Below are 72,089 nucleotides of genomic sequence, written 5' to 3'. Positions count from 1 at the left end.
CTGTGTATATAAGGCTTCCTCATTGAAAAAATATAATGAAATAGAAATATTCCTATCAAATGTTCTGATTTGCTGAAAAGCAATTTCTGTTGATATTTCAAACAAAGAAGAAAAATTCATCCGATAATAAAATACCTTTACAATTGATGCAATTAAATCAATGTAATCAAAATCCTAAGCATAGGGAAATGGTTTAACACGGATGCCGAGCTTTCCGAAATATGTGCTGTTCAGTATCCGGCGGAACTCTCAGGCCGCCAGCTCGAAATTTCTTCCCGATCAGCTGACGATCTACGCCTAGCTTGAGCACGGCTAGAAAAAATAAAGGCACTTACAAGTGCCTAAAACAAAAGGTACGAGATCTTTCGGCGTACTTCTGAAAGGCTTGGAACGTGATAATTCGGCCACAGACTCGCCCTTGAAAATCTGGGCTTTCCACTTCACAAAATTTAGGTCTTCAAAAAAACCGAATCGCAAGGTCTGGAAACTCACCCTCCCAGAATCAGAGGACAACCTCAAAATCCTGGAGATAAAATCACTACACCGCCTGGACATTTCCTTGGAAAAATTCATAAAACATTTTCACGCTTTCCTGTGCCGTCGGTGTCACCGCTTCCCGCACTTCGCCAAGGACTGCGTCAGTGCTTATAGATGCATCAAGTGTACGAGCCGGGTAAATGCGATAAAGTGCGGGGAATTGACACACCGACGTGCGTCCTGTGCTTGGGAAACCACCCAGCCAACTTCAAGAAATTTCTTAAAATTTTGAAAAACCAAAAAAAAATCCAACTTTTCCTCCGAAAAAAAAAAGACGTCAAAACCCACATCTTCAGCACAACCACTGGTCTTCACCAAGCCTACCAAACCGGTGTCAACAACAACTTTCCTGCCGAGACCTGTGTTACACAAATTCAAGAAGTTTTTCGACGCTAGCCTATCGCACCCACCGGCCACACCTGCCACAACGTCTGCGGACAAGGCCTGAGCCCGGGATCTCCCACTCGGGGACTTGTATTCGTGGCAGAATTCGTAGCTCGTCGACGCTGGATAAAGCGATCAGAGACCTGCACTCCATCATCAGTGTCATTGCAAATGATAATATCATGGATGGAGTATAACTCTAAACCTCTAACAGCAATTCCATAATAGCGCAGCGAAACTTCAAGAAAAGATGAAGCTGCCCGAGGATGACATCACTCTCCGCTATCAATACAAAGGTTTTTAACAGCTGGCTGATGCGGAAATAGATATATTTTTTGGAAAGAGAGAAAATTCAACTGCCCTGCGGGGAATCGAACCCACATCCTTTCACTTTCATGGTGAACGGCCTGAACGCCGGACTGCAAAGGCAACGAATATCTCAATCTCTCCTCGGAGCTCGTGTGCTCTGAACGGGACCGTACGGTTCGCAATAGCCAGCTGTTAAAAAAACGTTCGTATGGATAGCGGAGAGTGACATCATATTCGGATAAGTCGCCATCTGGTGGCATTGTCAGCGATTGTGAGCTTTCGCCTGAGTTAGATCCGACCGTCCATGTACGGTCCCGGTCCGTGCACACGAGCTCCAAGGAAACATCGAGATATTCGTTTCCTCTGTAATCTAGAGCAGTGGTTCTCAACCTTTTTTTGTCCGTGGCCCCCTTTCAACCATTTCTCATTCCTGTGGCCCCCTTGCGAACTTGAATAATTTTCTACTCCCCCTTCCTTTCTCCCCCCCCCCCCCCGTTTTCTCATTAGAAGATAGTTATTCAAAAATCGTCCGAAGTATAAATATTTTTGAATTTAATTTGATTAATTTTTAATTTATGAAAATAACGAAAAAGCAAAATAAACATAACAGAATACAGTAAAAATAGAATAAATTCCTTGGGAGTCACAAAGGGTCTGTATCATCGTAATGTTACTTTTTGTGAAGTTTATTGTGTTTTGTGTTTTTCTCAGTTTGATTTGTATGTTTTATGTGTTGCGTCAGTCCAATTAAAAAAATATATATTTTTATAATCAATGTAAACGCTTGAAGACGGCACAATGTCATCAAGTTACTGTACTGGATGAAATTTTTATTATTTCCAAATTAGTTTTTTTTGTGTGTAAATGGTTATGGTTTCATTGAGAAATGTCAGTTGTAGCTTCTAAAATATGCATTCTTATAATGATAAAAATCGCAAAAAGTGGTAGAAAGCAGTTTTGTTAATTTTATTCTCTTCGTGCGGATAAAAGTAGTAATGAGGGAGTAGCCACACAAATGAATCACAATTGAAAAGTTCAACCTTCCACATCGTTTTCAACAATAATACATGTATCAAGGATATAGGTTCATGTTGTAGCCCTACTATGAATTTTAAAAAAAACTAAAATGCGTGTGAAAAGTTTTTTAAATGTTTGTTTGAACCATTCATTCCAGAGAAATCATGTACGCAGTGACAAAACTGTTCGTGTGAACATAATAATGATTCATTATCAGGATTTCAAGCCCATCGGAAAATGTAAATAATCAGATTTTCAAATACGAAAATTATCAGTTTGTTGACTTCAATTTCGATACGGTGAAAATCTGATATTTCATTGAATGTGTGACAAGCTACCTTCAAGTGGCTTTTTGGTTCATAATGTGACCGCTCTCTCACAGGCGAATGAAGCAACGTGCGAGTTGGCTTAAACACAACACAATATTTCACATAACAGTCTGTACTATGTTTAATATACAGGGCGCATAGGTAACGGGGCATATGACATTTTACTGGCGAACCATTGGTCCTAGAGGCATACTTCCAGTTGGAAAAAGTACCCGAATAATGTGTAGTACTCAGATATTTGATTCATGTTGCCAGGGGTTACATAGTTATTAAAATAAAAATGTTAACGTTTTATGCTGACATTCTGTGCCTCAAAACCCAATTGGAAAGTTTTGTTTCCTGGTCTCCGACAAAAAAATTCAACCTGTCTAAGTTCAAATTTTCACTGAGATATTCGAAGAAAGTTGGAAAGAAACAGCATTGAATGAGGGGTAACCATTTTATATTTAATGCTGTTTTTCCCAAATTTCCTCAATTTTTCTAATTTGCATATCTCGGTGAATATTACACTTAGAAACGTGAAATTACTTTAGTTGCCATCGGAAAAGACAGAGCAACAACTTCTTAATTGGGTTCTTTGGCACACGGGGACGGTATAAAAAGTTGTTTTTTTATTTTATAGCTATACAACCCCTTACAAAATGAATGACATATCTGAGTTGGACACGTGATTTGGATACTTTTTCTACTTGGGTATGTCTCTAAGACTAACCAGCCGCCAGTAAAGTGTCATACGCCGTGTCACCCATGCAGCCTGCATATACACGTAAAAAAATAGTTTGGGATGAAATAAAGTCGACTCTCATTTTAACGAATACCGTTATAAAGGGAAAAAATATCGTTTTAACGAAAACTTTAAGTAAACGGTAAGTTTACATGGGAACAATATAAAAATTTGGAATTCTTTAGTAACGAAATTTCGTTATTACGAAGTGATTTCTCCGGTATCTTGGAGTTCATCATAATGGGGTTTGACCAAAGCGTATTTGTAAAGGGTCTTTAATACGCTTTGGGTTTGACTGTATTTTCCCCAAAAAAAATCTGACATTTTTGCAGTAAAGTAATTGAACTTCGGCAATTTGATCTGAAAACAGTCCTTTTTATAATGATCATATCCTTTTTGCTTTTATAAATTTAGGAAGGAAACAAAAGGAAGAAAGGGTGGGAAGAAAAAGAAAAATGGCCAAGACGGGCTCGGTTGTGCGTAAATGCCTCGAAATTCCACTTGTGCGCAAGGGGATTCGTGCCTCACTCTCAGTTTTATGACAAAATTTCACATTTATGAGACGTATGACTATGGGCACGGGATTAATCTCTATATATATATAGCTTTCAATATTAAAATATTTCATTTATACGAAGCACAAATTTCAATTATTTGCCAGGAGGCTGATAGGGATTCGGTGAATGGCACCTGGAGATAAACCTGACTTTTTTTCAGAAGAAAGCCGCACATAATTGATTACCGTGCAAAATGTGCGTGACCATACATCCCGCTTTCGAAGTAGAAAATTTTTTGTGTTCTAGAATTATTTTACCATTCTTAATAAACGCCAGATAACTTAATCCTTGAAAGAGCACTTATTTTTGTGAGCTATCATCACTTATCCTGTGAAGATGATATTTAACGGGGTAATTTTTATTAAGAAAATTTTTTCAAAGGTGTTTCTGGTATTCCAGGGGCCGGAAAAGTGAAAAACAAAAATTTTCCTTTGCCTTCATTTGACTATTGTAGATCAAATTCTGAGTGAGGGTATGGGCCTCCAGGCTGGGATCTTTCGCAGCCCCCCCCCCCCCAGTCAGATTTCTCACGGCCCCTTCTATAGTTAATTTATAGCCTGAAAAAGCCACAAAATTATGAGAATTATCCCGGGCTCTTGTGGGGGCCATGGGTGAGGGAACCAAAATGGCCCTTGTTATAGAATACAAGGGTGGCACCTTGGCCACGCGACCCATTGCGGCCACACACGGGGCACCGCTTGCTAAATCCGAGGTAAATGGGTAAAAAATTCAATTTGCCAAAAAAAAACCAAACTGTCGGCTCTGGAGGGGCGCAAAATCGGAAATGAAGGGCCGAAAAAATGGTTTTTTAGGAATTGTTTGGATAAATTGTGAGGGAGGGGCATGACCTTCTAAGGGTAGGGCTGACAGGGCTCCAGCTTGAGGCCCGGGACTAAATCCCTATAACTTTTCTTTTTTCCCTCTATAAATTAACTGTAGAAGGGGCCCCGTGGAAAATCGGGCATGGGCCATACGAAAGATTCCCTGACGCAGGAGGTAGGGGCTATGGAGGGAGTAATAGGTAGGAGGTGCAAAAATAAGTCCCACACGGGTACAGATTTTGTCTGGAGCTGCCCAGATAGCTTACATTCTTGTTTCTGGTATTACGATCAGAGGCCTTGTCTATTTTCTCAACGTTTCCGTTGTCGAGGTATAGTAGGAATCAAAAGCGTGATGTCGGGAATTTTTACTGTGTTAAATTTTGTTGTCTTAAGTAAAGTCTACGCTGCCACCCGGGTGCGCCGCACCCCTTGCACTCTCGCTTAAGCCGCCCCTGTCCCAATACATTATCACAGCAATGCAGTTTTAAAAAATTTTAAATTTCGCGGGTATTTTTCCCCATGTATGATTTGGTCTCTTGGAGTTCGTTATAACTGAATTCGACTTTATTTCTTTTCAGCAGAGGCAATGGATTGGCACCCCCTTTCAAAATTCATAAAAAAAATACCACAGAGCAATCATTCTCAATTCGATTTTAATAAATATATTCCCCATCAGACCACTCAGTGCTGGCTGAAGATAGCTTTGTGCTAAACTAGATGGTTATCCGTCTGTAATTGCATGAAAACGATGGGTTTTTTTCAAGCTTTTATTTTTTACCCATCTGCTTCTTGGATTACATTTACTACCAGCACTCAAAAGAATGTCAATGAATGGTCAACAAATCTTTGTTTGTTTTCTTTATGGCAGCCCTCTTTGAATGAAAAGTCTGAACACACACAATTTTCTGTCTTTACAGTTATTCCATTTTGCTTGAACCTCTTCTATAGTTTGTGTCAGGGCCTACTATCACCCCAAAGTCGTAAAACCACCAAGATTACATGAACCACTTTTTTTTATATCCTTCTTCCTCATGTTAATGTTACTTGAATGGGGAAAAATTACGAAAAATATATTCTATGCATTTTGTTTGAAATTAAATTTTTTTAGTCAGAGTGACTAAAAAAATGTAATGTCACAAATTTCTTCGTGGCCCCCGTATCAGTAGCCGTGGCTCCCCTTTTGCAAGATTTTCATCCGTGGCCCCCCTGGAATATCCTAGGGCCCCCCTGGGGCCATATGGCCCCCGGTTGAGAACCACTGATCTAGAGTGTGTGTTCACCCTGAATATGAAAGGACGTGGGTTCGATTCACCGCACAGGGGCAGTTGAATTTTCTCTCTTTCGAGAAAAGTATATCTTAGCGTCAGCCAGCTGTTAAAAACCTTTGTAAAGATTAAGCTTAGGTCTACATCTAACCATATTTTTATTCTAGATTCTACTTTCTCAATTTTTTCCCTTTCTTAACATTTTTTCTCTCAGAAAACTCAACAAAAATCTTATAATTCAAAAAAAACAAAAAATTATTTCTCTCTTAACTTTCAAACTAATATTATTTCTCACCAACACAATCTCTACCGGCTAGGATAGGATGTCTTGCCCTTTCCTTCAATCTTTTCCATTTTAGCATAGGCCACGCAGTCTAGGAGCGGAAACAGCCAAGCCAATGCCGAAGCTGAGGAACTCTAGAATAAAGTTGAGTCAATAAATATTGTCTCGAAGAGGGATTCAACGAAGATGCCAATGTAGAGAATTGCACAGCGGACGACTTCCCAACAGGCTTCTTCGAACACGAGGATGACACCCCTTTGCGAATCCCATAAGAAAATTGCAGAGGTCAATTGTCAAGGATTTGTAATTCAAAAATATCTACATTCCTTGATCCGTCATCGACGTGACCTTTTGCAACTGGTTTATTTGATTTTGAGATCAAATAATTTACAATATTAATTTGAATAAAGTAATACTTTTTTTTTCTCCCTCTCTTATATCACTTCTATATTAACTACTGTATATTGAACAACATACAGGGTGGTCATAAAATAACTTTCCCGTATACGATTTCCCTAGGGTCCGCAAAAATAATTCAAATGCGCTTGAAAAACTGTAATTTATGCATTGCAAAATTATCAGCATATAAAGGAAGAAGACACGGTGGCGTTGGAACGGTACCGTACCTGTTGCTCCATAAATTCGGGAGCCGGACGCAGACATAGAAAGAACATCTCACCAATGAGTTGGTGTTTTAGGCGCTCGGTCAGGGATTCGCGCAGATTTCAAGACATTTCCCGACCAAGCGTGTAGCGCACCGAACCCCTAGCCTCTAGTGAGCAAGGTACCAAGTAAGTGAGATCTTTTTCTTTGCCTCACTGACTTGGTACCTTGCTCACTAGATTACTCCTTACGTCACTCGCGTGATTGCTAATTCTCTAGGTCACCCTTAAGATCACTCGCATGCTTACAGATTTTCTATGTCACTCTTTAGGTCACTGACCTGGCCCCCCCTTTACTCTCTAGGCCACTGTTTTTATCACTCACGTTCTGGAAAACTCTCTTGGTCACTCACTGACCTAGGCCCTCGCTCTCTAGGCAGAGGCAGGTGTGTTTAACTGTCTGTTGGCTACACATATTACCACCATTCCAACGCTACTAATATTCTTGAACACTCATTCCTCAGATTTGCCGCCCTAGGCAATAGTAAGGGGAACCCTCCCGTAAATCCGCCTCTGGCCGCCCTAGTGTGAACGAATAAAGAAAATGAATGTATGCATTAAATTTAATTAACTCATACATATCGTGTGTTTGCTATCACTATATTCAAGTTTTACATTTTGAATTTTTTTTCAAAGGACGGTATGCGTCAAGGCACATTAGGGTGCCAACAAAGTGCCTAAAGATCCAGTATTGGTCCCACGATGTACTTGGAATTCTACTTTCGTACCTAAGGGTGCCGCAAACGTGAAAAAAAAAATGTATGGGAATATCTCTGTTATATGTATTATGTATACAAGAGTGTAAGTTTGTTCGACTTCAATACATTTACAAATACTTCAATTCAATATATTTCCTGCCATTGACTGAATCCAATTGAAATTGAATACATTCGAGTACATTATACCCCCGGCTCACAAAAAAGTATTGTCGAACATAAGTGGGAAAATACGTACACATCCCATACACACCGAACCAATCACGCGCTACATCATTATCGGAACCCTTGTACCCAGCAGGGGTGGTACACTTTACAGTACAGCGAACATTGGCGCAGCTGTGCGCGAGCCGCATATACCGGGTACGAGATTTTGTTCCCGTATGATAATAACACCTCGTACCCGACAATGGACATTTCCTCTCGCTTACACTAGCAATGAGCGACTACCACGATCGTTTTCACACCAAACTTTTAATGGGGGGAAAAAGGCCTTCCATGCTCAACTCCTTTTTAAAAGAGCCACTTAATAACGCTCAAGTGGTAAGTTATTGTTGCGGATTGCGGCTATTGTTGAGCGTTGTAACGGGAGTCACGCTGTTCCCTCCTCTTACTTGATATGTAATAATAACCATTATACTTCCAGACTGGTTAACTTTCTTCGGATATTTCTTGTCAAACTCAATTATCGGTGTCTTGTGAAGTTGTCCAAGTCCATGTTAAGCAGATGGAATTCGCGATATATACCTGTGAGAATTCCCTTTTGAGTGATTGTTAACGTGTATTTTGGGGCCTTTGATGTTGGGGAAATGATCCTGTAATAATCGAAATGATAGCACGTGGGATGGTCATTACCCCTCCCCCCCCCTCCTCCTCCTCCCATCAGAAATGCAAATGCAGCCCTATTACTTCGTACTAAGTTTGCCAAAATTCCTCGTTGTACCCCTTGACTAATCTCGCTACGCACCGTTACGTTGTGAAATCACTGGAATGACAGCATGACCCGCATTTTGTGGGACATTCCTGTGTTTTACCGTAATTTTGACCTCAACGACATCGATTAAAATGTCCCGTATTTCAAAGATTAATATTTGAAATATTTGGGATGACCGTTTGATCTTCATTTTTTAAAGAACATTCCAATATTTCATCCCAATTTTGCAGCCACCCCCCCCCCCCCGGAAATTTTTTACAAAATTATCCCGCGTCTGACCGTATTTTTAACGACGGATATTCTTATTTATGGTAACATTTAGAGGTGACCATATGTTCTGCGTTATTCGGGGAAAGTTACTAGCCCCAGTTCGCGAACTGGTCAATGAAAGACAGCCAGCAAAATTCTGAATTATATATATAGTCTGACTTTCCCTTTCAGTTCAGACTCATTCCGCATATTATGAGATAAATCTTATATATACACTGCTGGCCACCCAAATTGCAACACCAAGAAAGACAAGAGATATCGCAACAATATTTATTTTGTAGATAACATGTTGACCAAGCATCAAATGATTAAATTTATAGACTTCTGTGAAGTGTGGTTCCTGCCAAAATCAGTAGCCAGAGTAGCCGCCATTGTTGGAGATCACCGCTGCCACACGCCTCGGCATTGATTCAAAGAGACTTTGGATGTGTTCTTGGGGTACAGCAGACCAAGCAGCTTCCACGCGTTGCCAAAGTTGATCTGGTGTGGCAGCTGGGGATGTAATCTGGGTCAATCGTTGAGCAACCATGGACCACATGTTTTCTATCGGCGAAAGATCCGGAGAGCGAGCTGGCCAGGGAAGCAAGCAATTCAATCTGGCGATTGACGAAGAACCTTTGGACAATGCGTGCCACGTGTGGTCGCGCATTATCCTGTCGAAATATGACTGTGGGCAAGCCCTGAAGGTAAGGAAGGACAACTGGCTCCAACACCTCGGAGATGTAGCGCTGGCTTTTTAAAGTACCGGCAATGCGTACTAGAGGAGTGCGAGAGTGATATCCAATACCGCCCCATACCATAATACCCGGTGCAGGACAAGTGTGGCGGTGCATAACGCAGCTGTTCAGCATCCTCTCTCCACGGTGTCTCCAGACTCGAATCCGATCATCGTGGTGTTGCAGACAGAAGCATGACTCGTCAGTAAAGACAATTTCATTTCACTGTGCCGTCCACATCCTTCTTTCATCGCACCATTGGCGGCGGAGACGTCTGTGGTTCTGCGTCAAGGGTAGACGAAGCAATGGACGTCTTGCGGACAGACCACTCTGCTGTAAACGGCGTCGAATCGCTCAGCCACATCACGAACCATGCTGTGCTATGGTTCGTGATGTGGCTGAGCGATCCGTCACTGCCATACGCACAATACGCCTGTCATCACGTGAAGTGGTGCACTGAGGTGGATGCGATCGAACACGTCGGTCCGTCGTACCCTCCTGCATCCAACGATCACATATCCGCATTACAGTTGTTTGGTTTCGTCCAACACGACTACCGATTTCCCTGAAAGATAATCCACAATCTCGGTAGGCCACTATCCTTCTTCTGTCGAACTCGGATACTTGATCAAAAGATGATCGTTTTTTTGAAAAAACCACAAGAAAAACACAATTGCCGTACTTCAAATCGTCGAAATCTCCAAGCCTTAAATAGCGCTTTGAAGTGGCGCCACAGGCGCGCATGATGTGCGTCTGCTCTGAAATTCTAATCATTTGCATATCTCACCTCCGCTAATGCATGTTGTAAATTTCATATTATTTGCATGCTTCCTTCAGGGTGTTGCATTTACGGTGGCCAGCAGTGTATATATATATATATTTTCTCCTTAAACATTGTATCTTTATGGTGTGGCCACTTCGGTTTCCATTTTGAGATTGAAGCCAAGTTCATGAACTGGCTACGTCAAACTTTGGCCTTTAATGTTAACTCATTTACTGCCATCTATTGTGAGACCAGGTAAAAAATTGTATTCACTTGAACAACAGTTTTCTGTTCAGTTTTTGTCAAAAAATTTTAACAAATCGATAATTAAATTTTATTATATCAGAAATATTTTCAGATGTGATAAAAATTACTTGTTGCTGGAAAGTAATATAATATAAATTAATTACAGAAAGTATTAAATGTAATTCTTATTTCAGCATCTCTATCATAGGAATCCTTAAGGACAAAATATAGGATTTTCAAGTATGTCCAGGGGGTTTATTCTACAATCTCATTAGAGTCATGGGTACCCTTAAGGTAAAAACGATACATGCAATACTCAGACTATCATAATGCTCAAAGAGCTGTCTTAACGCACATTCTCGTCCTGGCACGTTGCTCGGGAACTTTAAATCGAAGAAAGCCTATGAGAGCTGGCATTGTGATTTTCACGAAAGTACCGCATGTACCTATTTTCGTATGATATTTTTCCGCCAGGAAAAGAATCCTGAATGCTTTTTAGACAACCCTGGTAGTTTGAACTGCATGTTTTATCAATCCGAATATTTATTTTTTTTATAATTATTTCTCGTCATACGAATTAAGGGGGCCATTCAAGTATTATGTAAGTATGTAAGTAGATTTTCAGCCATTTTTGACCCCCTCCCCCTTGTCAGAAAAAGTCAGCAAAACACTGAACCCCCCCCCCCCACGTCAGCAAAATTTTGTCAGCAGCTTAGAATATTTCATATCTTCAAAAACGGGTGGTTGATGACGTAAGCACCCTTCAAACCCCCCCCCCCACCTTGTCATCAAAAGTCAGCAAATCCGAAACCCCCTCCTCCACTCGATGCTGACGTAATACTTGAATGGCCCCTAACTAGTAACAGCCCTACATAGAGGCGAACAGGGCCCCGTTTTATGAGGGGCCCTTGCAGATGCAATAATTAAAAATGGAATATTTGACTACTCTAATTTGAATATCGAGGTAATTATTTCTTGTCCTCATCATTTCAGGGTCCTAAAAAATGAGAAATTCCTGGCCCTCATGCTTCTGCACGGAAAACAACAACTAAGAAAATAATTGCTTTCTCGGATCTGATTTCAGTTTATATAGCCATAGGTAGAGCTCACTCGAGTGCTTAATTGAGCACAGAAATACAGCCAAACCTCGTTAATGAGTCACTCTTGGGAGAGCAAAAATATGACTTAGTAAGCGGGGTGACTCGTTAAACGGAGTAAGCCATAGCTGTGCCAATTCCTGCCCGAGGATTGGGACTTCCAAAAAGTGATCCGGTAAGCAGAGTGACGTGTTAACCGGGTGGCGCACCAACGAGGTTTGACTGTACTCGCAGGCAGAACCATAACTAGAACCTTTTTTTATTTTTACCACCTCCCCCCCCAAACTTTAAAATTCGATAATTCTATAACGGTGTTCTTTGATGTCACCTAGAACTGCTGCCCTTGAATTTTGCCACCCAGGCAGTTGCCTCCCCCCCCCCTCCCCCCAGTTCCGGCCCCGGTTCCAGGTTTAATGTGCGGCCTTGTGGTCAGAGCGGATTTATGGCTTTGTCGACTGCGTGTTATTCACGTTTTGGAAGCCTTTTGACATTTTAATTTGATGTTCTTGACCACCTATTGTAGAATTTGCTCCCCGCCCTTTCGGAACTTGCTGACCCGCACTATAACCCGCTTAGCTGCCCTCACACTGTAGGTGAATGTTTTGCTCACTCATCTCAGTTCCAGACTTAAGCAGTACGCAACACATTTACACAGCACTTAAGTGACCTGAGACGCATTTATAGGTCACTTAGATGACCTGAGGCACTGTAACAGATCACTTAAGTGGCACTGTAACTGAGCACTACAGATCTTTAAGCACAGTTCCAAATCAGTTAGGCAGCCCGTGACCCGTTTTCAAACTAATTAAGTGGCCTACACTCAACGAAAGGTTGAGCATCCTTGCTCTAAGTTACTCTTTTGGTCAATTACTGCCTAAGTCCCCCTTGTCTGAGCAAAGATAGATTTATTGAGGGTTATAGAAATTTCACCGCTCTTCTCCCATTCTAGTAATTTTCTTGGTCACTAATTCCTAAAAAAATTTACCATTCCCCGATAAATACGCCACTGGCTCGGACATCACCTTGATGAATCGAACCCTCGCATTGCATTAGCAAAAGAGATACTTGGCAGGTTCTAGAGGGCCAACAAATACCTCCGCATTATTGACAACGTAATATGTTGACAAATATTGACATATGCCTTCGCTGTCACGTAGACAACTCAGCGAATGTCGGGTTTACGTGCCTAACGTGAAACGTTGAAGGGTTAATCAAATAATCTCGGTTGTATCCCGACCGATCCACGGAACCGAGGGTCCCAAAGGATACTTCAAGTGACTGGTCATTCGGATTATTTTCATTTACGAGGATTGGGGTGGTCTTATATAAGAGGCAGCGGTTTTTCAACTCTTACTATATCGTGATACACCAGACTAATAACTTCTATAATTTGGTGGCATATAAGAAACGGTGTCACCATGGGATAACACTACTCTGTTGAAAACTATTAACTCACAAGAGATGGGATGAGAGCCTAAAGTATGGGTTTTCAAGGCATGGCCCACTGGCCACATTTGGCCGTCCGAGCTTTTCATTGTGGCCCACCTATCATTTTCATAAAATGGTTGAAAACATTGAGAAATTATTGATTATAAAATTAATGAAAGAAATAATTTCGAAATTGATGAAACGAATAATTTCGAAATTGATGAAACGAATAATTTCGAAATTGATGAAACGAATAATTTCGAAATTGATGAAAGGAATAATCTATACATAATCTGTTAACATGTCCTGGCTGTGATTAGACATCGCCCAGCCGAAACTACTCAAGCAATAATTATCAAATTCAGTCAATAATTTTGATTCATGACGTAAAGACTCACTAAGAAGTGGTTTTTCGATATTCGACCCCCTAAGGGCGGTTAAAAGGAAGTTCGAAGGTAACATAGAGGAATTACGCTGAGCCAACACCGTTGAAGCTATATTCGTGAAATTTGGTCAGAAGATTTCACTCATGGAGTAAAAAGGTGTTTTTCGAAATTCGGCCCCTAAGGGGGGGGGGGAGCTAAAAGGGAGGTTCAAAGGTAACGTAGAGAAATCACACCGGGTCAACAACGCTAAAGCCATTCATGAAATCTGGTCAGAATGTTCGTTTCGTGACGTAAACACTAACTAAGAAGGGGTTTTTTTCTTCGAAATTCGCGCCCTTAGGGGGTCAAAAGGAGGTTCAAAGGTAACAATAGAGAAATCACGCTGAACAAAAACCTCTGACTTTATTCATGAAATTTGGTCAGAAGTTTTGTTTCTTGACGTAAAGACTGAGTAAGAAGGGGTTTTTCGAAATTCGACCCCTAAAGGGTACATAAGGGAGTGCAAAGGTAACATAGAGAAATCACTCCAAGCCAAAACCGCTGAAGTTATATTAATGAAATTTGGTCAGTATTTTTGTTTCACGGCGTATACATTCACTAAGAAGGGATTTTCTGAAGTGTCATCCCTAAAGGGTCGTTCAAGTATTACGTCAGCATCGGGGGGGAGGGGGAGTTTCAGATTTGCTGACTTTTGATGACAAAAGGGGAGGGAGGGGGGTTTGAAGGTTGCTTACGTCATCAACCATCCCTTTTTGAAGATATGAAATATTCTAAGCTGCTGACGGGGGGGGGGGGGGGGTCGGTGTTTTGCTGACTTTTTCTGACGGGGGGGGGGCGGATCAAAAATGGCTGAAAATCTGCTTTCGTAATACTTGAATGGCCCCTAAGAGGGAGTTCAAATGTTACATAGTGAAATCACGCCGAGCCGAAACCGCCGTAGCTTTATTAGTGAAATTCATCATCAGTTTTATTTCATGACGTAGAAACTAACTAAGAAGGGATTTTCCGAAAGTCGTACCCTATGGAAGTCATAAGGGAAGAATAAGGGAGCGGTGTCATGTGGAGAAATCACGCCAAATCAACCTCTCTGAAGCTATAAATATGAAATTTGGTCAGATTTTTTTCAAAATTCAACTTCTCCCCTAAGGGTGGGGGGATGGGTTAAAAGGTTATGTGGAGCAATCACCACTGAGCCAAAATCGATGAAGCCATAAAAAAGTATGAAATTTCGTCAGTATTATAATATTTTCTAATGTAGATACCCATTAAGGCGGGATTTCTGGAAGTTCATCGCCAAAGGGATGACAAATCAATTTCCAATCAAACACAAAAATAAGAAACGGGGGTTTCACACGTTAAAAAGCAAAGAGTGATAATACTGTGTGATACAAAAATAAAAATTGCAGCGCAAATTGTTCCAGATGAGAATTTTCGGGAGAAGACAAAGTGTTGCAGGTAAAAGGGCAATTTCCACTCGGTAATTGGTTCGAAGTTGTCGTCCTCGTCGGTGCTCCGTCGAAAAAGCAACTAACCAGACCCTCTACAACATCCGAAGACCCCCTTTTTTTTGCGCTTTGTTCCCGTTTATACCCAAGAGATCGAAACTTTTTAAGCCGAGGCCTATTACGGCCCTGGAGAGATAGAGAGCCTCGCTCTCCCTTCTTGGTTCACAACCTCTTCCCTCTCAACACAATTTTCCTTCAACACAAAGTTCATCTGCAACGAAATCGAACAGGAATTGGATTGTAATCTAATGGCACACTCTCTCCTTTCTATCTATGTATACGGTGAAAGCTTCGTTTTCACAAAGGAGAGGGGAAAAAAAATAGGTGATGAGATGTTGAAAGAAGAGAGAGTGTGTGAAATGGTCGGGAGAAACCCCCTGCACATGCCATCAATTGAAAGATTCCTAGACTGTTGGATATTCTCCTGGGATAGATTCCCCCCCCCCCCCTCCGGAAAATCGGGATGTATATCTCCCGCTATTGCCGAGACAATATGTCTCTTTATTAATTATTGTTACGTGAGAATCTGTTATTGAGTACACAGCGCGCATGCGTGCATTGTAGGCTTGTTCGTGCCTTTTGACAGGTAAGTTCTTCGCAACGCTAATAACTGAAAGAAAGATTCCTCGAAAAGGCGAAATTCACATAAACGACTTTGATTCAATGTTGGAAAATTCATAGAAAACAGTTCACAGTTATTCAATTCGACGAATTTCCTGTCTTTTGAATTGCTGTCGTTGAATTTTCCATTGATGAATTGCTGCCGGTGAATTTGCTGCTGGTGGATTTTCCCTCGGCGAACTGCTGTGTGTGTTATAAACAGTTGCCAATGAATTTTCCTTCGATTAATTGTTGTTGTCAACAGCTGTCGATGAATGTTCCTTCGACGCATTGCTGTTGCTAACAGCTGTCAATGAATTTTTTTCAAGTTAATGGCTGTTAATGAATTTTCCCTCGGTGAATTGCTGTTATTAAAAGCTGTCAATGAATCTTCCTACAGTGAAATGCCGTTATTAACAGCTGTTGACGAATTCCCCTTCGTTGCATTGCTGTTATTGAAGCTGCCAATGAACTTTTCAACGATAAGTAGCTTTCGTTGTATTTTATGTTGATGAATTGCTGTCAGTGTTTCTTCTGCCGAGGAATTTCTCATCCATGAATTGCAGCTTGTGAATTTTTCTTAAATGAATTACTGATATTAACAGCTGTCGGTGAATTTCCCATCGATGAATTGCTACTATAAAATATTTGTATATTTCCTATAGATGAAACACTGTCGGAAAATTTTCCATCGTCGAATTGATGCCGGTGAATTTTCTTTCGATGAATTACTCTCATGAACAGCTGTCAATGAATTGCTATCATTAACAGCTATTAGTGAATTTTCCTTCGATGAATTTCTGCCATGATCTATTTGTGTATTTTCTGTCGATGACACGCTGTTAGAGAATTTTTCATCGATGAATCGTTGCCGGCGGATTTTCATTTCTCCAATCGATGTTGGTGGATTTTCTTAGGACGAATTCCTGTCATAGCTGCTTGTGTATTCTCTACCGATGAAACGCTGTCAGTGAATTTTCTACCGATGAAGTGCAACCAGCACTTTGTGAATTTAAATAAATAAATGAATTACTGTCGCATAAGTAGTTGTCGCTGAATTTTCCAAGGTAACCGATGATAACAGAATCATCTGAAGTCATCATTGTCCACACACACAAATTGTTATTTATTATTTTCTATTAGTAATACTGCAACAAGTTGTATTGTTACAGTAATGTAAAGTATTCTATAAGCCAATATTCACTGTTGAAAACTTATAAATCGCGGATTCTTACGCTGAGAATCAAAATACTGGGCAAACAAGTGTCCCGAAAAAAATCTTTTTTTTTTGGGGGGGGGGGGGGCTTTATAGAAATTAAAGATTTTTCGGCTCTCTTTAACCAAGCACCTGAATTATAACTTTAAAAATTGCTAAGGGTGTGAGATCTCTATAGTCTTCCACCGACTTTAAAATGAAATTACTCTTTTGTGATCACTCGAGAGATGAGCATCATTCGGATGAAGAGTCAAGACTGTATTGAAGAGATTTTTGATCGGGATCTATTTTCTCTACAGCTCGGTAAATGGCACAGTGATCTGCGAAAAGTCTGATGGAGCAATTGATGGTTTTCGGTAGATCGTATAAAGGGTGATTCAGAAAGTATGGGAAAAACTTAGATGTTTGTATTGGGGTGCACCATCACCTCTTTGTCATCAAACAGATATTTGTTGGCCCTCTGGAACCTGCCAAGTACCCCTTTTTCTAATGCAATACCAGGGCTCGACTCTCCACGGTGATGTCCGAGTAAGTGGCGTATTTACCGAAGGGGGCGGCTTAACGGGATATAGCCCAGGGCCGCAAGTTAAGAGGGGTGGTAAACTTTTTTAGGAATTAGTGACCAAGAAAACTACTAGAATGGGCGAAGAGCGGCGAAATTTCTATAACCTTCAAGAAATCCACCTTTGCTCAGACAACAAGGAAGGAGGACTTGGTCAGTAAGTGATCGAAAGGTAACCTAGAGCAGAGGTGCTCAACCTTTTGTTGAGTGTAGGCCACTTCATTAGTTTGGAAACGATCACAGGCTGCATAGCTGATTGGGAACCGTGCCACGGCGTCTTAAGTGATCTGTTACATTGCCTCAGGTCATCTAAGTGAACTGTAAATATGCCTTGGGTCACTTGAGTGATTTGTGAATGTGTTGCGTACTGCTTAAGGGTGTGAACATAGTTCGTCCATTTTTCAAATTCTGGAAACCAACCCCGTCGTCTCCAATTGGTTAAAACACAATTTTCAAGTTTAAAAAATAGTTGAGATTCCGATTTTTAACCAATCGGAGATGATGCGGGTTTCCAGAATCTAAAATACGGACGCTCTATGTTCACATCCTTAGTCTGGAACTCTGGTGCGTGAGCAAAAGAGTGACCCACAGCGTGAAGGGCGGCCAAGCGGATTATAGTCCAGGTGAGCAGGTTCCGAATGGGGAGCAAATTTTACAATAGGTGGTCTAGAACAGTGTTTCTTAACCTTTTTTTGCCCGTGGCCCCCTTTGAACCATTTTTTTTTTCTCATGGCTCCCCTGTCTTACCCAGAGTCTTCAACTCTCATCTAGAAGCAAGATCCTTTATACGTATAAATAATTTTTTAAGTGAATTTATACTGAACGAAAATTTGTCTCCAGACCACTGGCCTAGAATTTACTGATCTCCCCGCTAGTCCGAGTTCAATCAGGACCGTTTCTACATCATGGACCCCCCTAGGGAAAATGATGCTATGGTAGTCCCATACTTAGCTGGAAATAAACAGCCTACATATTTCAAAAATTATACAAACAAACAAACAAAATACAACGCCACAACAGGCAAATTGCCCAACGAGGTGGCTGACTTAAGAACATCATGGATCCTCAAGCCAATTTTTTTGGAGGCCCTACCTACTACACCACACATGCACCCCGCCCACACCCCCCTCCCTCGCGGAACCCTCAACGAATCGGTACATGCGGGAATGTGCGTGTACGTGTAGTGAAACCTGACGTGAAGTGCTTTTTGTTTCTCTGTAATGCTTGTTATGTGTAGTGCTGCCATCTGCCACCAGTTTTTCTAACTATGAGTCAAGTGTTATGATCGAATGATTTATCGTTGTAGGACTGTTGCTCTCTGTGGCGAGACTTTTTAACGGGGAGATCGGCTCGCATTTGCGCCTTGAAGTTGGGAACCACAGAAAACCAACTTCAGCCGACCACCACTGTGGGGTTCGAACCCGGATCCTCGCATCGCGAGTCAGTCACTATAACCACTCGACCACCACAGCGGCAATTAACTTTACTATACAAAATATCATAATGTGGGATCACTTATGGAAATGGCCCCAGGGCACGACCCCTTCACAAGAGTGGGACTGACAGAGCTGTAGCCCGGGGCCTCATATGGTTTTCATCATTTTTTGTTTTTCACACAATAATTTAAAATAAGAGGAGGGTCTGTGAAAAATCTAGCCGGGGACCTGCGAAAAACCCCGTCCTAGGGAACTTGTTGCAAAGTGTAGGCGGTGAGGCCCGGGTGGGTCCATGCCTATGACGGCACTGATTTTATGGGTGACTTTGTTGGATTCTGTAGGTGTATATTCACTAAAATATAAAAGCTTTATTTCTTCACACATTAATTTCTCTTCTCAGCTCCCTGCAGCCCTCCAAACCACCTGTCATGGCCCCTTTCTCCATTTTCTTCCGTGACCCCCTTGAAGTATCCCAGTACCACTAGGCCCCCGGTTGAGAACCACCGGTCTAGAACATCAAATTGAAATGGCAAAACGCTTGCAAAACTTACATGACACGCAGTCGACAAATCCATAAATCCGTTCTGACCACAAAGCCGCACATCCAACCTGGTGCTCGTGAGCAGGGCCAGAACTAGGGGTGGGGAGCAACTGCCCCGGGTGGCAGTTTTAGGTGGTAACAAAAAGATCACCGTTATAAAATTATCGAATTTCAAAGTAGGGGAGGAGGGTGGCGAAATAAGTAGCGTTATAAGGTGATGTGTCCAAGGTGCATTGGCGTACGCAAAGGGAGGGTTTTGGGGTTCTAAAGGCTCTTTGCGAACGTGCCAGGATGATACTTGTGCGTTGAGACAGCCTTGAGCATTATGATGGTCTGACTTCGAGCATCGGATGTACCGTTGTGATCTTAAGTGCCTCCACGACTCCAATAAGATTGCAGACTAAATCCCTGCATACACTTGAAAACAAGTGGCAAGGACCCCCCATTCCAAGCATACCGAGTTGCATACCTGAAAATATTTCTTATATAATAGAGTTTGATTACACAAAAAAATTTAACAAATAACTATATTGTTCAAGCAGTGATGAATAGAATTTTTTTCACTTGGTCTCACGACAGATGGCAGTAAATGTCTTAACATTAAATGTCGAAGTCTGACAATCTCCAAATGGAAACCGAACGAACTGGCAACACCATAAAGGGGTCATTCAAGTATTACGTCAGCGTCGAGGGGAGGGGGTTTCCGGATTTGCTGACTTTTGATGACGGGGGGGGGGGGGTGTTTGAAGGTTTGTTACGTCATCAACCATCCCTTTTTGAAGATATGAAATATTCTAAGCTGCTGACGGGGGGGGGGGGGAAGTATTTTGATGACTTTTGCTGACAAGGGGGAAAGGGGGTCAAAAATGGCTGAAAATCTGCTTACGTAATACTTGAATAGCCCCAAAGATATAATTTTAAAGGAGAAAAAATATATATAAGATTTTATCTCTCTCTCCTTATATAATGCGAAATGAGTCCGAACTGAAAGGGAATGTCAGACTACTTCAATTCCAAAATCAATGAAAGAGATAATTCCAGAAACAATGAAAGAGGTAATTTCAGAATTAATGAAAGAGATAATAATAAAATTAATGAAAGAGATAATAATAAAATTAATGAAAGAGATAATAATAAAATTAATGAAAGAGATAATAATAAAATTAATGAAAGAGATAATAATAAAATTAATGAAAGAGATAATAATAAAATTAATGAAAGATAATTCCAGAATTAAAGAAAGAGGTAGTTTCAGCATTAATGAAAGATAGTTTCAGCATTAATGAAAGATAATTTCAGATTGATGAAAGATAATTTCAGATTGATGAAAGTGATAATTCCAAAATTAATGAAAGAGATAATTCCAAAATTAATGAAAGAGATAATTCCAAAATTAATGAAAGAGATAATTCCAAAATTAATGAGAGAGATAATTCCAAAATTAATGAGAGAGATAATTCCAAAATTAATGAGAGAGATAATTCCAAAATTAATGAAAGAGATAATTCCAGACTTAATGAGATATAATTTCAGAATTAATGAAAGAAAATCCAGAATTGATGAAGGAAAATTCAAGAACTGATGAAAGAAATTATTCCAATATTAATGAAATAAATAATTTAATCTTTTTCATCGTTAGATGAGTTCTCTACCCTTTTCTTTAATCTTTAAAACCCAATATTTAGTGACCAAACTGTACGTACATTACTATGGGAAAATTGCCAGTCGGGAACTTTGTTTTCACCGAGTCACGTGATTTCTTTGCATTCGATGTCGCTGCCGTCGCGGCGGCTGGATGCTCCCCCTCCAGTAATTTAAGCTCGATGGTTCTTAGCCTTTATTGTTCCATGGACCACTTGTTCCAATGAGATGAAAGTCACTGATCGACTGTACCAGTCACGTGAAGGTCACTGAACCCCCCTCCCCCATTAGACCATAAATGCTGAACCCATGACCCGCGGGTCAATTGCGGCCCTCGGAATCATCTGATGTGGCCCCCATGTTTTTAGCATTGAAATTCACAGAAATTCATTATAATTACATATAAAGGTGTTTTCTTTCGAAATTTCAATTTCGTTTGGGGCGGGGGCGCACATGCCCCCCACCCGCGTACGTTTCTGATCCCACCGATATGCGTTAGAAGGTGGGGGGGGGGGGGGGTCAAAAATGGCATAAAGTTTGATGACGTAATACTTGAACGGCCTCTTTACATATGCCTGCCACACGTGCACCTCGTCCATATTCATCTGCGGAATTTTTAACGAATTGGTCCATGAAGTGCGTGTCCGTGTCGCGAACTTAACGGGTAGTGCGTTTCTGTGTTATGCTTGTCATGTGCAGTGCTGTCAGTTTTTTTTTTTTCAACTGTGGGTGAAGTGTAATGATTGAACAATTGTAACCGTTGTGTAGACCTGTTTCTCTCCGCGGCGAGACTTTTTAACGGGAAGATCGACTCCCATTCACGCCTCAAGGTTGGGAACCACACAAAACCAACTCCAGCCGACCATCACTGTGGCGACGGTGTGGTCGGCCGCGTTTTTACTGGTGAGTAATCGCTGGTCTTAGAGGCGTACTTGCAATTAAGAATTCTAGAATTGATGAAAATTCAGAGTTCATAAAAATCCAGAATTGATGAAAATTCAGAATCCCAGAATTCATAATAATTCAGAATTCCAGAAATGATGAAAATTCAGCAGAATTCGTAAAAATTCTATGAAAATTCAGAATTCATAAAAATCCAGAATTTTGATGAAAATCCAGAATTTTGATGAAAATCCAGAATTTTGATGAAAATCCAGAATTCGTAAAAATTCAGAATTCCGGAATTTGTAAAAATCCAAAATTGTTGAAAATCCAGAATTCCGGAATTCATACAATTTATAATTTCAGAATTCATAAAAATTCAGAATTCGTAAAACTTCAGAATTGTTCAAAATTCTGAAAACCAGAAATGATGAAAATCCAGATAATTTATTAAAGAAAAAAATTCCGATTTTTTCAGATATGGGGCAAATTCAAAATTTATGGAAGAAATAATTCTGGAATTATTCCTCGGCAGATGAAAATGCTGAATTCCATAATGGATGAAAATTTAGAATTTATGAAAAATTATTGTTACCGTAAATGCGCGGGGGGGGGGGGGGCCAAAAACGGGGTGTTATTCTGTCACGTGGTTTCTATAACCTAGCCAACTCTTCGGGAGTGTGCGACAACACATGTAATGCAACCTGCAGAGTTTCAAAGCCATAACGATACTCACAAAGAAGCACATCCATACCCAACTATAATTACAATCCCGATGACGCCCATATTGTGATTTACTGATTCGACTTCTTTCGTCAAGAAAAATTTCCCCTTTTTTACTTGGATTACCAACCGTCCTCCTTTTTGATGTCATTTCAAGCGTCCTCCTACGTTTCGGAAAAATTCCCCTTTTTTTGTCCTTTTCATGTCTTCTGGAATTTTTTTTCTTCTGGGGAAAATTTTGTTTTTCCCACTTTGAAACGTTTTTTTCATCGATATGATATTCCCCCACGCATTTACCAATATCTGTTAAAATTCCTGGATTTGTGTTTCTTTTTCTGCAGTTCTGTTTGAAGTAGGGAAACGTTGTTGTGGCCGGTTTTATTGGTCGGAATAGTGGCGTCATCTATTGTTAAAAAATTAGGGTAAGTGACGTCACTAAGGGTGCGCGCGCAGGCGTCCTCTGTTTTTTTAATCTTGTAATTCTACTTCCCACTAAATTTTCACTAGGCTTTTTCTAGGAATGTGCTGCCATCTATCGATGGAAATACGTACTCTAGTATTTTACTTCAATTGTATTGTACATGTTACTTTCAAAGTCCGCAGTTGGGCACTGTCCTTAATGGTTCATTCAATACAATGCAAAATAGCCTATCAACGCAATTTTAAAGAAAGTGTCCATTATTGGGTCGGTGTCCACTAAAGAGGGAGTGTCCGTTAAGGGAGACATTTACTGTAGTTCTCATCATTTGAAAAGGAATCTTGTCTGCATATCAACAGCATTCAGAAAGTCAGCAAAATGTGTTGTGTATTAAAATCCAAGCCTTATGCCTCGTTATTTTTTAAACTTACTATCCCTACATAACAATAAACAAAGTGACATAAGATAAAATTTTAAATGTTGCTCAAAAGCGCCAAACTTTAATACACAAATATGCACATGTAAAGCGGTGTCCTCCTCTCTATGCTTTATTTACAAAATAATAATAACTGATCAATCAACTTTTATTTTGATCGCACGACGATGACTCTTTATGGACCACAAGACCTTTCTGTATCAAATCAGGAATCTCCACAGCGAGCCACGGACCAAGCTAATGGCAGAAAAGAAAACACAATATGAGAAAGAACGTCACTATCTCATCCAGTCAAAACAAAAATGTTAATTTGCATTTAACAGGATTCAAACTCACTTTAAAGCTTTCCTATCATATGTCGAGTCTTTTTGAGCATGTTTTCTTGCGCAATTGTCCGTGTTTTGTTTAGTTTGTGTCAAAGCAACATTCTAATTATTTTACATAACCTAAAATACAGGGTTTTCAAAAAGAATCATCCGAATTGAAAAAAATCATAACTATTCAGCTTTAAATCCGTCTAGATCGAATAATGTATAGGTAGAAAGAAGGGAATCTCGAGTTTCACGCAGTCGCCGGCAGGTAGACTTCTCTTCCTTCTATATACTCTTCCTTCGGCCGCCATTTCAATGCTTGTCAAGATTGGCTTTTCCCAGGGTTAGAAACCGATTCATATGACCTCATTTTCCAGCACGACAGTGCACCACCACACTCGAGCTTGGACGTTCGAGAACTTTTAAATAATTGCATTCGTAAACGATGGATCCGCCTAACAGGACCTGACGATTCAGTTAAACATAACTGGCTTCCAAGATCGCCGGACCTCAGTCAGCGATTTCTACTTGTGGGGGGTTTAAAAAACACAACGTTTATGTGCTTTCTTTTTCAGCCCGCGCCGCAACTAGATAATTTGTCACCCGAGGCAAACCGGCATTTTGGCGCCTGTTGCCATGTAGGAGCAGTAAAAGGGAATTCGGCGCCCCTCCTGGTTGCCGGTCCTAGCGCCCGGTGCACCAAACCTGCCTTCTCCCCTCTAGTTCCGGCCTTGTTGTGCCTGAATATAAATAGTCCATAGTATGTATTAACATTATGCATAATTAATAAAATTCAATCTACTCTTTCCAACACATAAAGTGTGTTTTCTTATGTACGAACTCTCACTCGCCATTGAGCAATTCTACTTCAATTTTGACGTGTAGGAAATGGAAAAGCAGAAAAAAATTTGAGATTAAACTAACCAACTTGATTGCCATAGGTTTTGCTGTAATATATACACATTAACACTTTAAGAGTCATTAAGATATCATAAAATCCCCCATTCAAAATGTCATATCTTTTTTCAATGAAGTTCGCTTTTTTCCGATTTTCAGCAGGTGAATGGGGAAAATGTATTTCCATTGAGAAATCAACTTTACAAAATATCTGGGCATGTAGATAATTCTCAGAATTTTGGAAAATGAGCTAGAAATTTGGAAAATATACAGGAAATTCCTGGAATTTCGGAAATATGCAGAAAATTTCTAGAATTTTGGAAATATGCAGAAAATTCCCAGAATTGCGGAAAATATGCAGAAAATTCCCAGAATTTCGCAAAACCAGCCAAAAATTCCCAGAATTTCGAAAAATGAGCTTGAAATTCTCCGAATTTCGGAATATATGCAGGAAATTCCCAGAATTTCAGAGAATAGGCAGCAAATTCTCAGAATTTCGGAAAATATGCAAAAATTTCCCAGAATTTTGGAACAGAACGCAGTCATTTAATGATGCTGATAATTTATGACATCCTGGTAAATATATAACCGAGAACCTTTGATCTGATAGGCATGTTTGGACTAAACTGTCAATTCTCCAATTCAAAAATATCTGACATAAGTATGCATGCGTTTACATTTTATATTTTGTCTAAGGACAGCAACTAGATAATTTGTCACCCGAGGCAAACCAGCATTTTGGTGGCCATTGCCTTGTAGAAGCAGCAGTTAAAAGGGAATTCGGCATCCCTCCTGGTCTAGCACATGGGGAACCAGACTTGCCTGCTCCCCCTAGTTTCGGCCCTGCTTCCAGCTACATAAGCTGCACTGAAGATACACATAACAGCAGCCGTGGAAGCAGTGGATGCAAACATGTTTGGAAAAGTTTGGGACTAATTTAACTACAGTGTAGAGTTATGCCATGCATGCCAATGTGGGCATATTGAGCACCTTTAATTTTTTTTGTAAAACAACCTTGATTAGCCATGTAATGTAAAATTAATCTTAAGTGAATATGTTTAATATTTTTCGTAATATACGCATTTCAAATTGGGTGATTCTTTTTGAAACACCCTGTATATTGTCATCTTATAATGGAAACCTTGCACATGAATTTTTTTCTTTGAAGATGACTTTTTGCAGTTTTAGATTGAGAATATTATATCGCTCCTATTATAGCTTTTAATAGGTGAAGCCTAACACCCCTTTTATGTGTTATTCAATGGGACGTCTAATCCTTCTTAAAGTTGGGAAATTTTTAATGTGTGTGTACAAGGTTTTCATTATAAGCCGACAATATACAGGGTGTCCTGTAAGTGCTAATGCAGCCATTATGTCATTGACCATCCATCATAGAGGTATGATTAGAATTTAAAAAATGCTCAAAAGCCGTTCAAAAATTACTGTGCACCAGTTTTGAGAGTGAAAATACAATTCGTAACAAGATAAAAAAAATCTAAATTTTCATGTTCGCCTGTGCTTCAACTTCCAATTAGAAAGTTGTTGCCCTGTCTCCCCTGGGTTAAAAAAAAAAATCAAGTTTCTAAGTGTAATATCCACTGAAATATTTGAATTAAAAAATCGGAGACAAGTTGGGAAAGGACAGCATAAATAAGGAAAAGTAGCATTGTCCATTAGTTTTCATTCATATAATTCTGAATTTAAATATTGCATTTAGAACATAGAATGTTTTTCTGTTGGCCTAAGGACTTTCTAATTGGAAGAGAGGACAAGGAAACTGTTTAAAAATTTAGTTTTTTTATTTTTTGACGTACTTAGTCCTTACTTTCAAAACTGGTACTGGGTACCGGAACCGGTACCGAAATAAAATAAGAAACAATCCGAGGTTAGAGAAAAAGAAACCTCTCGCATTGCTAGAGGCAAAGTAATAAAAGTGACCAGACTGTGTGAAAAATTCATTAAAAGTGAGGAGAGACTGATCTTTTTTTTTTTTGGATTTATTAGTGATTCTTTTTTAATTGGGGGCTGTTCAAGTATTACGCCATCATCGATGGGGGGGGGGGGAGTTTCCGATTTGCTGACTTTTGATGACAAGGGGGGAGGGGGGTTTGGATAATGCTTACGTCATCAAACACCCTTTATGAAAATATGAGTTAGGATTCAGAGGGCCAGAGCTGATGACGAAAGTTTGCTGACAAGGGAGGATGGAGGGGGTCATAAATGACTAAAAATTTGCTTACGTAATACTTGAACGGCCCCTTGGAAAATATAATTTTTTTGTTAGTATAGTGGCGCCATCCATTGTGGAATTGGGTGATTAAGCATACAAATTGTGCACAGGCAAGCGTTTTCCTTCCTTGGTTTTCAAATCTGGCAACATAAATGCGTTAGAACCATGCATATATACACAACATGTTCCTGCAGGTACTGATTCATTAAAAATTTAAAGTAGCTGGCCACAGGCCACAGTTACACGAAGGGTTTACCCGAACCACCAAGCCAAGAAGAGTAGACATGGTCCAGGACCATGCCTAGCCACATTAGAGAACTCACTAGAGCCACCAAGCCGAGAGGGAAAATGTGGCTGAGCAACCGGGCTGGCCAAAGTAAGACTACAGCTACAACAAATCCAGACATAAATTTTGGAATATATATATATTTTTCTATTTGTAACATTTGTAATTTTTTAATAAAATTGACAATTGTCCATAGCGCCTGGGCTGTGCACAGTATGGAATGGGGAATGGCCGTAATGGCATTATCTAAAGCATTCATATAGGTTTTTGACAGTTTTGGATGGTTTAAGCTAATTCTTGACGCTTGTCATGTCAAAAACCTGATGTAAACCAATGCAATAAACTGTCAAAATATGTATGAAACATTTATATATCGGAATAAATAGTATGTTATATACCCCAAGCGCCATTGCATGTGCTATACCAAACTTAGGAACGTTCCTTGCCCAAAGCGGCTTGAAGTGATCAGTTAGACAAATCTTTCCGCCTCTGAAAAGAAGAGAAATTTCCCATGTGAGACAGTAAAGATATAGATAAAAATTTTCAAATCGTAAATATGCTTTTAATTTTTTTTCGTTTCAAATTTGATTCTTCAAGAAGGAATAAAGTGAGTATATTAATGTTTGGAAGCAAACTCCACTTCATTTCATGCACATGAGACCTACTTTAAAAGGACCAAATCTTATGTGATTAGACTTAATTTGTGTAAAGTTAGACACCTTCAATATTGATTTATGGAAAATTCACAGATAATTTACTAATAGGAATATTCACCATTGGGAGAATTTGTGACAAACAATTCACCAGCAACAGTTTGTCACCAGAGAGAGTGTGACCGAGTAATTGAGCAAGTGGCTGAATATGTAATCATGTAAGTGACCAAATGAGCTAGCAAAAAAAGTGAGTAAATTTATGAGTGACCAAGTATAAGTGATCAAGAGAATGGGAGAGTGGGTTGTGAGCGATTGAGTGTGACCAATTGTGTGAGCGATTGAGTGTGACCATATCAGTGGCCAAGTGAGTGGTTAAGTGAACAATTGAGTGACCATATTAGTGAACCGGTAAATGAGAGACTGAGCCAGTGACCATATGAGTGAGTGGGTGAGTAACTGTATGAATGACTTGCTCACCCACCAACTCTCTGACTCACTTGATCAATCAGTTACCTGTCATCCGCCCACTCACTCTATCACTATGTAAATGAATTGTCATGCCTGTAAATTTTCCTGTCAGTAAATAGCGTGGTGGTGAATTGTTGTCACTGAATTTTTTTTTTTTTTTGGGGGGGGGGGGTGAATTTGATGGAGAAGAATATTCCACACAGTCTATATTTTATACAAAAAAAGAATCAAATTAATTTCTAGATACTTAAAAGGCAAAAAAATTTACATGCAAAAAAAATACCTGTACATCTTGGCTGTTTTGCCATCTAGTTCAGGTAATGCTATTTCTGGAGCTGTGGTTGGATACGTCACTGGAATCTACAAAATAAAGTTGTTCGATACCAAATCATTATTTAAATGAATTCTAGCTGAACAAAATATAAGTTCTCTGTAGCACATCAAAAAATTAAAATGCAAATCATCTGCAGACACAGCAATTGCACTGGCAATAGTTACGCAGGTGTTCGTACATTATGTCCTAAGCTGGAGAATTAGTTAATCAGATCAAGCTGGGCACCACAGGTGTGAAAAAAAAACACTTCCAAACACAACTAGTCAATCTAGTTTCTCAAATAAAAAAGTACTATGATATCAAATATTGCTTCGAAAATTCTAAAAATAGTTAAAAAATTGTCCAAATACAGTGGAACGCTGTTTACACAATGTTTAAGAAGTGATTTCAAAACCAATTTTTCTACCCTAAGAATAGGGCTCTTTTGTAATTACAGAAGGTATACAGATTTCTTTGAAAGATAGGGTAGAATTTGAAAAGACTAATCAACTGTATTTTTAGAGCCAAAACCAGGCCCGTCATTTAGGGAGGGCTGGCTTTTGAAAATACACTAAAAATGGTATATATATATACATACATTGTACGATTAAATAATTGACGTTTGGGTTTACCCAAAATTCCAAAACGAACATGGCTATACGCGTTTCAGAACTATATGAAGTTCCTTCATCAGTAGCAGAAACAAAGAAGAAAGAAAATATTGAAAAAACTTCTTACAGCGGGAGTTACTCGCTGTTGTAGACAAGAGTCAAATTCAAAATGAACCGGCAACAAAAGAGCAAGAGGGTGGAAAAAAGAAGAAAAATGTCGAAGCCAATCACAACAGAGAACGTGATAGTGATGCTGATGGAGAAGAATAATTATTGTAGAAACAGTTGCCAGATTTTTGAGAAGGGTGGTGTGCTAGATAGGTCATTGACCAACTGGTTTGTGTTTTTGTTGATGTGGAATGATTCGAAGAAATCCAAGTCAGACGGTGAGGGACATTTTTGGATGATTTTGGCAGAAGAGAAATCAAATTTATGGTCAAAGGACCAGCAGTGTTGAGCTATGGATGAGCGGTTAAGGTCTTGGTTGCTTACGTATCTTCTATGCTCATTTAAACGGTATTTTATGGCACGTTTAGTTTGGCCTATATATGATAATCGGCATTGGCATGAAATGCTGTAGATGCCCCAGTTGTTGAGTGTGTCAATGGGATCTTTTAGTTGAGAGAAACAAAGTTTATTGACAGGGGTGAAAACCACAGAAAAATTGTATTTTCGAAGGATTTTAGCGATGCGTTGGCTGGTTTTTGGGAAGAAAGGCAAAATGATCAAGTTTGTTCAGGTTTGGTTTTGGAAGTGTTTTTAATCAGTTTGCTGTGTAGATTATCAATGAGAGAGCTACGGTAGCCACGATCGACTGCTATTGCTCTAAGGATATTCAGTTCAGCATCGAGTAACGTCGGCGAAGAGCAGATATTAATGGCTCGCTTCACATATGTGTAGAACGAGGCATACTTTTGTGATGGAGTATGCGCAGAGAGGTTGTGAGGGGGTATAGAAACAGCAAACGGTTTACGAAATACAGTAGTAGAGAAAGTTTGTTCATGGCGAGTGACCAATACGTCCAGGAATGCAATTTGGTTATTGTTTTCTCCCTCTATAGTGAATTGAATGCAAGGGTCAATGGAATTGAGAGTATTTAGAATATGGTCAATTTTAGCGTTATGGTCAAGAAGAGCGAAGCAATCATCAACATATCTGACAAAAAAAAAAACAGATTTTTTGTTGACCATATTATTTTTTCAGGATAAAGCAGAGGAAGTGAATAACATTTTATTTTTGACATGCCTTTTGCATAGGCAGTAGAACCCAAAGTATTCAGGTCACTTGAGCCCCAAGAATTTCTATGAAGCGTACCCTCAACAATCCATGAAATGCGCAAAGCAATGCCTGTACCCCATGCTTTATCAAATACCTAATATGCCAGATGTCTAGCATCCCCAGTAACCCTTCATTGCTTTACCTTAGTGTAACCCCTGAGTAGGTGTGTGATTCAGTTGTTGTGGAGCGACTTTCATTCTGAAATCAATGAATAATAGCTACGCGATATAAATTTGAAAAATATAAACATAAGATTTCTCCATGGGGTTGGGAACCCAGGGGCCCAGAAACCCCATACAACAATATTTCAAGACAGGAAATCCTAGTTTTTAGGACACTTGTTTTAATCTAAATTACGTCCACATTTACAGATGTATCATGTATTTTTGTGATAGAGGTAAAAAAAACATTCTGGTAGTTCTAGTGTTAAAGGGTTAAGTTTGTTACACTGCCTTCTGCACATGCATATCTAGAGTTAGTACAACTGTGGTCATATTAGCAAAGCTCCTTTGATGGCATCATTTGACTGTTTCTTTCTCAATCTTCCTCGAGCTTCCACTGAGCACCTGGAGAGCACACAAGGAGCACCGGTTGAGAACCGCTGCAATAGAGCATTGGTTCCCAAACTTTTGTCACCCACAGCTTCCTTTGCCCAATTCACGGTTCATCTGCAGCTCCCCAGAAAAGTTTCATGGATATTCTTCTATACAAAGCAACCACTTCAAAGCATAAGTAGGCACACAGATCAATATCTCCAGCTGGCTGTGACACCCTCTAGTAGCTGTAATACACACTCTGAGAAACATTGCAATACAGGGAAAGTGCTTCACTTGGTAGAAGTGTGCATGAGTGGACCGGGAAGTTTAAAAGTGTTTGAACAATTATGAAAGTGTGTAACAAAAAAACACAGGACACTTTCAATGTCCACTATTGGATGAGAAATGGTACAGACTGGCCTGGGGAGTTACCATTGTCATGTGATCGGGACATGATGAAAAGAGAGAAAATATAGTTAAATTAAATGATTAAATTAAAATTATACTATGCAAGGAACAACAGATAAATGTATTAAGGAACGAACAGACTTTTACTACCAAACTTATAATAAATTAGAGAAAAATGCATTTTACGCTTTAATTATTTTCCTCATCCAGTCTTCTTTGATGGGGTGAAATCAACTATAATAAGAATAAAAACATTTTGGGTCACTCAATCACCTCCTCTGTGTTTAATCGCATCTTGATTATGGATGCACTCATTCACTATGACACTAAGCACCTTCAGAGCTTTAAGAAAAAGTAAAAATCACTGAAACTGAAAGTAGATCCCACTGTGCCTTAGCACTCCCAGCTACTACTTTGTCACTTCATAATCCCTGAGCGAGTGTGTCTCTCTCTTCCAAATGGAATGAAAACTTTATTTTTGGTTTCTTTGTTCTGAGTCCTACTTCTCAGATTGGTTGAGATACAAATCTAATTTTGCGATTGGTCTAAAAATTAAAAATGAGAAATCATGAGGATGTTTCGTATCTGAGTGTGAGAACATCGCAACGATTCAGAAAACTGTATGTGTCTTCTGTCTATTTGACACCAGGGACATCGTGAAAATCAAGGAATGTTTTGTCGTGGCTATTTCATGTCACGTAAGCAACGATTGGAATTTCACTGCATCATAGAATTTATCAGGGCCACAACTGCATGCTTGGTTGGCTGGGGCAAGTGGTTAATGGAAAATTCACCAACACCAATTCACAGCTAAAAAAATTCACAGACAACAGTTCAACACGAATCAGTGAGCCAATAAGTGAGCAAGGAATGACTGATTGAGGGAGTCAGTAAATGATGGAGTAGTTAGTGTTGGTTGGAAAAAATGGTTGGTGTTGGTGAGTGAGCAAACCAATGAGTGACAGAGTGAGTGACCTAGGAAGTAAGCAAATGGCCTAGTGAGTGAGCATGTCAGAATGATCAACCTACTGAGTTGATGATAGAATGAGTGAGTTAATGAGTCAAGAGTCAGCGACCTAGTTAGAGTGAGCAACCAGGTGATTGAGAGTATAACAGATTGAGCAACCTACTGAGTTGATGATAGAATAAGTTTTGGTCTTGTGAGTTTGGTCTAGAAAGTGAGCAACCTACTGAGCAACCTAGGAAGTGAGTCACCAGTGAGTGAATGGTAGAGGGAGCAATACAACGAGCTACCTAGTGATTGACTGAGTGACCTGGTGAATGAGTGAGTGACCTGGTGAATGAGTGAGTGACCTGGTGAATGAGTGAGTGAGAATGAGGTAGATTGATCACCCCCCTCTAGTGACAGACTAGTTTTGAGAGGATGTGGGTTCAATTCCTAGCAAGGGCATTAGAATTTTCTCTCTTTCCTAAATATATCTTCACATCAGCCAGCTGTTAAAAACCTTCATATTATGTTTTGATATATCAACATATTGTGTATGATGTATATCTTTGTCAGGTTCATGATACAGATCTATGTTTTGCTCACTCGTTCACTCGATTATTTATTCATGCATTCATATGGAACTGATGTCGGCGAATTTTCCTAGCTGTGAATTGTTGCCAGTGAATTTTCCAGACACTGGGGAAAGCACACATTTTTGTGCACCCTTGTTATGCTGGAGAGGTTAAAGCATAGTTCCCAAACTTTTTGTTCCATTGGTCCCCTTCAATTTTTTTTCACTTTCATTGCCCCCCCCCCCAACTCAACCCACAGGATCCTAACCTTCTGCCGCCCCCCGGACACTTCCATCACCCACTTTGGGAAACACTGGGTTAAAGGGCGAAATTTGCCCCCCCCCCAGGCAACAGAGCTGCTTTCTACCCCACCCCCCAAGTTGTGACCCTAGAATTCATAGCGTGAGAAAGAAAAATGTGTATTTGAAGTGCAAAGTATTTAATACTACATTAATATTATAGGCAGAGTATTTTACTTTTAATAAACTTGTATTAAATATCTAATGGAATTGTGATCATGACATCATTGACAATGTAGCGAGCTCTTTGCAGAATTGTCATGGTTCTGTCTATGAACTGTTATGTTTGTGTCAGTGAACAGTAAAGATAAAAGTGTAGACCAGCACTTTCTTTCATTTTTTACTATTTGCATAATGTGTAATACATTTTTGTTTGGATCAATATTTTCAGTTCAGGTTGTTTTAGAAAATATTGAATCGTCATAAAAAATAAAACTACTGTAATTTTAAATCGTGGTTCAAAACACTCACGTCGAATTCGATCGCAAATTCATACTTCATGAGCTCATGGATGTGCCAGCATTTCCCAAACCACTGGGTACCATCTTTGCTCGATTCCAAACGAAACCAGTCATTGTCGTTCTCTTTGTTGTTCTGGACGTACTTTGGGAAGATAATGAAAGAAAATTTAACATCAAATACAATAAGGTTGACTTATAAATACTCACTAAATTATAAGGATGTCAATGTTTGATACAGACATTACATGCAGCAAATCTTTTAGAGGCAGTTACAAAAGTTCTGCCGCCAATGTCTTTCCGTGGCCAGTTTTGCTGAAAGTGAAGTTTAATTACCCTTATGAACACCAAGACCTCAGGTTGCAATCCTAGCGCATTCGGAGGCATAATGTAGGACATAAAAAAGCTTTTTTACCAATCCCATTATCTTTTTTTTCTTCCTATCCACCACACTGTAATAATCCAAGTTAAAAGTCAGAATAATCCTTGCGGAATACACTATACACATGTAGTGATCCACTTGATAAAGCGAAATCCACACGTGCATCAATAGAATTGAATGGATGGGAGACTAGTATTACCAAATTTAAAAAAGGAAAAAAAATTATAAATTAAAATTTACCAGAGAAATAAATTCTGTGGTGTTTGAAGTTGCTAAGCCTCGGCCCAACAAAAGCAGTCACAAACCATCAACAATGGGAAAACAAAATTGACGCTGAAACGTGACTGTGAGCAGAATATGCAGCAACGTATGATGAAAGCGAAATAAACAATGTTCAACAATGAAACGTTTCGTCCAGTAGCTAACATTCATGCATTTGAATAATGTACATTTGTACATTAGTACATTGCACTCAGTACATTTCCCGTTTTTTTTTTTTTTTTGACCCAACATTAATTCTTCAGACGATGACAATAAAGAAAAACAAGTTTTTCCACTTAAACCATTTGTTATAACTATCAATTTTCTAAACTTTCATTTGAAATGCTTTAGGATTAACCAACGCAGCAAAACAAATTTTTTTCTTTAAAGTGTTAACATCAGAAAATATCACAGATTGTTATTGATACGTTCTCACCGGATCGGTCCGACAGGGTACCTTTCAAGACTTCATTATCTCAGAGAGTTCTCACAACTTCAGTATTTGGATGAACAGTCCAAGAGCCCGTAGCATCTCCCAACAGGGCTAGTCCAACAAGAAACTGCATTGGTGAGCCCAGGGAGGAAGCAGATATGTCCTAAATTATGTCAGTATAATCTCGTGCAAGATGAGAGGGCGTCGCTTCGAACTTTCACATGAAGACCCCAGGACAGGTAGAGAGATGACAACCAAGGAAGAGAAGCGGTACTACTCTGAGCGAGATCATCCAGTTTCTCGATGATCCAGCGGATCATCAGCTCACAACAACGGAAGGAGAGCGACCTGCTGCACAGAACAAAGAGGGACGAAATGCCTCAGCAATCAACCACGATGAGATTGAGTGCAGGAATGCGATTATACTCAGCACACTGCTGGTATATATGGAAAATCCTCTCATTATCCATTATCTTAAGACAAATCAAAACTGAGAATTGGCAGCATGGTGAAAAAGCAGTATAAGCACCCTTCTTGATGCAAAGAAATGCGACTGCAATTTGTAGTGTCAGTGTATCATCGAATTCCTGCACATGTGGATTATTTGGATCTATTAAGGGAATTATTACATGTGTGTATGCCATAAGATTATTTTGAATTTTAATGTGGATTATTACTGTGCCATGGAGGAAAAAAAAAATTTAAATAAAAACGAGTGGTGAGAAAAACTTATTTCCCTACGTTATGTGTTGGGTTACACTAGGATTGCAACCAGTGGCAGATAAATATTTGTCCAGGCCCCGGGCACTAAACAAATTGCAGTCTAATCCTGTTTTAACGAATACTGTTATAGCGGAAATGTCGTTTTATAATGAACACTTTTCTAATCCCCGAAATAAGTTTAAATATGAATAAGCAAAAACCTGGAATTCCTTTATAACAAAATTTTGTTATAATGAAGTGATTTCTCCGGTGTGTCTTGGAGTTAATGTAATGGGATTAGACTGTATTGAGCCCTTAAATTAGAAAAAAGTGTGGAGTTTTGGTTTTTCGGGGTCCAGGCGCCCGCTGTTAAATCTGCCTCTGATCGCAACTGGAGCTTTAGGCACAAACTTGGCACCTATAAGGGTGAATGAACTCGGAACAGCTTTGGTATAAGGGGCACGGCAACTTGGCAACTTTTTTCCGATGATAAGTTGCCAGCGCCGACGCGCTGTGCTCTGCATTGCAGTTGTTCTAGAATGTTCTTTCTGTTAAAAAAAGGTGGAGCTGGTTGCATGTTTTTCCGTGTTCCTAGAGCGTCTTTTGAAATTTTCAAACACAAATCTTCTCCCTTTACAATATTCTCTCTTTTCTTCTAAATGACGTCACCTTATAGCCGTGGGGTTTTGAATGATTCGACAAACCGTTGGGAGATTAGGCCTAATGGTTTTTCCACTATAGGAAACGTTGAAGAATTGGGTAGTGATAAGAACGTGGTCGTTATAACGCTTGCTCATTGTATTTCCATTAATTCATTTAATCTATGTAAACATATCTTTAGTATACAGAAGGTATACCTATAGTATATACCTTTAGTATACCTATATATACAGAAGGAAGAGGAAATTATCTAATGTAGTGTGTGGCTCAGATTAATTAATTATTGGATATCTCTCAGGTTGTACCTTTAATATTTCCCAATATTTATTCTTTTCTGCATACAGGATGCCCTGTATCCTTTTGATTTTATTTAAAAGAATCTGGATTCCCGGAAAGAGAGTCGGGGTTTTAATTTTATAATTCATAGAATATATTTATTTATTCAACATGCAGGACCGTTGTTTATTTAAGAGTGGATACCTTATGCGCGTTCAAAAATGCATGTTCCATTTATGGAACATTGGCCTTTCAAGAGAGGGGGGGGGGAATCTGGGGATATCTAATGTGCAGTGCACTGCTTCGTTTTTCCCGTTCGAACCCCGGGGTGTTGTCATCATTTGACATGGTTACAGGGGCTGATTCTGGGTAATATGACACATAGGAATGTGCTTTCTGGGGTGGATTGTTTATATTGTGTGGGTGAGTACTTTTTAATCTCGCATTCTTAGAAATGTATATTTTGGCGAACTGCAGACTAATCAGACCGAGTTTGACAATCCTAGATAGCCTTGTTGTGTTCAGCTGAGTGTAACCATATCAAAAAGATATCTCACATTAGAAGAAGCTGTAGGATATTTAGAAACTCTTTCAGATTTCTAATTAGAGGATGTAGATATATTCCAATTACGTGCTAATGAAAATGGGAACATCGTGGATGAAGGTGATATTGTTGAAAATCATCTAGTATCAACAGCTTCAACTGATGTATGTGAAATGCTAGGTACTTTTGCAACAACGAGGATGAGGTGTTAGAAAACTCCTAAAACGTGTTCTTCAAAAGATGTAGGGCAGAAAAAAAAAGACCAAAACATAAGTGTAACACTCAAGCTTCAAGAAAAGGCAAAACAGTTTTGAGCAATGCGAAAAAAAAAAATATTGCATGGGATAAAAAAGTTTTTAGAATCCGATCGAAACCTCGGCTCTGGATTCCATTGGAAAAGATTTGCCATATGATCATTATAGCACGTTAGATAGTTCATTCAGAGTTGCAAGAAGCAGGTCATATTTCGCATTTGAAATTCTGAAGAGAAGTGACAATGAACATTCTACGAACGAAGGAGGGATTAATTATTTATCCAGGTCCACGTTGTCAACTGGAAAAAAAAAAAAGTCAGGTCATTTGATGGCCATTATAATGTCTGTGACACGAGGACGGTATGCGGTTTGCCAAAATGTTTATAAATGCTACCAATGTGACAAACGGGTTCATCAAATATCTGTTTTCTTTCTTTCATCACTGACATTAGAAAAAATTTCGAGTTTTCTGCACGATTTTTATGTTAAAAAAACCAGTAAGTGTTACGAATTTGAATTCGTAGTAGAGAAAATAAATTTCATGAGATAACTACTCCAGAAATAATCGTGAGAATATAGGCGATACCACTTTCTGCTTTCACCTCTCCCCAAGTGCCAATGTATTGACCTCAAATTCCAAAGTGACTTTTTCATAGTTCGGCCTTTAAACGGTTAACATGCACGTGTAAATGGACCTTTAATAGTGGGTCAATGATGAAAATGGGGGGGGGGGGCTGACAGGGCTCTAGCCCTGGGGCTCGGGACAGTTCTCACCATTTATTTTGTTTTTTCACGCTATAAATTAACTACAGAAGAAGCCCGTAAAAAAAGTCTGACCAGGGGGCCCCCAAAAAGATTCCAGCCTGGGGGCCCCTCTCTAGGATGTGGGGGGGGGGCGATGATGAAAGTAGCGTGGTAGATCAATGGGGGGAGAATTCAATCAATATCATGGTCGTGATTGAAATTGAGGTCAAGCAAACGCTTGAATCTCGCATTTGTGATCAAATTCACGCCACCTACAATGAGACTCGTACCTGTATCAATGACTGATACTCTTCTTTCAACCTCAGCGGCCACAAGTCCTTGTCCCTCGGTCCAGCTTTCGTCTTGAGAAGAGGGATCTTGCTGAGGGTCTTCCTCGTGCTCTCATCGACCATATTGATTATAGAGTCGGCCCTACTTCCGTATCGATTATCTATCAATCATCGAACCTGGAAATTGTAATATAAATATCACCAGTTGCAATATAAATATTAGAATGCAATTTCGTATTATAAAGGACAAATTTTAGTCTAAAAAACGTTAAACGATGAAATGTCTCACGGCGATGATGTTGATTTGTTGACGTGCGGAGTTCTACCGATTCGGAAATTTCAGGTGAGGCATCGTTCGAGATACTTCATTCCAGTAGGAAATCGAGCGGAACTGTTTCCATCCTAAGCTGACTATATTTCCTCGAGAGAAATACGGGAAGTTGAGAATCCAAATACGGGAAAATACGGGACATCGCCGATTATCGCCAAGAACGACAATAGCGAGCCGTTACTATTGTCAACTTGATGCAACTGAACCACATTTTGATTAAATCAGAAAGAAAATGAAAACATTTTTCAGTGATTCACACAATAAACGATAACTTATTATACGGGGGTGGCCCCCCATTCCCCTGTATCGCCAAGTTCGCTGTTTGGGAACACCCCCCCCCCTCCTCCCACTCATTCCCGTGCATCTGACACAATTTGTGGTGAATCATAATATAATGAATCATATTTATCCCGTGCAACGGTTAAAAGAAAAAAATTAAATGTAATAAGAAATTAAACTTTTCAAACGAAGATGTTAGGAAAAAAAAAAAAAATTGGATGATTACGAAGGGACTCGAACTCATAACCTTCGTTTTGAGCGTCCCGTGAACTTCCCACTGCATCAATCCTGGTTGCCGAACTGAAGTTAAATTTAGAATATCCATTATTAAATGTCGCTAGGAAATATGGTGGCGCCAAATGGATCAAAAGTTACGATAGCCTCGCGGTCTACTGTGACGTTTCTATGACGTCACAGTTGCTTGAAAAAAAAAAAATAGCGCCAAAGCCACATGCGAAAGGTTACAAGGAAGAAAATCCTGATTTTACGTCTATGATCACGCACGCCCAATCAAATCCGACACTAGAACAGAGTCGGACAAGGATTGAGGCGCTTTCCTTTTCATGGAGTCAAGTTTGGTTCTTGTATTCCGGGGATTTCGACGGCGATTGATTCTTATAGCGTGGGGAAATGTGTGGCAAAAACAAAAAAAATATGTTTCAGAGCGAAATAAAATTTCCCCGGGAGGGGGGGGGGAAGACAAAAATAATCCCTCGACACCTGAGGGAGAACAAAATAGCAAATTTTCTCAAATGTGTAGAAGGACGCTTGAAATGAAGGACATTTGATGATCATATGTAATACCGATGACTGTTCGTAATAATTGCCCTGTCCTGATCTTATTAATTACGATAATGAACATTGTTTCCTAAAATGAAAAGAAAATTGCTATAAAAATTAATTAATCTGCAATTATTAAAATCATGTCAAGCCTGGCTCAATAGTCATTCGCAAATATTTGCTTTCTTCCCTGACGCAAAGAAGCAGCAGCGTCATAGGAAGTGGGGAGGGGGGGGGGGGGGACATTAGATCAGTCGACTACACCGTTGACGATGGGGGGGATTGCCCTCCCCCCCCCCCCTCCGTATCTCCACGCATGCCCAGAACATGGAACGCTGCTCTGTCTCACCGAAGAGATAAGTAGGTGATGAAAGACTTGGGGCATGCTGGGAAAAAAATTCATAGAGATACCAGTAAATTATGGGGAAGAGGGGATATACCTTTTTCAAGATAATTTTTTTCGACAGGGATCCATTTTCACTCAAAAGGGACCCAGATTTTTTGAATACCCTGGTAAAGTAAAGTACAGTGGCATCTCTGCCAAGTATTTATCGTACAGGTCTATTTTTCTCATGGATGTATTATAGGTTTTGACTATCGCAGGCTGAAGAATGTTAATTTTTTTTTTTTCAACATGTGTTCTTTGGTTTTTTATTTATGCTCCTCTCATCAGCGACTGCTTCATCATTCGAACCGCCTTCGTAAGAGTTGTCATCCTCACTAAAAGCTGCAGGCTAGTCATTTTGGCGCTGTCGTCAAAAACACCATAGAGACCACTGTTTTGCAGAATAGCTTCTATTTCACCGGGACTCACAAAATATTAATAAATAAAACACACCCATCCGCTGATTTGAGTAAATAACTAATAAAGTGCACAATGTATATGAATTTTTATTCAAAAAAGGCATTGCAATAGTATCAGAAAGAGAAAGTTGAGATGAAAATTCATGAACAGAGAAAAAGAAAAAAAAAACTCATTTATTTTTACCTAAATAATGTCATACATATATAATTACCTTACATAATTATAGCTTGATAAGTCATTTGATTATATCAATCATTGTGTATATACATATAATAATTACTTCTTTTATTTTCACGTTATAATTTTTTCAAACTCTGATTATGTATAACCAATATCTGTAGGAACAATATGATAATTACTAGTGAAAACCTTAACAAAATTAATGAAAAACTGTATTTCTGAATGAAGGTAATATGCATTTCATCAACACGAACTCTTCCGTCATACATATGTATCAACGAAAACTATGTTTTTTTCCCTCTCAAAATAGTACAGAAATACAAAAAAACCTCGCATGAGAGAGAGAGAGCTTCGGTATGTAATCACGTTTAAATTTACCGCCCAACTGCTTGGTACACATATGTGGACCCTCATACAATTCAATGTGTTGCATTCAAAAATGACTAAAAACATCTAGAAATTATTTACAACGTTATTTTCAGCATGCCCTTACATAGTTGGTTATCTTAAAATATATCGTTTTCAACTACTAAATTCCTAAACATATATTAAAAATTACTTAGGGGCCATTCAAGTATTACGTGAACAGTTTTAGCCATTTTTGACCCCCCCCCCCCATTGTCAGCAAAATTTCTTCAGCAGCTTAGAATACAGTCAAACCTCGTTAATGAGTCACACTTGGGAGAGCAAAAATATGACTTAGTAAGCGGAGTGACTCGTTAAACGGTGTAAGCCATAGCTGTGCCAATTCCTGCCTGACCACAATTGGGACTTCCCAAAAGTGATTCGGTAAGCGGAGTGACGTGTTAACCGGGTGACGCACTAACGAGGTTTGACTGTATTTCATATCTTCAAAAAGGGGTGGTTGATGACGTAAGCAACCTTCAAACCCCTCTCCACCCCTTGTCATCAAAAGTCAGCAAATCCGAAACCCCCCCGATGCTGACGTAGTACTTAAATGACCCCTTACTTTTTCAAGTAGGCTTCGTTGCCGCGATATTTCATCAATCTGCCTTTTTATTCGCTCTATTTCTCAAGTAATATCATTACGAGATGCATTTTACCCGAATCAATAAGAAGCTTGAACTTCCAGGTATGTGCTAGGAAGGTTGAGGAGAATTGAGTAATATCTACGATATAATTAGAAACAAGAGATTGTGTAAAGTTCAATATATGTGTGAATCTGGAACGAAGAGGATAATGGGTGGACTCACCACCTTTCATCTTTGGAGCGCACAAAACCAGTTTTTTTTTTCAATATGGCGTCGGATAGTTAAGAAAAGTTTGATAGGGAACAGCACTTGGCTATAGTTACAATACTGACGTCTCACTTCACACAAAGATGGCGGATAAGTCAGTCTGTATTTTTCAGCGGTGAATGTAAAAGACGACTCTATTCGAAGCAGCAGAGGTCTTCTATCTTTTTCTACTCGCGGGCACTGCTTGTGCCCATCATCAAAAGAAGAGCACCCCGATAGCAAGTTTGGCGTACGGATGCGTGAAATCAGGGCGATTTCAGTCCTTGAATGCAATTTGTACAAGGTGTTTACTTGGAAAGTTGATCAAGTACTCGCGAGCACAAAATCGGACACGAGCAGCGAAAACTCTGGGTGCTTCAGGGGAGCACGGTGGTGCTCGCGAGCGGCGGGGTGAAGATGCCTGATCTACAGCTTTGCAGTGACAAATCAGAAAATTTTTGGAACTATAAGAACGTCTCAATCAATAAATGGGAAGAGAGGCTCCTTAAAAACCCTTACCACGGCGCTGACGAGATATCTCGCCTAACGTGATACCTTGAACGTTGGCAATTACGAGGTATCTCTTGCTTCCTTATAATCCTCTTGTTTAGGCAATGACGAGCGCAGCTATATTGATTTATTTCTACTGCGGCAGTTATACAATGCGGATCAGGAAAATTTTAAAAACAGCTTAAAAGGTTAGAGTTGCCTTCGAAATTAATTTACTGCCATCTGTTGAATGAAATTTAATACATCACATTGAGCAAAATTATCAAAGATCATTCAAAACTAAATTTATTGACAAAGAAACTATTTAATCACCTAAGAGTAAAAATTTTAAATATATATTGTATATTTTGCCAAAAAATTATTATTCATTAATATTTAAAAAAAATTTATTTATATTAAAAAAACTTCTTTTAATGTAAGTGAACCGGCTGATACCAAGTTAGGAACAATTCTCATGAACGGAGGAGGTTAAATATTCCTCGAGTTCGTGTTCACTCAACATGCGCCTCGTTGTTTGATTATAATTATAATTTGATAATAAAAATTATATTCTGTAATATCAGAATATATAATTATCAGAAATATAATCAGTTAGAAATATTTTCCCCCACAAGAGAGGGGTTAACAGTTTACCAAGAACTGAAAAATCACCACGAGACGGAACACAGAAAAATATATATTTATTCACAAATCTGTACGAAACTGAATACATCGATGAAAATATATCGATTGTAAAATTCGGGATAAAAACGTCCACTCTTTTTTGTCCTTCCCTTCATTTCTCGTAATTTGCTACGGCGATCTGTAACAGACAAAAATAAAGGCGAGAGACAGATAGAATATAAGGCATACACACACAGGGTGGCACGCACTAACACAGGGTGGTAGCTATAGACCGCCCAATAATTTTGCACGCGTGATTCCTTGTGAAAAAATAATACAGAGTAAAGTGGTTTTTTTTTTCGTTTTGGGGATCAGATGAACATTTAATGAGTTATAACTTTTACCGATAAACTCGATCAGGGTATCGATGGGATTACTAGCAAATTCGCAGATGATGTGAAGCTAATGGGGGTAATCGGGAATGAAAGCGATAGGGAGTTGCTCCAGACCAACTTAAACAGGATTGCAGCATGAGCAAATGAATGAAGCATGACGTTTAGCGTTGATAAGTGCATGGTCGCTCATTTTGGTTCGAACAACCCACGGTTCTCTTATGAGTTGAATGGTGTCTCTATCCCAGATGCAACTAGGGTCACCGATTAGGGAATTCTCATTGACGAGCGACGTAGGTTTTCTGAGCATTGTTCAGCGGTTGTCAAAAAAGCGAATAGAGTGCTTGGACTCATTTTCAAAAAAATCTCTTCGCGTTCTCCTAAAGTCATTCTTCCGCTTTTTCGAGGATTAGTTCGTCCTGGACTGGAGTATGCTGTAAGGTTTTGGAGACCATACCTACAGAGGGACATAGAATTGGTTGAAGGGGTGCAGAGAAGAGCTACGCGTGTCCTTGTTGGCACTGTTGTGGCGTTGTATTTGTATTTATAACGTTTTGAATTTTTGTGACGTGTCATTTTTGTAACGGTCAGTTACGCGCCAAACAGCAAACGAAAGTAAAATGTTCCCTGAGCTGAAGGTTGGAAGGCTTTATTGGAAATGAACTGAAATATTCAATCCCGTTAGTCGCCAAAATCAGCTATTTTCTTTCACTATTGGTGCTTTTTCCTGTTCGTGTGGAACAGGATCAGCCCCGGTGGGCCGAGTGCCCGATTGGGCCCCATGCGTCTAGACGGCAATGCGTGGGTGCAACATGCATATCTTCGGAGACTTCCAAGTTGAAACTTGAAAAAAAAAATTCTCATCACAAAATTGTTGGTGATACTTTATTCATTTAAACGAGACAAATCAAATGGACACACACGTTTTGAAACTTTGATCACACAAAAAAAAATTATTTTTGGGCATAAACAATCGCGTAAAAATTTGGAAAACGCGCACGCAAGACAGGGGGAAAAAACTTGGTTTCTTTCTCTATACAGGTGAAATGGACGGCTTCACTGACGTCAAAGCTACGCGCGGAGGCTTTCTGCTGTAGGAGGTGTTGGTTATACTGTTTTTATCCAGTTTGAAAAAACGGCCAAGTTGTACGTTTGCTGTACGTTCGGTGAATTCGGCAGGATTTTGAGAAGTAACGTCATAAATTTTTAAAGCGCTATAACTCATGAATTACGGGTCAAATCAAGAAATTGAAAACGCTTTTCCGTGTTAGTTTTTCACAAGGAATAATGTGTGGAATTATTGGCGATCAATGTGTGTATGTGTGTGTGGTGACCACCACCAACAAAACTTTTTTCAGTTGCATACATAAACAATAACTATCGCTACCCTTTAATCACTGCTGACATCTATGAAATATGAAAATTACTAAAAAAATACTGATTCCAATTCAATTGTGCTGCATACAGAAAACAATGCAATATCACGTTAATAAGTAATTTTATAAGCAATAATATGATTTGAAACATCCAGTTTACTCTAAAATTTTAACAGTTATATTTTGTTTGTTGTAATATAATATTAGTACAAACTTCAAAATTGTTCTGAAGCTTATCGGTTGTGCCACCTCCATTGACGTTACGCTGATCGTATACAATATTTAGTCTTGTGTAAAGTTCGTTTTATGTAATTTCCCAATATACGAACAGCACCTGTTGAAACTGTGGAACAAACTCGACAATTTAACTAATACTATTGCTCATAAAGTATTTTTTGATATCATATCATATATTGTCTTTTTTATTGCTGTACATTATTCGAAAACCGGTCACCAATATCAATCGAAGAATAATAACGATTGTGTTTTTTAGGTGATAGATGGCAGTAAGGGTCCATACCTGTTTTCTGCGAGAGGACCTTGTTTACTTAATGAAGCCCTAAAGAATGGTCGTTTGAACTGGATTTTTTTGCTTATGAGTTATTGATTGTCATCTAAATTAAACGCTCCCATTAATTTCGATGCTATTTGAATTATGCCTTGTTTCAGATTACCATAGGGGAAGAGGGGTGCTCCATTGATAAGTTCAGTCTTTTTTGAATATTAATATATTTCTGATATTACACTGACCAATATAATGCTAATGGCCGTATTCACCAACAGAGTTTAAACTACAATCGCAGGTTAAAGGATTAGCGATCGACACGGATTGGTTGAAATCCTCAATTTAACCAATCCGTTTCGATCTTCAATCCTTTCACCTGCGATTGCAGTTTAAACTGTGTTGGTGAATACGGCCGTTATTCTTGATTATAACGTGGAATGATAGATTCATTAAGCCGTCAATCGAGATCTAGCACAAATTTTGGCGCACGCATCGAGCATAAGGAGTGATTCAGTGTGAACAACACTGTTATACAATCTCTGCTTGCCAATGTGAGTTCTGCATCTTACGCTACTACATTAGCAAAAACTGTTTCCGTACTTTATGCTGTGATTTTAATAAGCCATATATAGTAAGTCAGTTGGTTCCTGAGAGAAATCGTTATAAAATCATTCGAAAAAGCAGGCTTTTCTACGTAAGAAATCAGCGCAAAAGTTGAATTTCCAAATGATATGCAAGCCGTACGAAATTGCATGCAAGCTGCTTCCCGTGCTGAGGATTACACAGACATAAACGACAACTAACAAACTGAACCTGACGCGGCTAATACAGATACACCCTTATACAAAATTTTAGTGAAAGCCTTATAACAGGTTTAAGAGATGTCTGTCATGAACGGTGCCCATGATTCGCGAAATGTTGGAGATCTACTTACGGGATGGAAAATAAACGATTTACATGCGACATCTCCGATCGGAATTACTCGATCACGAGGCGCTCGATACGATTAATCAATCTACTGACCATTACGACTTGTAAATGGTCAAAAGATTGTTTCCAGTCAATCAGCTCTGAACGGGAATTCTCTATCGACTTTCCATGTCTACCACGAAGCACCTAATATAGTTTGGAATTTGCAAAGTCCCAATACTTCATTCGGCACAAAAAGAGTTGGAATTTATTTGTTAGTAGTTTGTTATCATTTGTACTGGGTATACCTACTTCACCTGTATGCAATTTGGCGACGTCACATCCATGGATTTCTCGCAGCATTCGTTCGTGAGAAAGCAGCACAGTGTTCCCCAGAACGGATAATAGTCGCACATGTCTTTCCTGCAGCCGAAAGACTCAGCACCAGAGATTAGTAACAAGATGACCGTAAGTAGTCCGATCATGAATCCACGTACGCAAGCCATGTCCTCTTTCAACTCGTCGCCAAAATCACTATAAAATAGTAATTCATATTACGCTCATCACATTCAACACTATGTTTTCGATTTCTTACCAGAATAGTTACAATAAGAAAACCATTGGATGTCGTATAAAGTGACATCGAATAATTAAAAAAAAGCGATGGGTCGTTGTATAGATTGCAGCGATAATATTGGCATCACACTTTGCAGAAAGATGGTGGATAGGTTAGTCTGGGTTTCAAATCACAGTCTGTGGCGTTGTCGCTATCATCTGCAGTAGTAGTCTATGGTGTGTCTATCTTATCAAGGATATGGCTGTGGAATTTAAATGGTGTGCTTCTCACCGCTAAAATTCCAGGTGATAATGATGCGACCCTGCGTCTAGCATATAAAGCGTATATAGGTATGAAACTTCATGTTGCGTCGTTGCTCTTTTGTACAAGCTCAAGTATTTAATAGGGGAGGATTTTTTGAAAGATGTCTTTTACGCGTGGGTTTTCTCAATTATAACTTATGGTTTGTGCGCGTGGAGTGGAGCACACCATTGTAATATCATGCAACTAAGTAACACATATAACAAGGTAAGAAATATGATAACACAAGCCTATACCGGAAACGATAGCGAAGCGCCGAAAACAAAAAAAAAAGCATCTCTTTCAAAAGTGTTTCTCATTTACTGCTCCTAAATTTATGAATTCATTCCAGTCACAAAAACCAACTACTGGCAATACTAACCACAAATATGAAATTTACAAATATGCAAAAAAGCATTCAAAATTATGATGACATACAAATACAACGCCACAACAGGCAAAATACCCAACGAGGTGGCTGATAAAAAGATGTCCATAAAAATATGGATGTCATATATTTAAAAAAAAAACAGCAACCCAATTAAAAATGCAATTAACACAAATTATAAACAATATATACATATGATAAAATATTATACAATGCCCATAAAGAATACTTATGGTTGTCTTATTCTAAGAATGGATAGCTTCTCGACATGTTCTGAAACTGTTCATAAAAATGCTACATAAACATAAAATTAACAACTTTTTTGTTACATAATTACTGCTTAAAACTATATATTTTTATGTGTATTAATGTTGTACCCAGAACATACTCCCATCTTGTTTAAATTTCACCAAATATGGATATTGTCATTTTACATTGAACTGTTATACATCATGTCTTAAATTTCTTATATGTTTTTCTATAAATATATACTGCGTACTTTGCGGCTCACAATGGCGGCGAAAAAATATAATACATTGTCTTTTTGGCTTCCTGGAAGGACTTAGTGTCCCTTGGGGCCACATAGTGTACATTCGTTACATGTGTATGTCTTTTTTTTCTTTGTATTCCTTTTCGCGTGTTATCGTCCAGTATTTGTGTAATGTGTATATGTTTACAATAAAAAGAAAACTATTCCAGCTGTGGATGATTTCCCTTAAATGCAATCTTGCGTGTTTCTAAGTTCGTCTATCATATCAAAGGCACATTTACACCTATTACACAAGTACATGAACTGATAATAATTATATGAATATGTATGGTATGTAGATGGGATGTGGGAGAAAGAGAGGAGAAAGTAGAATGTATGAGGGAGATGTAGAGGAGTAGATTGTATCGAGGGGAATTTACTTCATGATGTGTCTTCACCTGCTGGTTGTAAAAACTTGAGTAGCGTCACAATACGTTTGGACAATGATAAAAACAATCATCACAAGGACGTTGACAATAAAAGATGGAATAGCTAGGTGGCATTACTTTTGGAATGATTACGTCATTTGTCGTGAGGTCCTAAGGACTACGGCTGAAGTTTGTAACTATTAGCGCAGAGAGCTTTCATGACACGTACGCACACAGAAGAACGCTTGCATTGTATCTTTACCATATAAAGACGTATATCTGACTTTCAGATCAGATTCATTTGTACGAGAGTATGCACCATTTTTGTTTTTATGACGAATAGTAATAAGTGCTGTCCTTCGCATTTATACGATACGAAACGTAAGGAGATGAAAGTGTTTTGTAGATCATGTGATGAATTGTACGCAATTGTATGCATATTAGAATTTTGTCAGCTCATGCGTACAGCCGTGAAACGTATGATCCATGTAGAATGTGATTTAAGAATTGTTTTATATCAGTCCCGTACTTGACGATTGATATGGAATTCAATCGAAACGACTTCGATTCGTCTTCATATCGGACGCCTTTTCCATAGGACGTACAGGGTCTTCCACAAGCATTTCGGCTGTACTTATACAATTGAACGCTGGATACACTGGTCACGCGGTGACGCTTATTGATATGACCACTGTTCTTCTTTTGTTCTCAACAAAAGATGAATGATCCATAAAACTAGCATGAAAGTTAAAATAAATGAGGTCACTATGTTTTGGCGATAGTACCCAATTTTTTGGCACTTTTCTTAATTTTCTATTTTTTTAGGATGAATAAACGACGATTATGGTCTCACTTGGTGGTATTCAGTATTTTCCAGTATTTATCATCTCGAAATTCTTTAATTTTCTGGATATATGTGAAGCGCCCCGTGCGGCCGCACGGAGATTGCACAGAAAGAGAACCGTCCCTGCTACGTCTGTGATTTCTAAACTCGGGGTTTCACTAGTAGTTGTTAACGAGTGCGCAAGATCTTCATGATAACTAAATTCAAGCATTTTCGATGCAAAATAAGTATTAGGTGCAGCAAAACAGCTTCTTTTTGAGTGATTATTGCATGGATTGTGACAAACACGGTATCTATAGAATCACACACAACACACACAGCCACAACATTCCATTAAACGCTTAAGGAATGATTAACCCTTCAGATATTCATTAACACATGATGTTCCAACCAACGTGATATAAGATGCTTACATAGCCGGAGTGGTTCAAAATGGGCTCCATTTGTTCACAAGGGACGCCGATAGACGCAAAATAGACGTCGTATTCAACTGCTATTGCATAGTTTCCCAACCCTTTTGTGTCCCATCGCCCCCTTCTTCAGAAATTTCTTTCTCCCATCGCCCGCCAACGTAATCTAACACCCATGGGATACTATGTTATACTCGTACCTTTTACCGCCCCCCTGGAACATTACATCACCCCCCCCCAGGGGGTGTTAACGCCCACGTTGGGAATCACTGTCCCATTGGCTGCAAGTCTTTTGCGTCCCGGACAGGAAGAAACAAGTTGCCATTCCCGAAATTATTCTCGAGTGCGTATCAACTTGGAATACGCGATTACGATGTAATTCAGTTACCGTACGCAGTGCGTATCGCACTTCTCTCGAAGAAATGATGCGTTACGAGAGCTCTTTTTTCTTTTCTCACGGACGCATCACTGATGAAGGATTTATCACAGCTCTTTCGAAACGTGTCGTGATTCCATTATTGTATTTGTCAGCGCAGGTTGAGCAACTGTTAAGTGGTTATGCGTATACGCATGTACACTTCCATGCTGGTTTTCTTTATCGGTGGTCATATAAAGTGTCCTCCATATATATATATATATATATATATATATATTTTTTTTTTTTCCTTTTCGACATTATGTGCGAGTATATTTACCTGAAAACCACAAAACATTTTACGCAGGTTCCTTCGTGAAACGGACGTCAAAGAACCAACTTGTGTGTTTTGAAACCCGTCCACGGCTCATGATGCATTAAGTAGAGGTCAAAGGTGTGCCAGAGATTTCAAAACTCGTGTGGAGAGCGAGTTATTACGTGAAATAAATTTATCTCTGTGTATTTTTTTCGGGTATGAGATGATAATCTCATATACCATGAACAATTCATATCGCGTCATCTCCGAGATGCTTGTCGTGTGGAATGTTAATTTCCTGAAGACTTGTAGCATCGATTTTTGTATAATTCTGTACATCATCATCATTAAAAACCATTTTGAATCCACTGCTGGATGAATGTCTCCTCTAAATTTTTCCATTTTACTCTGTCTGATGCTTCAGCCGACCAGTTGACTTCAGATACTTTTCGGATCTCATCGATCCATATTGTGTGTTGACGCCTTCTCAGACGTTTAACACCCCGGGGGTACCAATCTAGAATACTTGCGGTCCATCTGTTGTCTTGTCTTCTTGCAATATGTCCAGCCCATTTCCATTTAGAAAGTTTAATTCTTTCTATGATATCATATACCTTTGTGTGGTTCCTTATCCAAGTGATTTGTTTTTTGTCTCTCCTTGTGATGCCTAGCATACATCTTTCCATGCCCCTTTGTGTTGTCTGTAGCCTTTGTATCGTCTTGTTTGTGAGTGTTCATGTTTCAGCTTCATAAGTAAGTGCTGGTAGAACACACTGGTTAAACACTTTTCTTTTCAGGCATAATGGCATGTGACTCTTGCGAATTACAGTTTTTGCCAAAAAAGTGCTCCATCCAATAATGACCCTTATGTTTATTTCATTAATGATTCCATTGCCCATGGTAATTTCTTGTCCCAGATGCACGTAGCTTTCTACATCTTCTATCTCTGTGTTGTTGATCACGATTGTCCTCTTCAACGCAAAGGGGCTGAACATAGCTTTAGTCTTTTGCAGATTCATTTTCAAGCCCACCTGAATACTTGCCTTCGCCAGTTCTTGTATCATTTCTTCTAGTTCGCCTGATTTGCTGTTGATAACAACAATGTCGTCGGCAAAACGCAAATGGTTGAGAAATTCTCCATTTATTTCACCCAATCCAGTTTTCTGAATACTTCTTCGAACAACTTCTTAAACAGCGGTAAAGAGTTTTGATGAGTTAGCATCACCCTGTCTCACTCCTTTCCCAAGTTTAATCTTTGCTTTTCTTTTATTCAAACGAATCATTGCAGTTGCTTTGTCATATATTTTATACATGATATTGAGATGTAAATCTTCTCTACCCCAATTACATCTAGAGCTTTACCAACAGCAGATGTGAAGACAGAGTCAAACGCTTTCTCAAAATCAATGAAGGCTGCCATACGCAATGGTGATTCGTATTCCTTGTGAGTTCCCTGATTGTTTAGATGTGACCCATTGTGTTAAATCCACTTCGAAATCCTGCTTGTTCTTTTGGTTGAGCTTCGTCTAATTTGGATTCAAGCCTATATGCCAGCACTTTGGTGAATATTTTACAAATTACTAATAAGAGACTGATTGGTCGATAGTTCTTGATATCCTCTTTTTCACCGTTTGTGTGAAGAAGAACCATCATTGTGTTAATCCAGTCTTCAGGCACATCCCATTTTGTGAGACAATTTGAGAACAAAGCAGCTAGCACAAACTGGCAAATTCTTCTCCTATTTCTTTAATAATGTCCATTTAAATCCATCTTCACCTGGGCATTTCCCTTTTTTCACACATCTTACAGCATTGTAGCCTTATAATATTATTCTACTTTTTATTCCATATATATCATTAATCAAAGTTTCTGTGGGGTCAAAATGACCCCACCTCACCACTTGCATGTTTTTTTTGTCTGACGGTGGAGTGTTCAGATCGAAATGTCGTATCTGAAGAGTGCCAATTTTTTCGATAACGTATTCAAATTAATGGTGGAATATCGGATATTCGAGGTGAGCATGAGGGTAGTGTTGTTAGTGAATTGTACACAAGATCTGTGTGATCAATGTGTCATAGTGTTGTTTGCAAATATTGTTTCTGACTTAGAATAAGACTAACTTTCGGTGCTTGTGAAAATGTAGTAAATATTATTTTAATTTATAAATTTTATTTCCCGAGTATGTTTTAATCATATCCGTTCATGTGTGTCTAAGGCCGGTATTACACTATAAAAGTTTCATAAAAGTTCATTGATAAAACTTGAAAAATGCAACCATGAAAAAAAATGCAATGATAAGGGCATCGGTTGCATTTGCTCGAATGTAATCTATGACCTTTAATTGTTGGATTTTTCGAGTTTTATAAAAGGGATTTTATCAAACTTTTATAGTGCAATACCGGCCTTAATAAAAGACGATTTTCGGGAAAGTAATTAAAGAAATTCGAAAAAATTATTTAGTGAATTAATTGACAGAGGAACGAAGTCATGTAAAAAACCCATTGCTTTTATGAAGAATTTCTTTTGTTGATTTTTAAAATGCATTAATACTTGATGTCAGTTACGCACAAAATTTTCACAACGAAAGTTAAGGGTTAACATTAGGCCTATTTCTAAACTTAACTGAAAGTTATCGAAGTCCGTTCACAGGTATTATCTGAAAGCTTCATTTTACGATCTTCAGGCATTTCTTTCGAAGAAAATAAATTTCTCTACACAATAATTTAAAATGGCTTCCACTAGTTGGCCTTCGCGTTGGAACAAGTCTCATTATAGTCATATAATTAACTCTCCCTCTCCACATATTTCCCCGAATCAAAACATTTCGCAATTTTCATGATACAAGAAACAGCAGCTATTGATTGAAATTCTCTAATAATTTATTACTTTAAAAAACAAAATCAGATAAACCACACATTCCAGTTTCATCAAAAATCTTTCTTCACTTTCTCATTAAAGTCCCAATAATACCCGTAATTTAAAAAAAAAAAATCATGTCGAATGCATATAAATCTAAATTTGTTTATGTTTTCTTTGAAAAGAGGGCGTTTCTGAATCAGTTATACCAGTGTTTCCTCAATCTTTCTGGAAACAAAGGCCAGTAAAATGTCTGAAACAATTTGACGGACCACTTTTGTCCCGTATTACGGGACGTACTTGTAATATCGCTGTTCCGATTTCATTTATATATTTGCCCCGTTTTTTCAACGGTACCTTTAACATTTACTAAAATCGTATGAAATCGTGCACTCGCGCGCACGTACGGAGTTTTCATAATATAGATTATATTGCATGGCAAAACTTATAAATATTCTTCTCATTTGTCAGGTTTAACGTTTTGTCCGTAATTTTTTTCTTTTTTTTTGGAACTTTAATAACACGAACGGGGTGATTGTGCCTAATTTCGACAATGTTTTTGATGATATTTTAAAGCAGCCTATAGGCGAAACCAGTCATCAGAAAATTGTGAAATTTTGTGGAGGACTTCATGAAGGGGGATGGGAATTTGTTTAAGGGAGGGAAAACTTAGTTGCTTAAAACTTGCACATTTCGCTACCAGAGGGCATTTTATTAAGAAATGACACATTAAGGCAAACATTTACAACTTTAACAATTGTTAAGCTCTTGCAATTGCTACTGCAACAAAACATGTTTCACATGATGGCCATCATTTTCAGATACCATGTGAAATCGCAAGATGGCATGTTCCACAACTGACAGGAAATGTTCAGCACGTGGCGTGAAATGCTGCTGCCTTTAAGGTCAGGTGAAGTTCTTGGATTGTTTACCAGATGTTTCAAATGTCCCCAAAGCCAAAAATCGCATGGATTAAGGTCCGGGGATCCGGGAGGCCACAGATTAGAGAAATGCCAGCTGATGCCACGTTATTCTGTAAAATGTGTTTTAAGAAAACTCTTAACACACACTGCAATGTGTAGACAGCTGTTGAGTGGCGTCACATAAATTTAAATGTTCACTACAGGTATTCAAAGTGAAACCCCCCTCTGGTGACGACATGTGCAACTACATTTTTTCCCCTGAAACAAATCCCCATCATTTCACACATGAAGTCCTCAACAAAATTTCACACTTTTCTGATGACTGGTTTCACCTGTAGACTACTTTAAAATAGGGTCTTTTAATTATGGACGCCCTGTACATCTTTGTTTACTGCGGGTTGCAGCACCTTTACTTACACACCCTTCATAAAATCTCAGCAGTAATCCTCAAAATTGCATTTTAAACTGCAATTTCCGGCAAAATTTAGTGATATCTCGTATCCAGGGGGGGGAAACCAATTTCCCGCATTCCTCTCCATGACGTATGGTGAACTTAAGTATGAAGGTATTACTTTATTTGAACCCATATGGATATTACGAATATCAGTAGAATAATCAAGTCTGCGTGGGGGCCACCTGTGCCATCGTCGCGGACCATAGATTGAGAAACACTGAATTATACACGATAGCTCCGATTCTTTAAAAAAAAGTAGCCATCACTTAATGTTATCTGACGATTCACCAGTGTCATTTACATATTCAAATCGTCTCTTGGAGTAGTAATGGGGAGGGTAGTCTTGTATGCCAAGGTGATTACGCCACTTAATATGCGTGGCGCATAGTGTCCGCTCCTGAAGAATGATAAGGGGAGGCGTTCTGGCCGGCACTGTGTTTATTTACGACAATGTCTCCTTCGAATCTTCACATTACTTTTTGTTGTTTTTTTCAAGGCATTATGAAAAAAGTAAAAAAAAAATTAAAAAATATATTTATTTCTGGCATTAAAAGAAGCCCGTGGAGCCTTGGCCTAGATACGCAGCCTGAATGTCGGACATGGATGGAGATCGTCACAATTGAAGAACATAGATAATAGCGGGCCCATGTATTTCTGTTCTCCTTTCCTACATGGAGATCTTCATCGAAGCAACATTTGAAACCCGTCATCTGCTCCCATGATCTTGAAAGTAATTAATGTTGTGGTGGATTAATCGGCATGTTTAGTGAGTGTCTCTTGCTGATGATAATAATAATAATGTTGGTCATGAGTGTTTTGTTGATGGTTTCTTATCACTAGAGCCCGGATTATATGCAAATGCGTATGTGCATTTGCATATTTTGGCATTTTCCAGGATTAATGCATATAAATGCATAAAATCAAAGAATTTTCAGAATAAGTGCACATTTGTGAAGGTTTATCGAAGCTCAATAACTTTTTCATAGTTTTTCAAATGAATATCGATCACAATATTTTCATAACATCGGGGTTTTTTCCCCGCAGGTGGGATTGCTTTTTTTTCATAAGGGCGTCCGCGAGCCCGCAGAAGTGCCGCAACACGACGTGGCATGGACACGACTAACATCTGAAGTAGTGCTGGAGGTAATTGACACCATGAATCCTGCAGGGCTGTCCATAAATCCGTAGGAGTAAGAGGGGGTGGAGATCTCTTCTGAACAGCACGTTGCAAAGCATCCCAGATATGTTCAATAATGTTCATGTCTGGGGATTTTGATGGCCAGCGGAAGTGTCTAAAGTCAGAAGAGTGTTTCTGGAGCCACTTTGTAGCAATTTTGGACGTTTGGGGGTGTCGCATTGTCCTGCTGAAATTGTCAAAGTCCGTCGGAATGCACAATGGACATGAATGGGTGCAGGTGATCAGACAGAATGCTTACGTACCTGTCAGAGTCGTATCTAGACGTATCAGGGGTCCCATATCACGCCAACTGCACACGCCCCATACCCTCACAGAGCCTCCACCAGCTTGAACAGTCCCCTGTTGACATGTAGGGTCCATGGATTCATGTGGTTGTCTCCATAACCTTACACGTCCATCAGCTCGAAGCAATTGGAATGGAGACTCGTCAGACCAGGCAACGTGTTTCCAGTCCTCAATAGTCCAATGTCGGTGTTGTCGAGCCCAGGCGAGGCGTAAAGCTTTGTGTCGTGCAGTCATCAAGGGTACACGAGTGGGCCTTCGTCTCCGAAAGCCCATATCGATGATGTTTCGTTGAATGGTTCGCACGCTGACACTTGTTGATGGCCCAGCATTGAAATCTGCAGCAATTTGCGGAAGGGTTGCACGTCTGTCCCGTTCTTGCATGATCTTTTTCCGGCCGCAGCGATGTCGTACATTTAACCTGCTGGTTAAATGTACGACATCGGTTCATGATTGTACGACATTGGTTCCATATCTCTTTATTTGCATACGCGTGCCTGTACCAGTTTTTTTGGCTCTTCAGTTTACATGTATCAACTGTTTCAGCGTTAGCGTCAAAAATGTTCAATTCTTTTAGAAAATAGTCTCGAAATTCTTTTTTACTGTTATTTCGTTACTGAACAGCCACGACCTAACTAGAAAATGCTTAAATAAAAAAATATTTAGAAGTTATTTTCACATGCAGTATATTGCCTGACGAGGTGGCAGAAAAAAGATACCCATAAAAGATATGGATGTGTGTAAAGATCGTATATATTTTGGCATTTTTAAGTGCATATTTTGGCATTTTTCAAACGAATATCGATCATAATATTTTCATAACATCGGGTTTTTTCCCCCGCAGGTAGGATTTTTTTTTTCCTCAAATATCCTACAAAGTGTATATTTTGGCATTTTTAAATGCATATTTTAGCCTTTTTAAATGCATATTTTAGCCTTTTTAAATGCATATTTTAGCCTTTTTAAATGCATATTTTAGCCTTTTTAAATGCATATTTTGCCATTTTTTAAGAGCAAATAATCCAGGCTTTACTTATCACATAGAAAGAGAAGAAAAGAAGCAGAAAAAAACGTGTGGTCACCGAGCGTCTCAAAGAAATTTTCAAAATTTGAATTTGCTCATTAGTTGATGCAAAGGCGTTACATGCAAATACGTTTTGCTAAAAGGGTTGTAAATCAGGCATCTTGAACTAATTGAACCCAAGGACCAGCAAAACGTCTGAAACAGTTCGACGGACCACGTGCGTCCCATATTACGGGACATTTCAGTATTTTTTTAGTGGTTCTGAATTGCCTTTTTATACATTTGTCCCGTTTCTTCAATAGTCTACGTCCTTCCCTTAGTGCTCGATGTTCGCGCCCGATTTCGTGCTCACGAGCGCTTGATCAATTAAATCAGTGCTTGATCGATTAAACACCTTGCGCAAATTGCATTCAAGGATTAAAAGTATCCTGATATTTCATGCTTTCGTCTGTCAAACTTCCCGCAATGATGCTTTTCTTTTGATGATGGGCAGCGCTTTAAATAACTATTTATCAAAATCCCTACAACGCTTGGGAACTATGCGTAATCGAAGGTAAAAGTGATAAACTCTTAAGGAAATTCATCAAACTTATCGAAATGCTTGGTAAGCATGCATAATAACCGGTTATTATGCGTAATAACCGATTTTATCACATCTACCTAACATACTATGAAACAATATGAATGATTCCGCATGGAGAGTCATCTAGTGACCGCGTACTAGGAAAAACTTCGATTATTGTTATCACTTCGATTTTATAAGTAAAAAAAAAATTATCTGCAATATTCGACTGCTTTATAACTAATTACTTTTTTTCATTAGTAAAGAATTGGACATTCTAAATAATCTGTTGATAATATTTAAAGCCATAATTATATATATATATATATATATACTATATAATAAAGTCTTTTAAGTGCTTGAATTATAAAGACGGAGTAATAATAACTCATTCGCGCACCAAATGGGGACGGCAACGAATTTCCTGTTCGGACATTGATGTTCAGTGAAAGCCTGAAAACGAAAATCCACGTTGTGGCCTCGTTTAATTGTCTTAACGAGCGGCACAGCATCGAAATTTTGCGGTTACGAGATAATTTACAGTATATATATATATAATTGTTTAATACTGCGGCGGTCGACACTCCACAAGTCATCGGTGTGTTTCAATAATCACCTGTGTGGCACTAAATATTCGTTAGTTATAGGTCACAGAGAGATAAGTATCTAAACGTGGTGACGATGGAATGGTTGAACATTCGGATAGGAAGTTGATTCGCACGTATTACTTGAAGTTTACGCACGCATACTATGGACGACCATATATATGATCGTAATTTCCGTATATACCAGGGGTCTTCAACCTTTCTCGTGTCACAAGCACTGCCTTTGCCCATCATCAAATTAAGGAACGCCCCCTCACGGCAACTCGGACATGGATGCCTTAAATCGGCATAATGTTTACAGGGTATTTTAATTGGAGCATTGTTCAAATACTTGCGAGTACGGAATCGGGCCCGAGCATTGAGTACTCTTGGTGCTCGCGAGCAACGGGTTGTAGATGACTGGTATATACTCGTGTATAACACAAGTTTTTTTGTTGTTGAAAATTTTGTTCCTTAGTTTGTGAGGGGGGGGGGTGGGATTTCGGCTTATACACGGGTCAGTTTCTGAGTAAAAAAAATATCGACCCCCGTACTTCACCAAATCTATATGACCAATAGCTACATGGCCTCTTCCAACACCAGCTATAGCGAAAGACCTTCACGCGTAACTCATGACGTCAGTGAAGAAGTTATTTCACCTGTAGTCATTGGAGATACTGCAAAGAAGCGGTAAAGGTACAAGGATGACGTCACTCTCCGCTACCATACAAAAGTTTTCTAACAACTTTCTGTCGCGAAGATGAAATTTCGGAAGGAGAGAAAATTTAACTGCCTTTGTTGCGGGGAATCGAACCCACGTCCTTGGGTGAACGCCCTAGACCACTAGACTACACAGGCAACGAACCTCTCAATCTCTCCTTGGAATTTTCTCTTTCCGAAATTTCATCTTCGCAACAGAAAGTTGTCGGTTGAGGACCCCTCACCGTGAGAATGTGTATACGTGTAAATGATAAAAGAGTGACCCATAAAGCAAGGAACCGTGTCCGTGAGCAACCAAAAGAGTGACCAAAACAGTGTGCAAGCATGTGAATGACCAAAGTGACTTAGAAACACGGGTGTACTTGAAGGGGGGGGGGGGGTGTTGCAAGATGGTCATAGCGCAGGAATGGCGCATTCACGGAAAGACTAGTAAAAAAAAATTAGACGCGATGGGAGAAGGGTGGCAAAATTCATGTAGCCCCACAAGCGGCAAAACCATAAATGCGCCCCTGCTTATACTCGGGTATATACGGGTATATAGGCTGCATTTGTGAGGCTTTTATCCTGCAGCGTGCCGAGTGACACTCGGTTCAGCTATCAATTATTGATTCACTAAAAAAAAATTTTTTTTCTTTTCTGACAACCAAAATGTGGTCACGTCGCCTTCTGGAACATCACCACGTTTCTTTGTTTCGTTTGCATTCATGGTGGTAGACGAGCATCTTACCACCGCACCACTCGGGCCTCCAGTAAGACTACTAAACCACACATGCACCTCGTCCATATTCCTCTACGGAACCTCTAACGAATTGGTACATGTGGGGATGTGCGTGTACGTGTTGCGAAACCTGACGTGAAATTTGTTTCTGTGTAATGGTTGTTATGTGTAGTGCTGCCATCTGCCACCAGTTTTTCTAACTATGAGTGAAGCGTAATGATTGAATAATTTATCGTTGTAGGCGGCCTCCAATAAGACTGCTCGCGTCGAAGCGGCAGTCTCATTGGGTCCAAACGCAATGTGTACCGCATATCTTCAATGCTTTGAAGGCGCATGCCCCGTTTTACGTCAAGTATCAAAAGATAAGCAAGGAAGGTAATTTCCTGAAATACTTTGACGTGAAATATGGCGGGCAACATTTTGAAATGCTGTTATCTGCATACTTCGCTAATTCCGAGCCATCAAAAAGATTGGCTTGTATTATCTCGGAGATATGAAATATACTCCGGTCAAGTTTCTGAATCTAAGGAAGCCGGTGAAGCAAAAGATGAAATATTGGCTCAAGTTACGGGTCTTGCCAATAGGTTGAAGGCTGATGCTACTCTCATCTTGGATTTCCCGCAAACTAGACGAATCTGCAGGGACAACCAACTTTTCAGACGGACCTTTGAGGTTGTTGAGCGCATGACAAAGATCAAGTCTTCAGAGGAGAGGAAAAAGCTTTCAGACCAGGTTTTCGAGAGCTTCCAGATCCTGTCGACCAGCAACAAGTCATCGACGTGCAACATCTTGAGGAAGAAGCCACAGAAGAAGACGGTTCAACCTACAGATACGCAAAAGAAACTCATGTTCTCTCCCGTCCCTTTCTCCCCGCAGAGGAGTATTGAAGTCAGTGAAGGAGATCTCAATGTTCGGTTGCTCATTCATAGCCTAGTTTAAAACCTTGAATGCATATGACATTGTTTATTGAGGAGTCGTCATTGTTTATTGAGTGAGTGCTTTCGTGTTCACGAGAAAAAGATCGAAGACACCTGAATTGCACCTTGCGGGAAAACCATCCATGTAGTCGACGACTTCAATATTCAGATCGCTATAGATTATGGAAATAAGCTTCCCCCCATCATCAACGGGAAGTCACTTCCAAAATAATCCTCCCACACGCAGATGCATATTTCATAACGTGTTTTCAAAGATCTCCAACTTTTTATTCCTGTTTATCGCCCCGTAGCAAAGCTGCATTAAGAGCTGCATCTTTCAAGCGGCTTTGCCCCGTAAGGGCATAACTATAGGACTTTCCCTTCTGCATAATTTTCATCTACTAATATCTTTGAGACCCCAATCATTTGCCTAACACCAAAACTTAGCATTATCCGAAACTCGGAAAAGACATACGCATATACGTAGTTTCTTTCAAGGGGAAATATTAATGCCTTTTTCCAATGTCATTACATTCCTGCCCGAAAAATTTAAAGATTCCCGTGACTTTTTGATGTAATTTTAAACGACGAAGAAAAATTACTATGTAATACAAAAAAAAAACATGCAATGCATGCACAAAAAGCACACGTATGCATAGTATTTAACAACTTCCGTGTCGTGTAATATAGGTCTATATTATAAGAGAATAGAACGGGTTCTGGGGACAGAGAAAGTATCATTAGGAGGGATATAAATGATGCGACATAGACTTTCATGATATTATATGAATTCATGAATTCATAATGAATTGATGAAAGAATATACGTACACATAATTTTCATCGTACATTTTTCGTTTTTTATTACCGAAATCCTTCTTCCTTAGACAAACGTCAACGAAAGAGAGAAATAAAAATCGCAATTTTACGTGAGGAAATTTTCTAAACACCAGCCTCCGATATAACGGACCGAATATCACGCAATAAGAAAACCAGTGTGAATATATTGTGACATCTACAGTTGATTTCTCTGGTGCTAATCAATCTAACCGTTATGTGTGTGTGTGCGTATGTGTTGTGTGTGTTAAACCTCTTTTACTTAAAAAAAAAAATTTAATGAAAATTTAATCGTTGCGGTTGCAATCAATAATTCATCGATTTCGCAATCGATTTCTATAGTTGCAATGACCCTCCGTTATCTCTGATCATGTGCACAACACGCAGAACGTGTCCTAAATCTTAAATCGATCCGTTATTCGAATTGGGAAACATGTTGAGAATAAAGACAGGGTTGATTATTAAAAACTGAATTGGTCATTTGGGGCCGTTCAAGTATTACGTAAGCAAATTTTTGGTCATTTTTGACCCCCCCCCCCGTCAGCAAAAGTAAGCAAAACGCTCCCCCCCCCTCCCTTGCCAGCAAAATTTCGTCATCAGCTCTGCCCCTCTGAATCCAACTCATATTTTCATAAAGGGTGATTGATGACGTAAGCATTATCCAAACCCCCCCTCCCCCCCTTTGTCATCAAAAGTCAGCAAATCGGAAACCAATCGATGATGACGTAATACTTGAACGGGCCCATTTGTTCTATTCGGCAGGTCCTCCACAAGAGCCCACAGATTCGCATATCTTGGAATTAGTTCAGCGGGGGAACGAAGAAGCAGACTGAACTGAACTGAAATGAACCTTCAACGATTTGCACAATCGTGCCTATCAGTACATCAGTGAATGACCAGTACAAATATTAGTGATTAAATTATTGGAGATACACACACAAGACAGAAACAGATGCATAAGGTTTACACACAAAAATATACATGCATAATATAGTCTCGAATCCAGATAAATAGATTGAAAATAAATAAATAAATAAAATGTTACCTGGGCCCATGGGCAGAGATGGGGAGCAAACGAAAAGGGCGTCAAAACTACTGCCCCAAGAAAAATACAATTTTTGATATATCCTCGATAAATCGGAAAAAATGTAGACACATAGAAGGAGAGGGGTTGCTAAAAATGAGATAAAAGTTTGATCGTGGGAGTAGATATGGCGAAGGTATTTAGAGATATGAGTATGTCTTTGAAGGGCAAAGAATGTGCATCCCTTAAGCAGGTGAAACAGATCATTGTAGCTATTTAGTTGATTGCAATACTGGCAAGGTTCATCAGTGTTAAATTTGTGCAATATACCTTTGTTAGTATAAAAGGATAAAGGCGAAGCCTGGCCATATTCTTACGGATCGCCTAATGGAGATTGAAGAGAAGGTAAGACTGTGGGGACAGCGAAAATTCAAAATTATCGGCAAAATGAAATAATGTTGGAGCAGACAGTCGAGATCTTTCTTCTGGAGAGAGATGTCAGTATAATTATTAGTAAGGGATGTGAGAGCTAATGGAGTGAGGTAAGGTGTGGGTGGCGAAGAAGCAGACGCAATAGCCGAAGCAGTGACAATCAATTGGCACGCAATTGATTAAAATATTATTACCATCACCTACACAAAAACAAAAGTCAAAGAAAAGAAACACTCAATCTATGGCAAACCCGATGGAACGATGCTAAAACTGGAAGAAGTGTCCACAAAAATAGTACCAAAAGCTTCATACAACGCAAAGCAATTTGGAGCAGAGAACTTGTATTTTTTTACAACCAATCACGGACCTTTTCCAAAGTACCTTCACCGCTTCAAAAAAAAAAACGAGGAACAGATCACTGCCTTTGTGGTGAAATCGGCAATCCCATCCATTTGCTTGACAACATGCAAATTAACTGCACATCTAAAGCACATGACTGAGCCCGCTGCTGAAAATGCCACACTCTGGATCAGACAGATTTTCGAAAACAAGCAAGCAAGTTTCTAAATGCAAATGTTACGCATTAGCCATCGGCAAAGTGATCCCACAGACGCCATTTCAACCAATAGCACAAGTATAGAAAACTGCAAAACCATCTCGCCGTTCACAAAGAAAAAAGAAACTGATCAACTATAAGGAAGACTGACTGGTGGTACAAGAACAGAACGATTTAAATTGAGGATGAAATCGATTATGAATTTTATATCTGATTTATTATTGATTTCAATATGCGATTTAGTATTTTACATTCGAATTAAGATTTAATATGGAATATAGGATTATATGCTTGATTTCCGATTACATACGTAGATTGTGATCTCGAAACTGATTTTATACTTAGATTATGATTTTATAGTTGTTATGAATGTAATGTATAAAATGTTTGGACACAAACTACATTCAAGAAACTTCTGCCAATTTTTTTATATGAAGTCGATAAGTATATAACCAAATATATGCGAAAATATACAATATTTATGGAAACAATGCTTACCAAAAACTTCCGGGATCGACCTCACCGAACGCTAGTCAAGCTGAATCTAGAATTTTTCTCAAATTTTTGCAAGATCCAACCAAACCTCGAATTTCCTGGGTTTTTTTTTTATCACTTTACCCATAAATTTATGGGGCATTTGCGTTTATTGTAGGTATGTATGCTTGCATGTATAATTTTATTAGCCGTCATCTGTTTTCTCCGGTTCCTAAACACAGAACAAAAGGACGTCACGTGACTCTCCATGTAAATCTGAATTACGACCTGGACGGAGAGTGAGAGCTGTTATAAAGAGGAAAATACCCGAATCGGAATCGTCGTTGTTCACGGGTCTCCTATTCCGTAGTTTATGAAGGGAACAGATCATTTCGAAATCAAAAATATACTGCAAATATGGTTTTTTAAAACTTGAGGAGCCACATTCTTGATGGCAGTTTCATTAGTTAAACTACTTATGATGCAGTTAAAACCTTGTTACAAAAACAAAAAATTTACGACCTTCTTTTATGCTTCCTGGATATGACCCTGGTAAAATGCGTTGCATTTTCCGTAAACTTAAATTTTAGCGCTGTATTTTTGCTTCTGAGCTGTACTATCTCGATCGTGATATCACGAGCCTCTAGCTTGAAATCATACCGAAATTATTTCAATATCCACAGCAAGGTTCGATGACACCAGGACGCGTCCGGGAGAGCTTTTGTAAAAGAAAAAAAGAAGTGGATAAGGCTGGTATTACACTATAAAAGCTCTTTAATAAAACTTGAAAAATGCAGCCAAGAAGCTTATCGGTTGCATTCGCTCAAATGTAATCGATAACCTTATTGGTTGCATTTATAGTGTAATCCTGGCTTAAAAGGCAGACATCGGAACCTAATTTTGTTGAAATATAGATTGATCTAAACTTTATGACAATAGTGATTGTTTGAAAGAACTTGACTTTGCGGCAACAAAGATTGCCAAATAAGTCTTGACTTTCCTGAAGAAAACTTGAAAGACAATGGTTCTGGAGCAGAGACCTTAACTTTGTCTGCAAAATATATCAGCAACTCTAACTTTATGAGCAACGATTGCAGAAATATATACCTTGACTCCATTCAGCAAAACCTCAACTGCACTTTAGCAAAGAACTTTGTAAGTAAAGATTGCTAAAAAGATCTTAACTCTATTACCAAATATTGACGGAAAGACCTCAACAATGTTGGTAAAGATTCACGAAAATATCCCAACCCTGTTAAAAAAAGTTTGTCAGAAAGATTAATCTCAACCCCGTTGAAAAAGATTGCTAGAAAGACTAGCTTCGTAAGGAAAGAATGTCAGAAGCACTTTGTAAGCAATGATTCTAGAAACACTTTGACTTTTTTTGTTCAGAATGGCCTAAACTTCATTCAAGAAAACTTCAATTGTGTGTGTATTTTAGATACAGGAAAAGATTAAACATTTTGTTAGCAAAGATTACTAGAAAGATCCCAAATATGCTAGCAAAGATGACCGCAAAAATCCTTAACTCCCTTGATGGATATTGCCACTGCAAGCTTTCAACCCAATTTGGAAAGATTGCCAGAAAGACTTCGACTCCGTTAGCAGAAAATACTTCAACTGTTAGCAAAGATGGCCCAAAAGTCTTTAACTTCGTTAGCAAAGATTGCCAGAAAGACTAACTTTGTTAGCAAGGATTGCCAAAAAGATTTTAACTTTGTTAGCAAGGATTGCCAGAAAGATTTTAACTTTTTTAGAAAAGAGATTGCCAAACAGATTTTAACTATGTTAGCAAAGATTGCCAGAAAGATTTTAACTTTTTTAGTAAAGAGATTGGCAGGAATATTTTAACTTTGTTAGCAAAGACTGGCAGAAATATTTTAACTTTGTTAGCAAAGACTGGCAGAAAGATTTTAACTTTGTTAGCAAAAACTGGCAGAAAGATTTTAACTTTGTTAGCAAGGATTGCCAGAAAGATTTTAACTTTTTTAGAAAAGAGATTGCCAAAAAAATTTTAACTATGTTAGCAAAGATTGCCAGAAAGATTTTAACTTTTTTAGTAAAGAGATTGACAGAAAGATTTTAACTTTGTTGGCAAAGATTGGCAGAAAGATTTTAACTTTTTTAGCAAAGATTAGCAGAAAGATTTTAACTTTTTTAGCAAAGATTGGCAGAAAGACTAACTTTGTCAGCAAAGATTGGCAGAAATACTAACTTTGTCAGCAAAGATTGGCAGAAAGACTAACTTTGTTAGCAAGGATTGCCAGAAAGATTTTAACTTTGTTAGCAAGGATTGCCAGAAAGATTTTAACTTTGTTAGCAAGGATTGCCAGAAAGATTTTAACTTTTTTAGTAAAGAGATTGGCAGAAAGATTTTAACTTTGTTAGCAAAGACTGGCAGAAAGATTTTAACTTTGTTAGCAAAGACTGGCAGAAAGATTTTAACTTTGTTAGCAAGGATTGCCAGAAAGATTTTAACTTTTTTAGTAAAGAGATTGACAGAAAGATTTTAACTTTGTTGACAAAGATTGGCAGAAAGATTTTAACTTTTTTAGCAAAGATTATCAGAAAGATTTTAACTTTTTTAGCAAAGATTGGCAGAAAGACTAACTTTGTCAGCAAAGATTGGCAGAAAGACTAACTTTGTTAGCAAGGATTGCCAGAAAGATTTTAACTTTGTTAGCAAGGATTGCCAGAAAGATTTTAACTTTTTTAGAAAAGAGATTGCCAAACAGATTTTAACTATGTTAGCAAAGATTGCCAGAAAGATTTTAACTTTTTTAGCAAAGATTGGCAGAAAGACTAACTTTGTTAGCAAGGATTGCCAAAAAGATTTTAACTTTGTTAGCAAGGATTGCCAGAAAGATTTTAACTTTTTTAGAAAAGAGATTGCCAAAAAGATTTTAACTTTGTCAGCAAAGATTGACAGAAAGATTTTAACTTTTTTAGAAAAGAGATTGGCAAACAGATTTTAACTATGTTAGCAAAGATTGGCAGAAAGATTTTAACTTTTTTAGTAAAGAGATTGGCAGAAAGATTTTAACTTTGTTGGCAAAGATTTGCAGAAAGATTTTAACTTTGTTAGCAAAGACTGGCAGAAAGATTTTAAACTTTGTTAGCAAAGATTGGCAGAAAGACTAACTTTGTTAACAAAGATTCGCAGAAAGGTTTTAACTTTATTTTCAGAAATGTTTAGAACCTTGACTTTAATGGAGCAGAGTTTACCAGAATAAAACGTGTTGAAATAATACTTGACACAGTAGGCTATTGTATCTTTCCGTAATACAGCCAAAACTATATTAAAAAAATTGTACACACAAAACCTTCTTCAATTAATTTTATACATTCTTGAAGTTTTCATGCTCTCGTGTTCATGATCATCATTGATCATTTTTGTCGCACCACGGTCATTTTTCTGCACACAAGGGCTAATTATACTGGGACCTACAATTTGTTTGCCGATTCCGAACTGCAGACTTCTTTTTATACTCACTGAGAGGTTGGTGCGCTAATCCCTAGATGTGGGTCTCCCGTGGTGGTAATCATTTTCTGTGGTACTTTCACCGTTTTTGCTGTACTGGGAACACCGGTTTTTTTTGTTGTTTTTTTGTACGAACCGGGTATCGAACTCGAGACACCTCTAAACATCTTTTGAACCTTTAGGCGAATATCTTATCCGACTTGGGCTTTCTCTTCTTTCTTTCAAACCGAGCACAACTCAGGTCTATCGCCATCTATGGGAAATTTACTGCCTGGTGAGTTGTGCCGGAAGGGTGTAAGTGTGTGTACCTAACAGTCTAAGAGCGTATCTAATGTTATCGACCCAGGCTAGCGCACCCTCGCATGTTCATGTGAGACCATTCTCTCGGGCTCGTAATTTTCGCGAAATGTCGATTCCGCAACATAAGACATTTTACTATAAACGCGTTCACTGCGTATTCAAAAGGAAAATCCTTATATTTCTACTTCCTTATAAGAGAGAGATACGGAGAAATAAACAATACGCAAATTATTTTTCGAAGAATTTTAATATAAAGCCGTTTACGAAGGGAAGTTTCGAAGTCACGATCATGTTGAAATAATCCATTGCACTCGAGATCTCCATAGCATTTTAATTCACGTTCTATATGGAGATGAATCACTTTCGACATTGGAGCGACGGGGATTACGTCTCTCAGGCCACGACATGAAATATATATTGCGCACTTTTCCATTAAGTGTGCGATTAAAAAAATGCATTTATTTCATTTCGAGACGCAATAAAAGTCATACTTGAAATAGATAAAAATAACTTTCACGCTGTCATCACGTCGTTATAAAATAAAAATCCATAAAAGTACTTCTCATTATTTCTTATTATGGCGACCTTCAACTTCAAAGATGAGACCCTCTTTGTTTCTCTAATCCGTTTTCAAGGTCGGATACCTTGGAATGAGGATTGTCGCATCGGATATTATGCATAATGATGATAATAACAACGACGACAACATCGTAATGGAATACCGTTTTCACGTGGAAATTTAATTTAACTTTTTCCCGTCCGCTTTCTTTAGAGGCTTGTTTTCATCGGCTAATGTTGTGTCCGGCCTCGAGAAAAATTCTTGAAAAAAAAAGCAGTGTGTCATCTTCAAAGAAAATGTCGCTTTGAATACGCAATATCTGGATTGCTTTTTACCTTCTGAAGAGATCTCAAGCATGCGAGAGAGAGAGAGAGTCTGCGTTCTTGAACACTTCACATCAGGTCCAAGGATTCTACATATATCCACGTGTTGTCACCACACCCTTTTTTTTTATTTGTTGTTTTCTTCTGTCACAGAAAAATAAACAAATACAAATACAAGGCCACAAAACGAAATAATAAAAACTAAAGACTATACACACTATAAAATACACTGCAAATAAAAAATACTTATGGTTGTTTCATCTCAGTATGTGAATAGCTTATCGATTCATCCCAATATGTTTATCGTATTTCTTTTTAAAACGTGTCAGTTGTGTTAGAATTCACGACTCCCGGGGGGTAAGCTATTCCATTTATCAACAACCCTATTAGGGTAAAATTCCCTGCTACACCACAACCTAGAAATGTCCCTTAGCAATCGATACTGGTGTGGAAGCGGGGTTGTGTCCGGTCCTTTCAATGTTCAATCGATACTGGCGTTCCCTGACAGTGATTAACGGCGTGTTAATAATTCATGGTCCATCCTATACATCCCGTTGAAGTCCCGTGTGCCAACAAGGACACGCGTAGTTCTTCTCTGCACCCCTTCCGCCAAGTCTATTCCCCTCTGTAGGTATGGTCTCCTAAACCTTACAGCATACTCCAATCCAGGACGAAGTAAGACTTGGAAAACGGAAGAATGGCTTTGGACGAACACGAAGTGACCTACTTTAAGAATGAAACCGAGCAGTCTATTCTGTTTTTGACCGACGCTGAACAATGTTCAGAAAACTTAAGTCGCTCGTCAATGAGAATTCCCAAATCGGTGACTCAAGTTGCATCCGAGATAGTGACACCATTCAACTCGTAAGAGAACCGTGCGTTGTTCGAACCAAAATGAGCGAATATGCACTTGTCGACACTAAACGTCATGCTCCATTCTTTTGCTCATGCTGCAATCCTGTTTAGCAACTCCCTATCGCATTGATTTCCGACTACCCCCCCCCCCCCCCTTTAGCTTCACATCATCTGCGAATTTGCTAACAATCCCGTCGATACCCTGATCGAGTTTATCGGTAAAAAGTGAAAAAGGTATGGGGGCCAAGGACACTTACCTGAGGATGTGATGCCACTTGTACGTAAGTATCGGGTTGTAGGACTGCCGAAAGATCTGAAAAAAATGAGAGAAAGACTGCTGCGCTGCGATTTACAGCCGTATGTAAAGCTCAAAGACTGCCAGGTAGATCTGTACAGTTTACGGACACTTATAGAGACGGCGAGAAAGATATTTTTTTACAATTCATAGAAGAAAAAACTACAAGGAAGACTTTTTTCATAGTTCACAGCCATTTATAGGACAAAGACCTTTGTCAAAAGACTTTTTTTTTCACAGCTATTTATGGAGCAAAGAATGCCGGAAATACCTTTTTCATCGCCATTTATGGAACAAAGACTGTCAGAAAGACATTTTTTACAGCCATTTTATAGGATTAAAAAATCTCGCTACAGAGAGAGAAACAGGCCTACAACAATACAATTATTCAATCATTACACTTCACTTATAATTAGAAAAATTGATGGCAGATAGAAGCACTGCACACAACAAGCATTACACAGAAACAGACTTCACATCAGGTCCACATACAAACACACACACATTCCAACATGCGTTGGTTAGATCCGCAGAGGAATATGGATGAGGTGCATGTCCGGTTCAGTAGCCATTTATAGGACAAAGACTGCCAAAAAGATATTTTTCACAGCCACTTATACAGCGAAGACCTTTGTCAGAAGACTTTTTTTTCCACAGCTATTTATGTGACAAAGAATAACGGAAAGACCTTTTCCACAGCCATTTATGGAACAAAAAATGTCGGAAAGATTTTTTTTTCCACAGCCGGAACAAAAACATTTCTCAATGCCATTTATGGAACAAAGAAGACTTTGACCTTTGAAGACCGGGCACACCCCGCTTCCCATCTCAGAGAGATATCGAAGCGTTCCCGAAGGATAGGTGTGTGACAACAACAAAGAAGACTGCCATCAAGGACCACACTTCACAGCCATTTACACAGCAATGACCAGAAAGAGACCCTTTCAACGTTTAAAAAAATACGATATTCATGTATGCGACAACCGTACAGCTCAAAAATCATATTTTTTATGGGAACTGTACATTCTACGTATTTTTATACATTGTATGTTTATTTTAAGTTCCTTCCCATTATAAATGTATGAAATTTCTTTTGTTCCTTCGCTACTATTTATTTTTAGTGTTGCTGGGTATAGTGATATCCATTGCTTGTCTATGGAGATATTTATATTTCTGTCATCTCCACTTCGTTGGAAAATTTGCCTATTGTGGCCATGAATTTGTACTTGAAGCTGAGACGACTGCAGTCTAATCGATTGCTGCTGAAAACTGCGTGGTTGGAGACCTGTTAACACTATAATTGCGATTGAGTCACGCCCCAGACGTGCTCCACTGCATTCGAGTATGTGGCATTGAGATACCATGGAAGCACTTGAAAGTTATGGTCACGTTCTTTCAATAATTTTCAAACATTTCTGGCTATTTGTCTTGCTCTTCTCAAAATCCATTTTTCCCTACGAAAGAGAATCGACAGTTATTGATGTGCACATCGTTTTCAAGATCTGCCAAACATATTCATCACCATAACGGTTGAAAGTGTCTTCTAGAAATATCAGAGGACGGCAATAATGTTTTTTCTGACAATTTAAATGCTGGCATCACTAGCTTATGTTGTTTTCGCAATGGTTGCGGAGGGAAGTATAATATGTTCTCACAAAAATTAGAAACTTTGCCTGGTTTTAGTTTATTCAAAAATTGCCACGTTTTCAAGGCAAATAAAATTCAAATGGTCGACGCGTTTCGGCTCTGCAATGGAGAGCCGTCATCAGGACCTCGGGGTCAGAATTCACACGAATGAGTCGTGATGTTTACGTCTGGTCGTCCGAAGAGTTCGCCTTTGTATTTGCTGCGTCCGAGTGGTCTTTGGATGCGAATTGGGGAGCCATCTGTTGCAAAGTGTTGAAAGCTTTGTCACGACTGAGGTTAATAAGGCCTTTTTTCTCCTAGTTTGACCAATATAGCCATTTTCGCAATTCAAAGAATCTGGTATCTACTTCATCCCATGCAAGAATTGCGAAAATGGGTACATTGGCCAAACTAGGAGAAATCTAAATATTCGAGTTCTCGAACACCGAAAGCATGTTGAGAAGGGGCTGACGGATAGTTCGGATGCGAGCCGATCTCCCAGTTAAAAAGTCTCGCCACACAGAGCAACGGTCCTACAAACAGTACAAATATTCAGTCACTACAAATCACTCACTTCACTTCTGAGATATAGATGGCAGCACTAAAAAAATCATACGCAACACTAGATACGCACTCAGAGAGTTAGGTACACGCACTTACACTTCCGGCACAACTCACTAGGTAGTAAATTGCCTATGGCAATAGACCTGAGTTGTGCTCGGTTTGAAGAAAAAAAACACTGTTGGCAACTTTCACATAATTTTGATTTTGATAAAGCGTTTGTTTTTAAAAAAGCAACACATGATTCCGAACTGAATATTCTCGAGGGATACTTCATCAGAACATGCCAGAATTTCCTCGTTAATGATGGAAGAAACACCAGCTTGAACAGGCTTT

At 38.9% G+C, this 72,089-nt stretch overlaps 1 protein-coding gene, 1 long non-coding RNA gene and 1 pseudogene across 3 annotated transcripts; all 3 read right to left on the bottom strand.

The window, feature by feature from the left end:
- Window positions 1-23,439: 23,439 nt before the first annotated feature.
- On the bottom strand, window positions 23,440-38,591 carry Ufc1 (Ubiquitin-fold modifier conjugating enzyme 1). The gene is made up of 6 exons (XM_089238381.1): window positions 38,509-38,591; window positions 38,220-38,396; window positions 33,687-33,818; window positions 28,533-28,609; window positions 27,527-27,617; window positions 23,440-23,641 (listed from the first exon to the last, which is right to left on the bottom strand). Exons 2-6 carry the CDS (start codon window positions 38,340-38,342, stop codon window positions 23,546-23,548), a joined length of 519 nt encoding a protein of 172 aa, XP_089094507.1. The 5' UTR covers window positions 38,343-38,396; window positions 38,509-38,591; the 3' UTR covers window positions 23,440-23,545.
- Window positions 29,354-30,424, bottom strand: LOC149081453 (uncharacterized; annotated as a pseudogene).
- Window positions 38,592-43,002: 4,411 nt separating the features above from the next.
- Window positions 43,003-63,883, bottom strand: LOC149081451 (uncharacterized). 2 transcript variants are annotated; one of them, XR_016193367.1, is made up of 3 exons: window positions 63,778-63,883; window positions 46,440-46,661; window positions 43,003-43,144 (listed from the first exon to the last, which is right to left on the bottom strand). It is a non-coding gene; the product is annotated as an uncharacterized LOC149081451 (long non-coding RNA). The 2 variants fall into 2 exon arrangements; XR_016193366.1 differs by having other exon boundaries at window positions 46,445-46,661.
- Between the last annotated feature and the right edge of the window lie 8,206 nt (window positions 63,884-72,089).

This window comes from Pholcus phalangioides, unplaced genomic scaffold (genome assembly GCF_987345545.1).
Source record: "Pholcus phalangioides strain wild (caught in Gottingen) unplaced genomic scaffold, Ppha-v1.0 ptg000010l_1, whole genome shotgun sequence".
Lineage (NCBI taxonomy): Eukaryota > Metazoa > Arthropoda > Arachnida > Araneae > Pholcidae > Pholcus > Pholcus phalangioides.
Note: the sequence above shows the minus strand (reverse complement) of the source record. Positions and strands in the feature narration are given on the sequence as shown.

Bases quoted from the DNA above. Each gene is read 5' to 3' on its own strand.
- Ufc1 (XM_089238381.1), bottom strand. From the start codon at position 38,342: ATGGTCGATGAGAGCACGAGGAAGACCCTCAGCAAGATCCCTCTTCTC. The intron at 27,618-28,532 runs GTATTTTTTTTG...TCTTCTTTTCAG, and splicing joins AAAACAGCCAAGATGTACAG to AGGCGGAAAGATTTGTCTAA. The intron at 23,642-27,526 runs GTATATAACATA...TTCTGCCATTAG, and splicing joins CACATGCAATGGCGCTTGGG to CTTGGTCCGTGGCTCGCTGT.